This window comes from Athene noctua, chromosome 7, assembly GCF_965140245.1.
Source record: "Athene noctua chromosome 7, bAthNoc1.hap1.1, whole genome shotgun sequence".
NCBI classification, from domain to species: domain Eukaryota; kingdom Metazoa; phylum Chordata; class Aves; order Strigiformes; family Strigidae; genus Athene; species Athene noctua.
The window spans coordinates 45,197,529-45,264,720 of NC_134043.1; the positions used below are offsets into that span (position 1 = coordinate 45,197,529).

General features: G+C 46.6%; 7 protein-coding genes across 7 annotated transcripts; all 7 read left to right on the plus strand.

Moving 5' to 3' along the window:
- Positions 1-332: 332 nt before the first annotated feature.
- LOC141962425 (dual specificity protein kinase CLK4-like) lies at positions 333-3,065 on the plus strand. The gene is made up of 7 exons (XM_074910560.1): positions 333-902; positions 982-1,076; positions 1,163-1,292; positions 1,441-1,523; positions 2,079-2,158; positions 2,381-2,471; positions 2,567-3,065. The coding sequence occupies exons 1-7, from the start codon at positions 671-673 to the stop codon at positions 2,774-2,776; spliced, it is 921 nt and encodes a 306-aa protein (XP_074766661.1). The 5' UTR covers positions 333-670; the 3' UTR covers positions 2,777-3,065.
- Positions 3,066-6,298: 3,233 nt separating this feature from the next.
- Positions 6,299-11,286, plus strand: LOC141962670 (peptidyl-prolyl cis-trans isomerase-like 3). The gene is made up of 6 exons (XM_074911032.1): positions 6,299-6,331; positions 6,994-7,068; positions 7,854-7,947; positions 8,598-8,665; positions 9,119-9,237; positions 10,870-11,286. The coding sequence occupies exons 1-6, from the start codon at positions 6,299-6,301 to the stop codon at positions 10,994-10,996; spliced, it is 516 nt and encodes a 171-aa protein (XP_074767133.1). The 3' UTR covers positions 10,997-11,286.
- A 7,356-nt stretch (positions 11,287-18,642) lies between these two features.
- On the plus strand, positions 18,643-23,839 carry LOC141962671 (dual specificity protein kinase CLK1-like). The gene is made up of 11 exons (XM_074911033.1): positions 18,643-18,705; positions 19,384-19,474; positions 19,885-19,951; positions 21,548-21,664; positions 21,800-21,966; positions 22,045-22,139; positions 22,226-22,355; positions 22,504-22,586; positions 23,142-23,221; positions 23,444-23,534; positions 23,630-23,839. The coding sequence occupies exons 1-11, from the start codon at positions 18,643-18,645 to the stop codon at positions 23,837-23,839; spliced, it is 1,194 nt and encodes a 397-aa protein (XP_074767134.1).
- A 3,494-nt stretch (positions 23,840-27,333) lies between these two features.
- On the plus strand, positions 27,334-32,317 carry LOC141962672 (peptidyl-prolyl cis-trans isomerase-like 3). Its single transcript, XM_074911034.1, has 6 exons — positions 27,334-27,366; positions 28,029-28,103; positions 28,884-28,977; positions 29,628-29,695; positions 30,149-30,267; positions 31,901-32,317. Exons 1-6 carry the CDS (start codon positions 27,334-27,336, stop codon positions 32,025-32,027), a joined length of 516 nt encoding a protein of 171 aa, XP_074767135.1. The 3' UTR covers positions 32,028-32,317.
- A 7,446-nt stretch (positions 32,318-39,763) lies between these two features.
- LOC141962673 (dual specificity protein kinase CLK1-like) lies at positions 39,764-44,962 on the plus strand. Its single transcript, XM_074911035.1, has 11 exons — positions 39,764-39,826; positions 40,505-40,595; positions 41,007-41,073; positions 42,670-42,786; positions 42,922-43,088; positions 43,168-43,262; positions 43,349-43,478; positions 43,627-43,709; positions 44,265-44,344; positions 44,567-44,657; positions 44,753-44,962. The coding sequence occupies exons 1-11, from the start codon at positions 39,764-39,766 to the stop codon at positions 44,960-44,962; spliced, it is 1,194 nt and encodes a 397-aa protein (XP_074767136.1).
- Positions 44,963-48,483: 3,521 nt separating this feature from the next.
- On the plus strand, positions 48,484-53,471 carry LOC141962674 (peptidyl-prolyl cis-trans isomerase-like 3). The gene is made up of 6 exons (XM_074911036.1): positions 48,484-48,516; positions 49,179-49,253; positions 50,039-50,132; positions 50,783-50,850; positions 51,304-51,422; positions 53,055-53,471. Exons 1-6 carry the CDS (start codon positions 48,484-48,486, stop codon positions 53,179-53,181), a joined length of 516 nt encoding a protein of 171 aa, XP_074767137.1. The 3' UTR covers positions 53,182-53,471.
- A 7,552-nt stretch (positions 53,472-61,023) lies between these two features.
- Positions 61,024-66,221, plus strand: LOC141962676 (dual specificity protein kinase CLK1-like). Its single transcript, XM_074911039.1, has 11 exons — positions 61,024-61,086; positions 61,765-61,855; positions 62,266-62,332; positions 63,929-64,045; positions 64,181-64,347; positions 64,427-64,521; positions 64,608-64,737; positions 64,886-64,968; positions 65,524-65,603; positions 65,826-65,916; positions 66,012-66,221. The coding sequence occupies exons 1-11, from the start codon at positions 61,024-61,026 to the stop codon at positions 66,219-66,221; spliced, it is 1,194 nt and encodes a 397-aa protein (XP_074767140.1).
- The last annotated feature ends 971 nt before the right edge of the window (positions 66,222-67,192 follow it).

Consider the following 67,192-nt stretch of genomic DNA (forward strand, 5'->3'; position numbering starts at 1 on the left):
GTGAGCACCTTACAGGTCACAGATGGATTTTGTGCTCGATGGCGGTTTTGCTCTGTGCAAGATAGCATGAAACTGGATTGTCTCTCTCGTCGCTCTAGAAGGCATCTGACACCTCAGTTACATTTGCACTACTGAAATGACTGAAGGTGGCCTGTCATTTTTGACTGATGGACAGGTTAGGCCATGGGATGTGGAAGCTCCTCCAGGATTAGCCCGGCGTACATAAACACAAAGGGGAGGTGAACGGGGCCTTTAAGAATAGTACTGATATATAAGGTATGGAGTGTGTTTTCAAAATTTAAAGATTTAGTCGGTTTTGTGCAGTGATGAACCTTGATTCTATTCAGTCTGTATGTACTTAAAAAAACCCCTTTTCTGATGAGGTTGCCATTCTCATCAACAATGTATATGGTGACAATTACTGAATAGTCTTGGTTAAAACCGCTCCTCGTTCTAATCGCTGTTAAAACCTTGTCTTTTCAGGGCAGACAGACATGTAGCTGTGAAAATAGTAAAAAATGCTCCTGGGTACTCCGAAGCAGCTTATGGAGAAGTGCACGTGCTACAACACTTAAAAACGCTGGATCCCAACAATACACAGTGAGTAGACAAGGGCGGCTGTACTTTGTTTTGGCTTTTAAGATTTCTGTGACATCGCTTTCTGGGCCGTATGCCGTATGTATCTCAGCGTTCTACCACTTCTGTTGCAATTGATGGATTTTCCTGCTCTTGCAGCCACTGCGTCCAGATGTTGGAATGGTTTGAGCACCATGGGCATGTCTGCATGGTTTTTGAGCTGCTGGGGCTCAGCACCTTTGACTTCATTAGAGGGAATTGCTTCTTGCCATTTTCGCTGGAGCACATCAGACAGATGGCTTATCAGATCTGCAGATCTGTGAACTGTAAGTATGTTTCTTTTTTTTTGCTTTATTTGTTAGATTTTCTTTACAGAATTTGCTAACTGTGTGTGTTACCTTGCAGTTTTGCACCTGAACAAGCTGACACATACAGATCTGAAGCCAGGAAATATTTTACTTGTGAATTCAGACTACACAGAAGAATATAACCCCGAACTGGTAAGTTGCTGTCCTCTTCCCTACCTCCCCCTCGGCTCCGGTCTGGGTTTACTTGGTCACTTGCACCCCCTTGTGTGTCATTTCAGGAATGCGAAGAACGGAGACTAAAAAATACGGACGTCAAAGTTGCGGACTTCGGGAACGCAACGTATGATTTCGATTATCACAGCCCTTTGGTGTCTACAAGACCTTACAGAGCTCCTGAAGTGATCCTAGGTCAGTAGACATCTGTTCGGCTGCTCTTGAGCGTAGGACTTTCTGCCTGCTACGGAACTGCCACAGCTGTGTCGCCTGTCTCGAGCGCTCGAGCTGTGGAAGTGTTTGCAGTCTGATACACACGTGAACCTTCTGCATCTTTTCACAGCGCTGGGGTGGTCACAGCCATGCGATGTTTGGAGCATAGGATGTATCCTCATAGGATACTACCTTGGATACGCGGTATTTCAGGTAGGTAGCTGTGAAACTCCAAAGGATGCAGCGTGTATAATGCTCCTCAGCTTGGTGAAAATATGCTCCAGGGAGGTGGGGACTAAGGGGAAAGGTCTGTGCCAGAAATGAAGCTGCATTTCTCTGGAATGCCAACTTGAAGAGAACAGAAGCTGCAGGCACAAAGGAACGAACTTCCTCAGCAGAAGAGTGCTCCAAGTTGCTTCCAGTAAACACTGTGGCAGCAGCTTGATGGGAAGGATCACCCTGTGAACATTGGTAACACACAAGCCACACCAGTAACAGATGAGCTTCCTCTATCACCAAATATGCAGCAAATACCTGCATTCTGTCATCTTGACAGTATTGCTGAAACTTATCAACAAAGAAGAGAAAGGATAAGGCAGGGAAAAGAAACTTCAGTGCACTGTAACTTCCTTCAGGGAACAGATGACTAGAGCCTCTCTTTTTTCCTTAATCTGAAATGAGTTGCAGGGTACAGTCAAGAATGAAGTGTGGTTCTTGATAACTTCCTCTTAAGGACACACAAAAATGTCTCTCTCGCCTTCCTTCCAGACCAATGACGACAGAGAACACCTGGCCATGATGGAGCGAGTACTGGGGCCTTTGCCAAGGCACATGATAGAGAAAAGCAGGTAATTACATTTTCTGTGCCTGGACCGCTATAGTTTAAATATTTTCAGATTTGGCTTAACAGCACGTTTTTTAAGAAGTTTAATAAACTCGGATGCACCTTTGGCTGTACTTAACAAGCTGGCCACCTTTGTGGAACAGTCCCAGATCAGTTCCCAAGAACAAACGTGCTGATAAACTTCTAGCGAATCTTTGAATAACAAGCCCTGGTCTGTTTGTTTAAGGAAACACGAATATTTCCATCATGGCCGGCTGGACTGGGATGAACACAGTTCTGCTGGAAGATATGTCTCCAGTTGGTGTAATCCCCTAAAGGTAAGATGGCAGAGGGAAAAGGCGCTTGCGGAGAGCAGCTTTAAGTACAATTCCAATATTAAAACCCCCCATGTCGTGTTGTTGTCTTCCTGAAGGAATTCATGACCTGCCACAATTCGGACCACAGGAACCTCTTTGACCTCATTGAGAAGATGCTGGAGTACGACCCAGCCGAGCGCATTACTCTGGAGGAAGCACTGAAACATCCTTTCTTCTCGCCCTTGAAGCGGCAGAAAAGGAAGCTGCCTCCTGTAGCTGAGAAGGCTGATGCAGATGTTACACCAAAGAGACAAAAAAAATATTAATTCATAAACGTACAGGTTATTCATAAACGTACAGTTTTCCTGTTTTCTAGTGACTATTTTTATAAAGATCATGAAACAGCAACATAGTCTTTTACCTGTGAGATAGAGGTCAGCTTCCACTCCCTTCAGGATGCTGCTCCCAGACCCAGCACAGAGAGCAGCTTCGTCACTGGGGATGCTGCAGGACACAAGGGGCCACAGTTAAAGTCCTTTTCCTCTGTTCAGGCCTCACGTCAGTATTGCTATCGTTTCACAGTAACTACCACCTCCATTTTAGGGCCAATGAAAATTTGTTGGAGGAAGACACACATCTGTCAGCCTGAAAGAGTCATTGGGTTTATAAGGGTTTTTAACAAGGTTTTATAAGATTGCTGTTTTATAAGGCTGGATAACACTGATTTAGCGCATATCCTAAAGAGGTGCAACACAAAGATGCAAATATTGCACTTGAATCCATTCTCCCTGACCAGAAGTGATGACTGTTGTCTCTATTAGGCACAATACGGGATAAAAGTCCTTTGCAAACAGTGAGACTTGCACTTTATAAATTAAGGGTGGCGATTTAGAGTCAGTGGTCTAAACTTTGTAACCAGTGCTGCACCGGTTCCGACTACATCCAGTACCACAGTCATGCATCTGAAAATGTCCCCTAGTGTTCGTACCTGGTGTTCCTCACCAAGACAAATTCCCTAAAATACATTTAGGGTACTTAGAAGAATCATACTGGGGGGAAAAAAAGGGAAAAAAAAAAAAAGTCCTCAAATCATACTTGTAAAAGCTGGAAGAAAGGAAAATGAGGGAAGGTCCCCGCATAAAATGGCATATAACAACGAACCATTTAACGTTTTTTAAACGGAATCTCACCAAGGCCCTTTGTGAGCCAGTTATTGACTCCATGAGGTATGGCATCATACGCCGTATGCGGAGAGTAAATTCCAATTCTGTGCTCCAGGGCTCGGACCACCAGCCGTTCCTTCCAGGTCTTCCACGTTACTCGCTTGAGCGGTGTGAATACGGGAGGGTGGTAAGAAAGAATAAGGTCTGCCGCCTTGTGCACCGCCTCTTCCATCACCTCCTCGGTGAGATCGTTAGTGAGGAGGAGAGTGTTCACAGCGTGGGGAGGGCTTGGTTCCACCAGCAGCCCCACATTGTCCCAGCTTTCAGCCAGAGAGGGGGATGCAAAGTCACCGAGGGCAGAAACGAGCTCCCCGAGGTTCATGAGGGAGCGCGAGGGCAGGAGGCCCAAAGCGCGGAGGCAGCGGAGAGGCCGGCGAACCAGCTGAGTGCCGGGCAGCAGCATGCAGCTATCTGTAGAGGGGGCGAAACCACGCAGGAATAAGCCCTGGGAATTCGCTGGCTGGCAGAGCAGAGGGAAGAGTATTGCAGCGGCGAATGCCGCCCCGCTGACAGAGGGCAGCGCGGCCCGGCCTCCCCCCAGCAGGCGCTGCCGTCGGAGGCGCGCCGGCCGCGGGCTCTCCCTCCTGCCTCCGGGGCGCTCCCGGCGAAGCACCGAAACCGGCCCTTTAGAATCGTGCCAGAAACGTACGGAACTTGCCCCTCACCCATCCGCGCACGCTGCAACCGACCCGCGGGATCTAACCGGAGAAGCGTTTGCCTCTCGCGGGGGGGGAGGCGGGGGCCGGGGAAGCAAGCAGGACCGGGGCAGGCAGCCTCGAAGCGCCGCCGCGGGACCCCACGCTTACCTCACGCCGGATCGCAGCCGGAGCTGCAGAGCGGAACCTGCGCTCGGCCCGGCCCCGCCGCTTCCGCCGCGCTAGGGGGGCGGCCGCGGCCTCTTCGCCGCGCCGGGCCGGGCCGGCTCTGAGCCGCGGCGTGGGCAGCCCGGCCCCTTCCTGCCCGCCCGAGGGGAGCCGGAGAGCCGTTTCCCGGCGGCCGGCGCCGGGCCCGCGTCCAGCCTCGGCAGGTTTGTGCGAGGCCTCCGTGGGGCCAGGCGAGGGGGAGGGCGCCGGGGCGGCGCGGGAAGGCCGAGCTGGCGGCCGCGGGGATGGCGGGCGTCCTGGGTGGGTCGCTCGCCGGTGGAGGAGCCGGGCCGCGCCCTGCAGCAGCGGGGCGAGCGAGCGGAGCCGGCGTGCCGTGCGCGTAGGCCGTCGGAGCAAGTACCTCGCATCGGCAGGAAAGGAGCGGTAGCTCCGAGCCATCGCTGGTCAGGTGGGAGCCGAGGGCCGCTGGGTTGCGGGGAGCGCGCTCGTCCCTTGGGAGGCTTAACCGGCGGGTGCACAGCGCCGCGGTGCTCGTCCTGGCGGCCCGGTGCTCGTCCTGGCGGCCCGGTGCTCGTCCTGGCGGCCCGGTGCTCGTCCTGGCGGCCCGCCACCCTGGCAGGCAGTAGCCGGGGTGAGGGGCCGGGCCGCGGCGGGCGGGTCCGCCGGCGCCTGCCTGAGGCCTCGCCGAACCTGGGGGCTGCCCAGGGAGGGCAGCACACTTAGAACAGAGTGGCCTCTAAAGCTCTTGATTTCCACAGAACTGCGGTTTATCGTCATCCTTCCAAAGGCTGTTATTTGAAACTACTACTACGATAAAGGCAGTCTGATCCGGTGCTCGAACGCAGGTAGCTGTCTGTTGCAGATACTGGCAGCTGTCAGAAGGTGGCTCCGAATCACACCTCCCTTTAGGAACTGGCATGTGGCTTTTCTCTGTTAATTTCGGTCATTTATAAAAAAATACTCTTTGGAAAAGCTGAGATTGCTTCGTATAGACCTTCATCCTAGGAAAGGGTTTTTTGCCCCCACCCCTCTTTCTACGTTATTTTGTTCTGCTCCTTTCTAGTTCTTTACATGCTGCATAGTTACAAGTAAATTGCAATAAAATGTTTATCCACAGAGTCGCTTGAATGGCACTGTAAAACTGTGTGCTTTAAAGGCATAGGACCACACAGATATTTCAGAATCAAAAAGAACTGTGGACTGTTAGGAAAAAGCCCAACGGGTTTCATATGTTCATATGTTTTCTTTGCAGAAAATTGCTGTAGACGATCTACCTCAGCTTTTGAATAAGCAGACATGGTGAGAACAATAGCCCTTTCTATATATTTTACTTCTTCCTGAAATGGTCATCTAGTGGAAACTGAATATCTGCTCTGCATCTCAAAGGAATACGCATTTTATTCTGCTGTGAAGAACTGGTAATGAAAAGTTTAGGTTTTCATTTCAGACTTCTAACGAGATATTGTAGAAAGGAAAATAGGACAGGTTACATTGGTCTAAAATATAATTAGACCTTCAGTTCTCAGAGCCTAAATTTTAATCCTACTTTGGCCAATATTTGGTAATCCAGTTTGGTTTCTTTTACCATGGAAGCATTGTTCAGGTCGCAAACACACAGTCCTGCTTGAGTGTATGTAACCTACACTTGCAGGCATTTACAGTTTTTGCAAATCAGGAAACGAAGGTAAGACCGTGTGTCTTAAACTGTCCATACACCTCTTAGAGCATCTTCATGGACATTGTAGACTACTATCTTCACTTCTTTACTCGTATACTTCTGGGAAAGTATGCCAGTATCGGCATGATGCTGATTTTTCTTGTACGCTTCTCCCGAGTATAAACCCACAGTATCTTTTTTTTTTTTTGCATAGTTTAGCACTTTCCATAGGAGTACTGTGATATATTTGGCCTATAGAGATATATTTGCTTAGGTGGATGGGTAGCTGCCATTTTAAATTTTGTGAAGGTTATTTATAAATTCTTAAGAAAAGTGTGTCATTGTGTAGATTTGCTTGTTTGTGAAGGCAGATTTTATGTGGTGCCATTCAGAACTAGCCTTATCACTCAGAAGGCTTCTGGCAACTAACACACACCAGTTGTTCCTCTGACTGTAAAGCAGTGAGGTGTGTGTGCCACACTATCACCTGAAATGGAGAAAACCTCGATTCTTCAACTTTGCAATGCAGTGACTGTGCAGGTGCAGTTTGCAAATGATTAATGTATCTCTGGAGTGTAACAGCGTGAAACAGAGCTGCTGCATTCCTGTGCTGAACTTGATGTGTCCTGAAACTAAATGAGACCAAGTGCTTTCTGGTCATTTCACTGGAAACGAGGAAGAGGAAGGTTTCTGACAGTAGCCTTGCCTGTGGCCAAATAGCGGAACAGTGTTTATATGCATGTAACGTTTGCGTATGTTCTTGGTGGTGCTAGGACATAAAACTGAGTCTGTTAGTATTTCGTTGCTGATTTCATTATTATTTTCTGCCTCTTGCCCAGGCTGTCACGCTGCATACTGACGTAGGCGATATTAAAATTGAACTGTTCTGTGAGCGGACACCAAAGACCTGCGAAGTAAGTCAAGTAACAGAAGCGGGATTGCCTAGTGTCAGAACAAAGCAGTAGAAATAGTGAAGACTGTAGAGGAGGTGAAGTGGCTTTTGCAATTCATCTTTTCACGTAACAGAATACTAATATTTTAAGCCGGTACAGTGCCTATGCCACTTGTGGAAATCGTGCACTGTGTCATACTGCCTAGAGCTTTGCTGCCCGTTTCTCACCAGATGAAGTTTAGCCAAGGGCCACTTCTCTTCAAGTTCCAGCATCTCCCAAAGTGCCCTTTGCCCTTATGGGGAAATACGGCACATGGCCTGGGATTCCCCAGTTTCCCTGGGTTTGCTCACACTTGCAGAGATTTGGTTTTAAGAGAGTGACAATCGCTCCCAGTTTGTCAGAGGCCCCAGGTTTTCCTTTCTGCAATAAACTTAAGCTTAAATTCAAATAATTGACCTTTTAACTAATAAAACTGAGGCATGAAGTTGTTGATTACCAAATTGACATTTACAAAATGTTGAATGAGAGTGATGCTTCTGAGCATGTCTTAGGCTTCTTGTTTGTTCCTCAAGTCAGACAGCCTTGTGCTGTAAGCTTTATTTAAAATCCTTTGTATCTGTGACACTGTCAAAGGGGCACATTAACTATAATTTGCTTATGACTGTTCTGTGGCAATTGGAATTCAGGTGGTCACCACGCAAAGCAGAGGCAAAAGGGTTAGACTTGGTCTTGCCAGTGCTGTCATTTTAGTGAGAGGATATTTGTTTCTGAATTGTTTGTTAATGTGGTTTGTTTCACTTCCTTAGAATTTCCTGGCTCTTTGTGCTAGTAACTACTACAATGGATGCATATTTCACCGGAATATAAAGGGCTTCATGGTTCAGACAGGAGATCCATTAGGTAAATTCTTCTGTTCGGGTCTCTCTATAGGAAAATAAAATATAAATAAAAGGAAATGATAAGTATGAAAGTTTAAAACCAAAATGTAAACAAAGTAAAAGTAAAATATAAGGATTATTGTTTTGTTGACAGAGGGTTTTATGGGGAGATTAGCTTTCTGTGATGAGTTTACAGAGGAGCAGCCATTACCCTAGTTCTAAATAAACATGCAGTAGTAAAGCATTCTACAGACTTTTCCAGCTGTTTCCACTAAATATGATGGTTCTGCTGGCTCACCAGAGGTGGAACGGGTAGCAGTTGCTATTGTGGTTTCTCTGATTTCTGCCTGAAAGGCTACACTGCCTTTAAAGCATTTGGGGGAAATGTCCCAGACAGCGTCAACTGTTTGGGGGAAAATCCGATTCAACTTCGGGTTTGTACTCATACTGAATTTAATTTGAGGATATGTCAGTGCCTTGTTCTGCTACTTAATAGATGTCCCTTATTTAGAGTTATGTCTCTGCTGAGTAACAAGACACGAGCACCTGATCCCTGCCTCAAATGAATTACAGGCTATCTGTGGTCTTTGTTGTAAAATGTTATAACAGTACATTATTTCTAGAATTTTCAGTCTGAAAATCCAGTAGTGTATTGTGGTGCTTCTTTGTCAGGCACTGGGAAAGGAGGTAACAGCATCTGGGGCAAGAAGTTTGAAGACGAATTCAGCGAATACCTGAAGGTATTTCTGTGCTCGCAATATGCGGTTATTTTCATACGGATTTTCCTTACGGATTGGAGAACGCTCAGCATTGTGTTGTACTGTATTAAATACCTTTCTATTAACTGTGAAGCAAAGTCTAATCCTGCAATAAAGGGATAGAAAGCTTCTTGTTAGAAGGGGAACAGGCATTTCTGTACTTGGCAAGTTAAGTTTGAGGGTTTTCGTCACCAAGAACAGAAGTAGAAAGAATTTGTAAGTGCTTTTCATGTTCTGAAGGGAAAGAAGTAATTTTTCATTGTAAGGGCAATTTTGAGGAGCTAATTATGGACTGTGTTGGAATATATTTGCAGTCGAGATTTTTTTCCTGATAATGGTATTGAAGCAGAGTAGTCAGTCACAGAGCACTTCGTGCAGGCTAAAGCCCTGCTTCTACACATGTGTATCCATGTTGAGGTTTTTCCCTTCTTTCAGCACAGTGTCCGTGGGGTAGTTTCAATGGCAAACAATGGCCCAAATACCAATGGATCACAGTTCTTCATCACTTACGGCAAGCAACCGCACCTAGACATGAAGTACACTGTGTTTGGAAAGTAAGTGATCCGACTGCAAGCCACCGTACCATAGCGTGTGGAGGATCTGAATATTTCAGGGCACATGCAATGCAAATTTAGAAGCTTCTGGTTCTAAACCTGTTTAAAATATTGGCTGTATATATGTAAATGTATGCTCTTGCACTGTCACCAGAATTAGTTGCTCGAAAATGCCACTCCCTTCTTCACTGCAGGGAATAAGGATATTAAAAATTACCTCAATAATGGACCATTCTTTTTCTTCTTCTCTGCCTCCACACCCCCCCCCCCCCCCTCAGTTATTCCAGCTTGCCTTTTCATCCATGGCCAAAGGGCTGCAGCCTGATTTTCAGCAAACTCCAGAACAACTGGATACATGGTTGTAGGGTTTACTGAGAAACAAGAATCTGATCTGGGACTGAATCTGGCAATGGGTGTGGTACTGATGATTGTACTTCTGTTTAGGTGGAACTGTCTGTTGGTCAGATAAAAACCACAGAGCTTGTTTAAGATGCATCATTATTTAAAACATTCTTAATAGACACTACTGATAATGGATCCTTAAAGCAAATGTTCGATTTTTGAGTCTTTCAGATTCTGCTTTTTCTATCTCAAAATCATGGTAGTCTTTTCTTTTGCTTGTTAAAAAGTCTCTACTGTACAAGTGAATCTGCTGAGAAAAAGTTGCCTTTATTAAATGGAGTAAAATATTCAAAGGAAACTATTGAAATGTGAAAATACAATTTTCTATCAAATGTATTGTTTATAGGCATCTAAATACAGGTGTTCCCTTCATTTCTGAGTTGTTTAGAAGTGTGATTGACAGTAGGTGTTTTAGACTTGTTAGAAAAGAGTAGAGGCTCTGACAGGGGAACTTTGCCAGGTTTTCTGTGGCAGGTTTAAGATACTCCAGCTGCAGTTGCAGAATCAGCAGGACAGCACATGCAGCCCCTGCTGGCCTGCAGTCCCGGCGTCCTAGATTCAAAGCGTTGATGAATGTGACTGAACTGAACTGTGAACAGCACAAGGTGTTTTCTGCCAAGTCCGTTACTGGGAAATAAACTATCAAGGTTTACCAGAGCTAGTTACTTAAACAAAAAAAATAAGAGGTTTATTACAACAATCTCTCTTGCCACTTCTTCAGCCTGACAGGAGATCCGAAAGCTTAAGCATGTTTGTACCACTAGATTTACACAGTTATTTATGATTCGGTCCAATCTTGTCTTTGAGTCAGAAGGTTAGAAATGATAGTTTCACATTTGGAAATGGATTTTCCGGCCATCGGATTTCCGTCATTCACAGTGAAGTTTTGGTATGGAGAGCAGCTTGCTGCTACTGAAACCTACGGTATGATTGGTCGGTCCTGCCTGCCAGGAAGTGCAGCCAGGGTCTTTATACAGCTACGGCTGGTGTAAACTATGATACTGTCAGGTCAGTGGGAATTGTTTGTGCTTTTCAGCAGAATCTGTCACGGGTGCTTAATATTTCCTTTCAAAATATATGCCATATATAATGTTTTGGCAGTCTTACTTGTACCATTTGCTTGCAAAGTCTTTGCCCTGTGATACTTCACTGTAAACTGCTTTGAGATATCTCAGCTGTGAAATCTAAATCATTATTAGGAGATTCCCAGCATTTCTGCTTTTCTTCCAGAGTTATTGATGGCTTGGAGACCCTGGATGAGCTGGAGAAGCTGCCTGTGAATGAGAAAACCTACCGACCTCTCAATGAGGTTCGCATTAAAGATGTGTCGGTTCATGCCAACCCTTTTGCTCTGTAGCCACAGAGTGCCTCGACGCATTCTTTAGAGACTGGTCAGATGGACTGCTGGATTATGGAGTTTGAAGTGCCATTAAAGAGGGTTACTTGAGCTGGATCGTACCTTTGTTCCTTTTGAATCCTTTGAATGCAGGATTTTCAGGAGTTGTGACATTGTTTGGGAGTTGTCACAGAAAAGTCTTGTGCTTTAGAAGTCAGTTTTTCCAGAGTATCTTCTAGTATTTTGATTTTTAAACATTGCTTTTAATACTTGTAAAACAAGACTTTTAAAAATACATTTTTTCCGCCCCCAATCTTTTGTTTTCTGCCTTATCTTTCTTAGCGATACTATGTTGAAACAATGTCCTTTTCTACGATTTCATACTCCCGGTTTTCTGAAACTTTCTCGTGTAAATTCTAACTTTACTGGTTTTTAGAAAACTGACTAAGATGTGCAGTGTTTTCCCTTAGGCGAGAGCAGTGTCGTAGACGAAACCTTTCTCTCCTAGAGGATTAAAGACCGTGTTTAGAGGAGTGCTTGCTCTTGCGCTGCTGTGTGGGAATGGTAACCTCTTCAGCCTCCCCAGCAGGTAGATCGGAAACAATCGCTTCTGCCTCTGGCACAGCACTTCTGGTATGAAAGAGTGTTGGTGTCTTTACATAGCTGTTGACCAAAACTAGGTAGCGTTTGGTCTTACTTGACACCAAATGTTGTTGGACTCAAGAAAATCTGCAAGAAAGTAGAGAGGTATCTGAATATTGACTTGTCAAGAGGAAGCATAAAATACATGCATACTTATGCGTGTGTTTGGGTGCATGTATGTATATTGCTGATCCTATGCTCAAGTCACTTGGTATAGTAAGCATAAAATAACCTGACTCCAGCAGGGAAAAAAGAGTGATTTGTATGCATCAGAAAAGCAGTTCTCCACCTTGAGTATACTGGGAAAAGCAGAATGTTCTACTCTTCCGTGTTGTAGATTTCAAACATGTATTTTTGCATCAGTTTGTTTTCATAAAGCAGGAAAAAGTCAACTCATTTCCACGGAGACTCTATAATATGTAGAGGCGAGAGGGTATATTTCCAGTTCCAGCTGTGCATGAAAGACCTGGACAGGAGAGTACCCACAGTTCCTGCATCCAACTCCCACCATTCCCGCAGTCCTCTTGGGACTCAGCATCACTTCGCAAAGTTCGTTCTCATATATGTGCCTTGTAATCCTTGGGAGGTCCGGGTCCATCTGACCTGCAGTCTGTTTCAGACCAGTATTTCCTGTTCTGAGACTTCCCTCTCAAAATAAAGAGGAGAACTTACTGAAGAGGAAGGCAAAGGTATGCGGGATACAGATAACTGAGGCATTAATGAGTCAAGTTAATCAGTACCCTCTCTGGGACAAAGTTGCTATATTCTGTAGGAAGTGTTACTTAAAGCTCCTAGCCCATGCTGCAGACTTAATACATTTTACCCTAATAACTCAGTCAGGTAAAGGATTTAATTATTTTAGCTCTGTGCTCTTTGCCATATGACTGGTGGTAAGAGAAAGTAGACAGAAGCATGCAACTGCACGTTTGACTGCCACGCTGACACTACCGCCACGCAGAAGGAAGGACAAACGGTAAACTTTCCGACAGTGCAAAGGAATCGGTAATTTAAAATGCTGACACCTAGCGCTCAACTGGAAACAATTTCTGGTCCATTTTTTCCCTATGCAAAAAGAAGTCTGTTATATGAAATGTGTGAAACACAGGGATGTTGGAGAACGGCTTGCCGAGAGCAAGGCCGTGGTTCTCTGCAGGAGCTGGTCACAGCCACCTGAGGTAAACAGAGGAAAAAACCCCGGGTACAGTTATGCCTAACAAAGGACTGTTATGTTAACAAAGAGAGAAACTGAGGTACACAATGGCCTTGATGGTAAAAACCACCTTGAGAAAAAAAGGCGGGCCAGAAGAGGGAAGATGCTGTGACAGATCTGAAATGCCACAAGGGGCCGGGACATTATAATGTAGCCTGTTACATGTGTCCAATAGATCTGTGAGTAGTAGGCATGGTTATTGTAGAGCGCTTATATAAGGGGTGATTTCTTTCAATAAAGCTGAAGCTTGCTCTGTCCTTCACATTGAATCGGCTGCTTGCTTCCTCCGCCCGCCGCAAGTGGCGCGCCGAACAGGGTTACCCGAACCCTGCTTTTCCACCGAACGGAACCCGGGAAGCGGCGGAACGGATTTTCGGAGCAGGAAGGCGATAAGGTCGCTGCCTGGTGCAGTAGACGTGTGCCATCCCCTGAAGCGCCGGGATTTGTAAGTCTGACATTGGAGCAGCGGATCCGCAATATTGCTTCAGGGGGTACTGCGAACCGAGGGGGCTACTGAGGAATCGGCCGCAGCCGTATAACCGGGAAAGGCCATAAGGAATTATATAATGAAGGCTGAATTTGGGGAAACCTAGGAAAAGCCAGCACTGGTCGTTAGCTACTGATCGGATAGTCCTGAAGGTCGTCAAGCTGCGATACAGGAAAGGAATTAAAAGAAGTCTGCCCGGGCAGGACAATGGAACAAGAGGTAGCCCTAAGACTTTTTGCTTTTTAGAAAAGCGGGGAGTAAGTCCGATAAAAAACTTACCCGCGCTGATTGGTCTGGGCAAGACTAAGGGACACTTTAAAGAGCCAAATTTATTGTTTGAAGAAGCAGAATGGTGTGATAATCTTTTAGACCCTGATGCTGTAAATCCTGAAAAAGAATCTGAACTGTCTGGTCTGTGTCCTCCCTTAACTGAGAATGATCCGTAGGTAAAAGTGAGGCGAAAAAAAATCTTGGCGCAAGGGAATATGGACATGGCAAGAAAAATTCTTACTCCTGTAAGCTATGAGCCGAATCGCCAGCCACGGTGGGAAAAACGGCATTTTTCTGTTATTCAAGATTTAGAGAGAAGCATTAATAAGGACGGGCTGCAAAAACTCAGACTACACCAGCTGTACTGGAGGCGATGGCTCAGGGATATCGACTGGCCCCATAAAAATTGGCTAACACTTTTAAGAAAAACCGTCATTCACGCCGGCACGGCACTCTACCTGGAAAACCGAGCGTGTAGATCTCGATGTTTAACATTCGGAGCTGGCGGCGGCGGCCCGGGGCCTCCCCGACCCCCCCGCGGAGCGGCCGCCTGCGGCTGAGCCCGGCACCGCGCTCTCGGCACCCCCCGCCAAAAGCGGCAGGGGGATGCGGCACAGGCTTTGGTGTTCTTAACGGAGTCCTCGTATGTGTAATAGTTGTCACTCTCCGATGTGAGTGCTGAGTGTCAGGAGCTCCTCTGTGTGCCCGTGTGTGTCCGTGTGTGTGTGTGTGTGAGTGTGTGTGTGTGCCCGTGTGTGTTTCTCCGGCCAGGGAAGCGGCCGGCCAGGAACTGCAGGGTCCTAGTGCCCGCCCGCTGGGGCATCGGTGCGGCGGTTGGTTCGGGCTCAGTGTTCTCAGTGTTCCAGGTGAAATACCTCCTCCAGCAGGAGGCAGTCATTCTGTGTTGATTGTTGTTTTGAATTTAGGTGCATACTCTGCGGGGAGAGTGCACCTCTGAACCATCTGCCTAATGAAAATACTGTTAAAAAATCATCTGCAACCTTACAGGGGTTGTTTGTTTTACCAGGGGTTGTAGATGCTGATTAGGAAGAGAAAAATCAAAATTATGGTCTGTACCCCTGTGTTCTGTAACAAAAAAGTAAAAAATTGTTCAGGTTGTTAAAGAAGCTGCAATTACTCAGGATTTGGATCAGCAGGTACCCTTTAAATATTTTTGGACTGAAACAGTAACACAAGGTTAACTTCTGGTATAATTGTACTCTCGTTAAAGCTAAAAAATCTGTCGAGCTGACAGGCATTTTAGATACCGGTGCAGATGTGACCATAATATCTGTGAGCAGATTGGCTGTTAGCCCTGGTACCTCAAATGCTTTTCAGGGTTGGTGTCATGCTGTAGCAATTTAAAGCAAGGATCTCCTTCATATAAGAGGCCCAGAAAACTGGGTAACAAGTATTCATCCATTTATATTGGAAACCCCTATTGCATTTTGGGGTCATAAGTGTATGACTCAATGAGGAACTCAAATTGGACCAAATTTGTCTTAATCACCACTGTAGCACAACCCACCCTGAAACCCCCCCTGACACTAACACTCACCTTGTAAACCGAATCGCCTGTGTGTATTGTCCTGCAACAACTTAAAACTGTTATTAAGTCTTTAAAAGAGTTACAGACACTGTTAGGAGCCATACGTTGGATACAGCCGTCGTGGGCCTAACTCATGATGATCTGCATAGCTTATGTGGTATTTTGTGAAAAGATCCTTCACTGACATCACCCAAAGTACTTACAGAGAAACCAAACCAAGATCTTCACCGTACAGCTAACAAGCATCGCAAGTACACTGCATTCCCCCAGGGGACAAGCCATCGTAGAAAGAACACGCTAAACCTTGAAAGTGCTTTTGCAAAAACAAAAGGGGGGAGAGATCTTGGCTCCAGGTCCACCATTTGCTCTGCTGTAAAACGCATGCATTTTTTCCACCAGAATGCCAGAGCAACACAAAAACGGTTTTTTTATCAAGCTAAAAACATCACTGCAACTTGCCCTGAATACCAGACAGACTCCATCTCTTCAAACCTTTTAAACATCTCCCCTGTGTTACAGGTGCCACCAGTATTGTGTCGTTTTTTCATCACAGATACCAGATCGACAAGAAGTCCAGAGCAAAGCTCAAGTGTTAACAAAAACCTAGAAAGGGGTAACTGGGAAGGACCAGTTCCTTTAATAACCTGGGGAAGAGGTGATGCTGGTGTCTGCACAGGTCTCATCTCCAATGGTCACCGACAGGGTGTGTGCAACCACAGCTGAGGGTGAGAGGCAGCCAGCACTCAGGATCCAGCTGTGGGTGCCCCTGTGCCGACAGTTTGCGGTCTCTTCGACTGATCTTTTAAGCAGAATGTCTGAGTAATGTTTGCTACTGCAACAGGACAAACTACACTACAGTTGCCAATTCTTTTAAGAGAAAATGCTAACAGTAATTGCAACTCCTTAGTGAGATATATAGGTTTACTAGTCACTTGTGCCAAATGTAGTTTAGATAAAATATAGTTATTAATAAGGATAAGATGCTGTAAGAATGTGTGTATTCCACTTTCTTTGTTTAGTAATATTAAGAATTAAGAGCTCAAGTATTTAACCTTATTTAGAAACTCCCTTGGTTTTCCCCCTGGAGTACTGGCCAGGCTCCAGGTGGAACCCAACAGGAGGATGAAATCAGATGTTTCCGCTCAGAGAAAGTTGCCCGTTATTTTGGCCTGTTGCTTTAAAGGCTGGACCTGCTTGCAGCGACGCTGGATGCCTCACCTACGGATGGACGCATCACGTAGGGTTTCCAGTTTGTGAGGAAGGGCACTCTGAATTCTCGCTGCATCCAGGGTTCCCCAGCAATTGCGGATCTGAATGTTAGTACCGTATTTTCCTTACTGTTTATTTTTGTACTATTTAGTCATATCCCTTAAATATGGATAGTGAAATTAGTCTACTCTTTTTAATTAGAACTATTCTAAGTATGCTGCGTTTTGAAGTTTGTCTAACCCTTAACTGATACAGCTCTCAAACAAGTCTTGCAGGTGCCGCAGCAAAACAGAGAAAGGGGAGGGCTGGAAGGCATCGGCCTCACACAGCTCCTGACAAACAGCTAAGCTCTGATGAAGAACAGGCCTCGTAAGATAGATAAGAAACTGCAGAGTTGTGCCAAGGTGGCAGGGAAAGATCAATCAGACAGTAGGCATTTTGCCTGGGCTTAGCAACTGCTGCCGACCCATCCCAGACCTGTTTGGTATGGCATTTGTACTGGTCATTATGGTTGGTATAATCAGACAATCTGGCTGAGATGGCAAGATGTGACTCCTTCAGCAGTACTGGTGAATAGCACTAGGTTTTGTAGTGATGTTTATACAATGAATTTACATCTTGAAGAAGGAAGAGGGTTTAATAATGATTTGACTAAAAGGTTACCAATTATTAGATGTTTTTTTGTATTTACATGGAATACCAGTTTAAATTGTCATTGTCATCCTTTTAATGGTGTTGTGTGTGGAAGTGTTTTATGAGAACGATGGACTGAACAATAAAAGGGGTCTGGATCACTCAAAAACAAAAAGGGGGATCTGTGGAATGCCTGGGAAACAGCGGACATGTTATGAGTGATCCAGACTGAGGGCATCACTGTAATCAGGCTGTAGCTGTTGGGAAGAACAGCGGCAAGGCCGAGAGGATGAGAAACTGCGTGAGTAGCAAAGAAATAAGGATGCCGGACTGTGGGAAATAAGATGTTTGCCTAACAGAAGAACTGCGTGTGAACACCGTAACGGGACCAACCGTAGAGGGCGTGAAGGCTTGTGGACAGTAGTATAGAACAATCCTAGTTTGTTTGCTTTCATGTGATTGCTCTTCGACAGTATGTGGGGTGCTTTGTACTCGATAAGGTACCTTCGACAGTTTAAGGCGCGCTGTGTTACAGAGTCGAGCTGCCATAGACTTTCTTTTACTTGCCCAGGGGCATGGATGTAAAGATTTTGATGGGATGTGTTGTTTTAATCTATCCGACCACAGTCGATTAATTCAAACCAATTACCATGGATGAAGCAACGTTTACAAAAAACACCAGTGGTTGTCAGTCCTTGAGACAAATGGTTACAATCTGTGTTTGGTCTGTCCCTATGGCTGCAAGGTCTGTTACAAGAAGGATTGCGGTGCTTAGGAATAGCACTATTGATTGTAGTAATTATTAAAATAGCATATAGTTGTATGATGACAAATATTAGTGAATTTATGCTTGTGCAGCCTGCACAAAAAGAAAAAAGGGGCAATTGTTGGAGAACGGCTTGCAGAGAGCAAGGCCATGGGTCTCTGCAGGAGCTGGTCACAGCCGCCTGAGGTAAACAGAGGAAAAAACCCCGGGTACAGTTATGCCTAGCAAAGGACTGTTATGTTAACAAAGAGAGAAACTGAGGTACACAATGGCCTTGATGGTAAAAACAACCTGAGGAAACAAAGGCGGGCCAGAAGAGGGACGATGCTGTGACAGATCTGAGATGCCACAAGGGGCCGGGACATTATAATGTAGCCTGTTACATGTGTCCAATAGATCTGTGAGGAGTAGGCATGGTTATTGCAGAGGCTTGTATAAGGGGTGATTTCTTTCAATAAAGCTGAAGCTTGCTCTGTCCTTCACGTTGAATCGGCTGCTTGCTTCCTCCGCCCGCCGCACAGGGACACCACGCAATTTGCTCTTTGGAGGATACATTAACTTTAGCCCCTTTTTTACCCCAAGCTGTACATTGAGGGCGATCCTATGGGACAGGATTGCGTCCTAGCGTTTAAAACACATCTGTTTTCCCTCTCGGAAAGGCTGACGGCCTTAGGGGCCCCCTCGCCGCCGGGCACCCCCCGCAGAGGTTCCGACGCGGCAGCGGCTCGGCCCAGCAGCTCGCCGGGGCCTGCGGGGCGTCGCGAGGCCTTCGCCCGCGTCGCGACGCCCGGGCGTGCCTCTGTGACGCGTCGCCGCGCTCCGGGCGGGCTCCTAGCAACGCCTTTTGGCGGCGGGCCGCGGGCCGCCAGTCGCGGCGCCGAGCCCGGCCGCGGCAGCAGCGATGGAGCGCCGGAGCGAGCGCCGGGTGCCGGAGAGCGCGGCGGGGCCCTCCCGAGCCGCGGAGGTGGGGCGGCAGGAGGGGCGGCGCGTGCTCACTGCGGCCCCGGCGGCCGGCAGCGGAGGGGCGGCGCCGGGGGCGGGCGGGCGGGGCGGGGCCGGGAGGCCGGCTGCTGCTGTCGGCGGGGCGAGGGCGGCCGGCCGGCGGCCCGGCCCTCGTCCCTTGCCGGGCCGTGCCCACGGGCGCGGGCAGGTCGGGTGGCCGGGGCGCCCCTGCGCGCCCCGCTCCGTGCAGCCGGCGCGTTCTGTGCCCGAGCCTTGTTCCGTGGGCGGCTTAGTTTGGCCGCACGGCTGGGTTTTTTTGTTTGCTTGGGGGTTTTTAGAGAGATTAGATAGGGAAGTATTAAATCGTTCACTTCCAAAAACAATACGGTCACTGAAATCCTCAAGTAAGATTCAGTGAACCCATCTTTTAAAAGAAAAACAACCGTGTTGTAATTTTTTGCTGCCTTGCCGCTCTGCGTATCTCACCTGAAAACCTGTTCCTTGCCACGTTTTCCTCCTGCAACATAAAGCCTGTGCCCTGTGAATTTCCAGGGACTGAATTTGAAATTGCGCCTGCCAACTGACTGTGGCCTGGCGTGTATCTGAATGCCCGAATATCTCCCCGCTGAATGAATTTTGTTTTCGGACCTGAATTCACTCGGGTTTATTGATCGGCTGGACAATCTTGTTGCCGTTCCAGAAGAGTCCTCGAAGGAAAAGATCAAGGAGTGTAGAGGAGGATGAGGAGGGTCACCTGATCTGTCGGAGCGGAGACGTACTAAGCGGAAGATGTATAGAACATTCTTCAAAATTTATTAACTTTTCAGATAGATAAGTTCTTTTAGCGTAAGATGTGAGGGGCTTTGCAAGGCTTTTCTTTCTGTGTCTGGGGGTGGAAATTGTTTTTCTTTTCTGTAGAAATCAAATATATTTATTTTTTCTTTTTCCCTTTCCCCCCCCCCCCCCCGCCCCATAGTAAATGAAGTTAATGAACGTGGTAGAATGGGATCCCTGTAAATGTGCCTCGAGAGCTGTCCAATAACAGCTCTCAAACTAGGTATTTACAATTTAAAGCAGCACGGTCTAGAATAGCTTCGGGGATAGTACTTAGTGTTTTTGTGGGTTTTATTTTTGTTTGCTTGTGTTTTTTTAATAGCCGAGTAACTTGCAACTTTTGTGACTGAGGTTTTTTTCTTTATAGATGAGGTTATGGCTAGTTTGGGTGAAGGTACTTTTGGAAGAGTAGTGGAATGCATTGATCGCAGAGCGTAAGTCTTGACTTAAATACGGGTGATTTTTCTTACTGATGCTGTCACCGAGTGGGTCCTGAAGTGGGCGCCTTCGGATTGTGTCAGGTTTTACCTTTACTTCCTCATCTGCTGCTCTGTGTGTTTCTGAAAGGCTGCCGCGGTTCCCAAACCGGGGTTGCTGCTCGTACAGCACCGGGAGGTGAGGGGTGTGCAGGACTGTGGTGGGCGAGGCGATGGGTGTGTCCTCTGCAGGTGCCCCCTGTTACCAAAAACTCGGAATAAAGAATTTATCGACACCAACAGCAGATAAGCAGACACTTCTTTATTGACGGCCGAGTGCGCAGGGGACTCGTCTCACCGAGAGCGCACACCAAGCATCAAAACGATGCATCTTACGTAGATCTTACTCATACACATTCGTTAAGTATTTACGCATAAACATATAATTTCTTGGAAACCATCCACATATTCTTCTCCTGTTTCTGATTATGTGCAGTGAAAGCTAGAAATGTCTAGAAATGGGTCTGGGGTGTAATACAGGTGGGTGGCCGCGATCTCCCCCCGCCGGAATTAGCTTCTGCTTAAGTTCACGGTTTCTTGGCCGGTACTCGCAAGCTGTTACAGTTGGTTTTCCTCGGTTCCCATCAATCCTAGACCCTGACAGCTACATGCATTCTTCTAGTTCTATGTATGCATTATAAATCAGGTTATAAATCAACCTGTGTTTGTTACCCAGGTTCCAAACGCTCCTACTGGTTAATTTTGACCAGTCACTCTGGCCTTGGTGCGGGGCCGCACAGGGATTTTAGAGTAGCGTTCGGTTGCTGGTACAAAGTGCAATAAATGTGAACAAATAATTTCTACTAAAATACCCCTTAATTCTATGTTCATATTAAATTAAACATAATTTAATTTCAGTTGATAGCAAATTCAGTAACACCCCCAGCCTGGTAGAGGTCGGGGGCTGTGGTGGGGAGGGGCCCAGAGAATGTGGGGCGAAGCTGCACCCCCCCAGGCGGCACGCCTGGGGCCTGGACCACCCCAGGCCTGTATAATGAGTAAGCTCTCGGACGTCATGTTGCTCACCTTCAGGGATCATCTGTGACGATGCAGGGCCATTGGGTTCCAGCAGTGAGCACCTTACAGGTCTCAGATGGATTTTGTGCTCGATGGCGGTTTTGCTCTGTGCAAGATAGCATGAAACTGGATTGTCTCTCTCGTCGCTCTAGAAGGCATCTGACACCTCAGTTACATTTGCACTACTGAAATGACTGAAGGTGGCCTGTCATTTTTGACTGATGGTCAGGTTAGGCCATGGGATGTGGAAGCTCCTCCAGGATTAGCCCGGCGTACATAAACACAAAGGGGAGGTGAACGGGGCCTTTAAGAATAGTACTGATATATAAGGTATGGAGTGTGTTTTCAAAATTTAAAGATTTAGTTGGGTTTGTGCAGTGATGAACCTTGATTCTATTCAGTCTGTATGTACTTAAAAAAACCCCTTTTCTGATGAGGTTGCCATTCTCATCAACAATGTATATGGTGACAATTACTGAATAGTCTTGGTTAAAACCGCTCCTCGTTCTAATCGCTGTTAAAACCTTGTCTTTTCAGGGCAGACAGACATGTAGCTGTGAAAATAGTAAAAAATGCTCCTGGGTACTCCGAAGCAGCTTATGGAGAAGTGCACGTGCTACAACACTTAAAAACGCTGGATCCCAACAATACACAGTGAGTAGACAAGGGCGGCTGTACTTTGTTTTGGCTTTTAAGATTTCTGTGACATCGCTTTCTGGGCCGTATGCCGTATGTATCTCAGCGTTCTACCACTTCTGTTGCAATTGATGGATTTTCCTGCTCTTGCAGCCACTGCGTCCAGATGTTGGAATGGTTTGAGCACCATGGGCACGTCTGCATGGTTTTTGAGCTGCTGGGGCTCAGCACCTTTGACTTCATTAGAGGGAATTGCTTCTTGCCATTTTCGCTGGAGCACATCAGACAGATGGCTTATCAGATCTGCAGATCTGTGAACTGTAAGTATGTTTCTTTTTTTTGCTTTATTTGTTAGATTTTCTTTACAGAATTTGCTAACTGTGTGTGTTACCTTGCAGTTTTGCACCTGAACAAGCTGACACATACAGATCTGAAGCCAGGAAATATTTTACTTGTGAATTCAGACTACACAGAAGAATATAACCCCGAACTGGTAAGTTGCTGTCCTCTTCCCTACCTCCCCCTCGGCTCCGGTCTGGGTTTACTTGGTCACTTGCACCCCCTTGTGTGTCATTTCAGGAATGCGAAGAACGGAGACTAAAAAATACGGACGTCAAAGTTGCGGACTTCGGGAACGCAACGTATGATTTCGATTATCACAGCCCTTTGGTGTCTACAAGACCTTACAGAGCTCCTGAAGTGATCCTAGGTCAGTAGACATCTGTTCGGCTGCTCTTGAGCGTAGGACTTTCTGCCTGCTACGGAACTGCCACAGCTGTGTCGCCTGTCTCGAGCGCTCGAGCTGTGGAAGTGTTTGCAGTCTGATACACGTGTGAACCTTCTGCATCTTTTCACAGCGCTGGGGTGGTCACAGCCATGCGATGTTTGGAGCATAGGATGTATCCTCATAGGATACTACCTTGGATACGCGGTATTTCAGGTAGGTAGCTGTGAAACTCCAAAGGATGCAGCGTGTATAATGCTCCTCAGCTTGGTGAAAATATGCTCCAGGGAGGTGGGGACTAAGGGGAAAGGTCTGTGCCAGAAATGAAGCTGCATTTCTCTGGAATGCCAACTTGAAGAGAACAGAAGCTGCAGGCACAAAGGAACGAACTTCCTCAGCAGAAGAGTGCTCCAAGTTGCTTCCAGTAAACATTGTGGCAGCAGCTTGATGGGAAGGATCACCCTGTGAACATTGGTAACACACAAGCCACACCAGTAACAGATGAGCTTCCTCTATCACCAAATATGCAGCAAATACCTGCATTCTGTCATCTTGACAGTATTGCTGAAACTTATCAACAAAGAAGAGAAAGGATAAGGCAGGGAAAAGAAACTTCAGTGCACTGTAACTTCCTTCAGGGAACAGATGACTAGAGCCTCTCTTTTCTCCTTAATCTGAAATGAGTTGCAGGGTACAGTCAAGAATGAAGTGTGGTTCTTGATAACTTCCTCTTAAGGACACACAAAAATGTCTCTCTCGCCTTCCTTCCAGACCAATGACGACAGAGAACACCTGGCCATGATGGAGCGAGTACTGGGGCCTTTGCCAAGGCACATGATAGAGAAAAGCAGGTAATTACATTTTCTGTGCCTGGACCGCTATAGTTTAAATATTTTCAGATTTGGCTTAACAGCACGTTTTTTAAGAAGTTTAATAAACTCGGATGCACCTTTGGCTGTACTTAACAAGCTGGCCACCTTTGTGGAACAGTCCCAGATCAGTTCCCAAGAACAAACGTGCTGATAAACTTCTAGCGAATCTTTGAATAACGAGCCCTGGTCTGTTTGTTTAAGGAAACACGAATATTTCCATCATGGCCGGCTGGACTGGGATGAACACAGTTCTGCTGGAAGATATGTCTCCAGTTGGTGTAATCCCCTAAAGGTAAGATGGCAGAGGGAAAAGGCGCTTGCGGAGAGCAGCTTTAAGTACAATTCCAATATTAAAACCCCCCATGTCGTGTTGTTGTCTTCCTGAAGGAATTCATGACCTGCCACAATTCGGACCACAGGAACCTCTTTGACCTCATTGAGAAGATGTTGGAGTACGACCCAGCCGAGCGCATTACTCTGGAGGAAGCACTGAAACATCCTTTCTTCTTGCCCTTGAAGCGGCAGAAAAGGAAGCTGCCTCCTGTAGCTGAGAAGGCTGATGCAGATGTTACACCAAAGAGACAAAAAAAAAATTAATTCATAAACGTACAGGTTATTCATAAACGTACAGTTTTCCTGTTTTCTAGTGACTATTTTTATAAAGATCATGAAACAGCAACATAGTCTTTTACCTGTGAGATAGAGGTCAGCTTCCACTCCCTTCAGGATGCTGCTCCCAGACCCAGCACAGAGAGCAGCTTCGTCACTGGGGATGCTGCAGGACACAAGGGGCCACAGTTAAAGTCCTTTTCCTCTGTTCAGGCCTCACGTCAGTATTGCTATCGTTTCACAGTAACTACCACCTCCATTTTAGGGCCAATGAAAATTTGTTGGAGGAAGACACACATCTGTCAGCCTGAAAGAGTCATTGGGTTGATAAGGGTTTTTAACAAGGTTTTATAAGATTGCTGTTTTATAAGGCTGGATAACACTGATTTAGCGCATATCCTAAAGAGGTGCAACACAAAGATGCAAATATTGCACTTGAATCCATTCTCCCTGACCAGAAGTGATGACTGTTGTCTCTATTAGGCACAATACGGGATAAAAGTCCTTTGCAAACAGTGAGACTTGCACTTTATAAATTAAGGGTGGCGATTTAGAGTCAGTGGTCTAAACTTTGCAATCAATGCTGCACCCGTTCCAACTACATCCAGTACCACAGTCATGCATCTGAAAATGTCCCCTAGTGTTCGTACCTGGTGTTCCTCTCCAAGACAAATTCCCTAAAATACATTTAGGGTACTTAGAAGAATCATACTGGGGGGAAAAAAAGGGAAAAAAAAAAAAAAGTCCTCAAATCATACTTGTAAAAGCTGGAAGAAAGGAAAATGAGGGAAGGTCCCCGCATAAAATGGCATATAACAACGAACCATTTAACGTTTTTTAAACGGAATCTCACCAAGTCCCTTTGTGAGCCAGTTATTGACTCCATGAGGTATGGCATCATACGCCGTATGCGGAGAGTAAATTCCAATCCTGTGCTCCAGGGCTCGGACCACCAGCCGTTCCTTCCAGGTCTTCCACGTTACTCGCTTGAGCGGTGTGAATACGGGAGGGTGGTAAGAAAGAATAAGGTCTGCCGCCTTGTGCACCGCCTCTTCCATCACCTCCTCGGTGAGATCGTTAGTGAGGAGGAGAGTGTTCACAGCGTGGGGAGGGCTTGGTTCCACCAGCAGCCCCACATTGTCCCAGCTTTCAGCCAGAGAGGGGGATGCAAAGTCACCGAGGGCAGAAACGAGCTCCCCGAGGTTCATGAGGGAGCGCGAGGGCAGGAGGCCCAAAGCGCGGAGGCAGCGGAGAGGCCGGCGAACCAGCTGAGTGCCGGGCAGCAGCATGCAGCTATCTGTAGAGGGGGCGAAACCACGCAGGAATAAGCCCTGGGAATTCGCTGGCTGGCAGAGCAGAGGGAAGAGTATTGCAGCGGCGAATGCCGCCCCGCTGACAGAGGGCAGCGCGGCCCGGCCTCCCCCCAGCAGGCGCTGCCGTCGGAGGCGCGCCGGCCGCGGGCTCTCCCTCCTGCCTCCGGGGCGCTCCCGGCGAAGCACCGAAACCGGCCCTTTAGAATCGTGCCAGAAACGTACGGAACTTGCCCCTCACCCATCCGCGCACGCTGCAACCGACCCGCGGGATCTAACCGGAGAAGCGTTTGCCTCTCGCGGGGGGGGAGGCGGGGGCCGGGGAAGCAGGCAGGACCGGGGCAGGCAGCCTCGAAGCGCCGCCGCGGGACCCCACGCTTACCTCACGCCGGATCGCAGCCGGAGCTGCAGAGCGGAACCTGCGCTCGGCCCGGCCCCGCCGCTTCCGCCGCGCTAGGGGGGCGGCCGCGGCCTCTTCGCCGCGCCGGGCCGGGCCGGCTCTGAGCCGCGGCGTGGGCAGCCCGGCCCCTTCCTGCCCGCCCGAGGGGAGCCGGAGAGCCGTTTCCCGGCGGCCGGCGCCGGGCCCGCGTCCAGCCTCGGCAGGTTTGTGCGAGGCCTCCGTGGGGCCAGGCGAGGGGGAGGGCGCCGGGGCGGCGCGGGAAGGCCGAGCTGGCGGCCGCGGGGATGGCGGGCGTCCTGGGTGGGTCGCTCGCCGGTGGAGGAGCCGGGCCGCGCCCTGCAGCAGCGGGGCGAGCGAGCGGAGCCGGCGTGCCGTGCGCGTAGGCCGTCGGAGCAAGTACCTCGCATCGGCAGGAAAGGAGCGGTAGCTCCGAGCCATCGCTGGTCAGGTGGGAGCCGAGGGCCGCTGGGTTGCGGGGAGCGCGCTCGTCCCTTGGGAGGCTTAACCGGCGGGTGCACAGCGCCGCGGTGCTCGTCCTGGCGGCCCGGTGCTCGTCCTGGCGGCCCGGTGCTCGTCCTGGCGCCCCGCCACCCTGGCAGGCAGTAGCCGGGGTGAGGGGCCGGGCCGCGGCGGGCGGGTCCGCCGGCGCCTGCCTGAGGCCTCGCCGAACCTGGGGGCTGCCCAGGGAGGGCAGCACACGCCGAACAGAGTGGCCTCTAAAGCTCTTGATTTCCACAGAACTGCGGTTTATCGTCATCCTTCCAAAGGCTGTTTTTTAAACTACTACTACGATAAAGGAAGTCTGATCCGGTGCTCGAACGCAGGTAGCTGTCTGTTGCAGATACTGGCAGCTGTCAGAAGGTGGCTCCGAATCACACCTCCCTTTAGGAACTGGCATGTGGCTTTTCTCTGTTAATTTCGGTCATTTATAAAAAAATACTCTTTGGAAAAGCTGAGATTGCTTAGTATAAACCTTCATCCTAGGAAAGGGTTTTTTGCCCCCACCCCTCTTTCTACGTTATTTTGTTCTGCTCCTTTCTAGTTCTTTACATGCTGCATAGTTACAAGTAAATTGCAATAAAATGTTTATCCACAGAGTCGCTTGAATGGCACTGTAAAACTGTGTGCTTTAAAAGCATAGGACCACACAGATATTTCAGAATCAAAAAGAACTGTGGACTGTTAGGAAAAAGCCCAACGGTGTTCATATGTTTTCTTTGCAGAAAATTGCTGTAGACGATCTACCTCAGCTTTTGAATAAGCAGACATGGTGAGAACAATAGCCCTTTCTATATATTTTACTTCTTCCTGAAATGGTCATCTAGTGGAAACTGAATATCTGCTCTGCATCTCAAAGGAATACGCATTTTATTCTGCTGTGAAGAACTGGTAATGAAAAGTTTAGGTTTTCATTTCAGACTTCTAACGAGATATTGTAGAAAGGAAAATAGGACAGGTTACATTGGTCTAAAATATAATTAGACCTTCAGTTCTCAGAGCCTAAATTTTAATCCTACTTTGGCCAATATTTGGTAATCCAGTTTGGTTTCTTTTACCATGGAAGCATTGTTCAGGTCGCAAACACACAGTCCTGCTTGAGTGTATGTAACCTACACTTGCAGGCATTTACAGTTTTTGCAAATCAGGAAACGAAGGTAAGACCGTGTGTCTTAAACTGTCCATACACCTCTTAGAGCATCTTCATGGACATTGTAGACTACTATCTTCACTTCTTTACTCGTATACTTCTGGGAAAGTATGCCAGTATCGGCATGATGCTGATTTTTCTTGTACGCTTCTCCCGAGTATAAACCCACAGTATCTTTTTTTTTTTTTGCATAGTTTAGCACTTTCCATAGGAGTACTGTGATATATTTGGCCTATAGAGATATATTTGCTTAGGTGGATGGGTAGCTGCCATTTTAAATTTTGTGAAGGTTATTTATAAATTCTTAAGAAAAGTGTGTCATTGTGTAGATTTGCTTGTTTGTGAAGGCAGATTTTATGTGGTGCCATTCAGAACTAGCCTTATCACTCAGAAGGCTTCTGGCAACTAACACACACCAGTTGTTCCTCTGACTGTAAAGCAGTGAGGTGTGTGTGCCACACTATCACCTGAAATGGAGAAAACCTCGATTCTTCAACTTTGCAATGCAGTGACTGTGCAGGTGCAGTTTGCAAATGATTAATGTATCTCTGGAGTGTAACAGCGTGAAACAGAGCTGCTGCATTCCTGTGCTGAACTTGATGTGTCCTGAAACTAAATGAGACCAAGTGCTTTCTGGTCATTTCACTGGAAACGAGGAAGAGGAAGGTTTCTGACAGTAGCCTTGCCTGTGGCCAAATAGCGGAACAGTGTTTATATGCATGTAACGTTTGCGTATGTTCTTGGTGGTGCTAGGACATCAAACTGAGTCTGTTAGTATTTCGTTGCTGATTTCATTATTATTTTCTGCCTCTTGCCCAGGCTGTCACGCTGCATACTGACGTAGGCGATATTAAAATTGAACTGTTCTGTGAGCGGACACCAAAGACCTGCGAAGTAAGTCAAGTAACAGAAGCGGGATTGCCTAGTGTCAGAACAAAGCAGTAGAAATAGTGAAGACTGTAGAGGAGGTGAAGTGGCTTTTGCAATTCATCTTTTCACGTAACAGAATACTAATATTTTAAGCCGGTACAGTGCCTATGCCACTTGTGGAAATCGTGCACTGTGTCATACTGCCTAGAGCTTTGCTGCCCGTTTCTCACCAGATGAAGTTTAGCCAAGGGCCACTTCAAGTTCCAGCATCTCCCAAAGTGCCCTTTGCCCTTATGGGGAAATACGGCACATGGCCTGGGATTTCCCAATTTCCCTGGGTTTGCTCACACTTGCAGAGATTTGGTTTTAAGAGAGTGACAATCACTCCCAGTTTGTCAGAGGCCCCAGGTTTTCCTTTCTGCAATAAACTTAAGCTTAAATTCAAATAATTGACCTTTTAACTAATAAAACTGAGGCATGAAGTTGTTGATTACAAAATTGACATTTACAAAATGTTGAATGAGAGTGATGCTTCTGAGCATGTCTTAGGCTTCTTGTTTGCTCCTCAAGTCAGACAGCCTTGTGCTGTAAGCTTTATTTAAAATCCTTTGTATCTGTGACACTGTCAAAGGGGCACATTAACTATAATTTGCTTATGACTGTTCTGTGGCAATTGGAATTCAGGTGGTCACCACGCAAAGCAGAGGCAAAAGGGTTAGACTTGGTCTTGCCAGTGCTGTCATTTTAGTGAGAGGATATTTGTTTCTGAATTGTTTGTTAATGTGGTTTGTTTCACTTCCTTAGAATTTCCTGGCTCTTTGTGCTAGTAACTACTACAATGGATGCATATTTCACCGGAATATAAAGGGCTTCATGGTTCAGACAGGAGATCCATTAGGTAAATTCTTCTGTTCGGGTCTCTCTATAGGAAAATAAAATATAAATAAAAGGAAATGATAAGTATGAAAGTTTAAAACCAAAATGTAAACAAAGTAAAAGTAAAATATAAGGATTATTGTTTTGTTGACAGAGGGTTTTATGGGGAGATTAGCTTTCTGTGATGAGTTTACAGAGGAGCAGCCATTACCCTAGTTCTAAATAAACATGCAGTAGTAAAGCATTCTACAGACTTTTCCAGCTGTTTCCACTAAATATGATGGTTCTGCTGGCTCACCAGAGGTGGAACGGGTAGCAGTTGCTATTGTGGTTTCTCTGATTTCTGCCTGAAAGGCTACACTGCCTTTAAAGCATTTGGGGGAAATGTCCCAGACAGCGTCAACTGTTTGGGGGAAAATCCGATTCAACTTCGGGTTTGTACTCATACTGAATTTAATTTGAGGATATGTCAGTGCCTTGTTCTGCTACTTAATAGATGTCCCTTATTTAGAGTTATGTCTCTGCTGAGTAACAAGACACGAGCACCTGATCCCTGCCTCAAATGAATTACAGGCTATCTGTGGTCTTTGTTGTAAAATGTTATAACAGTACATTATTTCTAGAATTTTCAGTCTGAAAATCCAGTAGTGTATTGTGGTGCTTCTTTGTCAGGCACTGGGAAAGGAGGTAACAGCATCTGGGGCAAGAAGTTTGAAGACGAATTCAGCGAATACCTGAAGGTATTTCTGTGCTCGCAATATGCGGTTATTTTCATACGGATTTTCCTTACGGATTGGAGAACGCTCAGCATTGTGTTGTACTGTATTAAATACCTTTCTATTAACTGTGAAGCAAAGTCTAATCCTGCAATAAAGGGATAGAAAGCTTCTTGTTAGAAGGGGAACAGGCATTTCTGTACTTGGCAAGTTAAGTTTGAGGGTTTTCGTCACCAAGAACAGAAGTAGAAAGAATTTGTAAGTGCTTTTCATGTTCTGAAGGGAAAGAAGTAATTTTTCATTGTAAGGGCAATTTTGAGGAGCTAATTATGGACTGTGTTGGAATATATTTGCAGTCGAGATTTTTTTCCTGATAATGGTATTGAAGCAGAGTAGTCAGTCACAGAGCACTTCGTGCAGGCTAAAGCCCTGCTTCTACACATGTGTATCCATGTTGAGGTTTTTCCCTTCTTTCAGCACAGTGTCCGTGGGGTAGTTTCAATGGCAAACAATGGCCCAAATACCAATGGATCACAGTTCTTCATCACTTACGGCAAGCAACCGCACCTAGACATGAAGTACACTGTGTTTGGAAAGTAAGTGATCCGACTGCAAGCCACCATACCATAGCGTGTGGAGGATCTGAATATTTCAGGGCACATGCAATGCAAATTTAGAAGCTTCTGGTTCTAAACCTGTTTAAAATATTGGCTGTATATATGTAAATGTATGCTCTTGCACTGTCACCAGAATTAGTTGCTCGAAAATGCCACTCCCTTCTTCACTGCAGGGAATAAGGATATTAAAAATTACCTCAATAATGGACCATTCTTTTTCTTCTTCTCTGCCTCCACACCCCCCCCCCCCCCCCTCAGTTATTCCAGCTTGCCTTTTCATCCATGGCCAAAGGGCTGCAGCCTGATTTTCAGCAAACTCCAGAACAACTGGATACATGGTTGTAGGGTTTACTGAGAAACAAGAATCTGATCTGGGACTGAATCTGGCAATGGGTGTGGTACTGATGATTGTACTTCTGTTTAGGTGGAACTGTCTGTTGGTCAGATAAAAACCACAGAGCTTGTTTAAGATGCATCATTATTTAAAACATTCTTAATAGACACTACTGATAATGGATCCTTAAAGCAAATGTTCGATTTTTGAGTCTTTCAGATTCTGCTTTTTCTATCTCAAAATCATGGTAGTCTTTTCTTTTGCTTGTTAAAAAGTCTCTACTGTACAAGTGAATCTGCTGAGAAAAAGTTGCCTTTATTAAATGGAGTAAAATATTCAAAGGAAACTATTGAAATGTGAAAATACAATTTTCTATCAAATGTATTGTTTATAGGCATCTAAATACAGGTGTTCCCTTCATTTCTGAGTTGTTTAGAAGTGTGATTGACAGTAGGTGTTTTAGACTTGTTAGAAAAGAGTAGAGGCTCTGACAGGGGAACTTTGCCAGGTTTTCTGTGGCAGGTTTAAGATACTCCAGCTGCAGTTGCAGAATCAGCAGGACAGCACATGCAGCCCCTGCTGGCCTGCAGTCCCGGCGTCCTAGATTCAAAGCGTTGATGAATGTGACTGAACTGAACTGTGAACAGCACAAGGTGTTTTCTGCCAAGTCCGTTACTGGGAAATAAACTATCAAGGTTTACCAGAGCTAGTTACTTAAACAAAAAAAATAAGAGGTTTATTACAACAATCTCTCTTGCCACTTCTTCAGCCTGACAGGAGATCCGAAAGCTTAAGCATGTTTGTACCACTAGATTTACACAGTTATTTATGATTCGGTCCAATCTTGTCTTTGAGTCAGAAGGTTAGAAATGATAGTTTCACATTTGGAAATGGATTTTCCGGCCATCGGATTTCCGTCATTCACAGTGAAGTTTTGGTATGGAGAGCAGCTTGCTGCTACTGAAACCTACGGTATGATTGGTCGGTCCTGCCTGCCAGGAAGTGCAGCCAGGGTCTTTATACAGCTACGGCTGGTGTAAACTATGATACTGTCAGGTCAGTGGGAATTGTTTGTGCTTTTCAGCAGAATCTGTCACGGGTGCTTAATATTTCCTTTCAAAATATATGCCATATATAATGTTTTGGCAGTCTTACTTGTACCATTTGCTTGCAAAGTCTTTGCCCTGTGATACTTCACTGTAAACTGCTTTGAGATATCTCAGCTGTGAAATCTAAATCATTATTAGGAGATTCCCAGCATTTCTGCTTTTCTTCCAGAGTTATTGATGGCTTGGAGACCCTGGATGAGCTGGAGAAGCTGCCTGTGAATGAGAAAACCTACCGACCTCTCAATGAGGTTCGCATTAAAGATGTGTCGGTTCATGCCAACCCTTTTGCTCTGTAGCCACAGAGTGCCTCGACGCATTCTTTAGAGACTGGTCAGATGGACTGCTGGATTATGGAGTTTGAAGTGCCATTAAAGAGGGTTACTTGAGCTGGATCGTACCTTTGTTCCTTTTGAATCCTTTGAATGCAGGATTTTCAGGAGTTGTGACATTGTTTGGGAGTTGTCACAGAAAAGTCTTGTGCTTTAGAAGTCAGTTTTTCCAGAGTATCTTCTAGTATTTTGATTTTTAAACATTGCTTTTAATACTTGTAAAACAAGACTTTTAAAAATACATTTTTTCCGCCCCCAATCTTTTGTTTTCTGCCTTATCTTTCTTAGCGATACTATGTTGAAACAATGTCCTTTTCTACGATTTCATACTCCCGGTTTTCTGAAACTTTCTCGTGTAAATTCTAACTTTACTGGTTTTTAGAAAACTGACTAAGATGTGCAATGTTTTCCCTTAGGCGAGAGCAGTGTCGTAGACGAAACCTTTCTCTCCTAGAGGATTAAAGACCGTGTTTAGAGGAGTGCTTGCTCTTGCGCTGCTGTGTGGGAATGGTAACCTCTTCAGCCTCCCCAGCAGGTAGATCGGAAACAATCGCTTCTGCCTCTGGCACAGCACTTCTGGTATGAAAGAGTGTTGGTGTCTTTACATAGCTGTTGACCAAAACTAGGTAGCGTTTGGTCTTACTTGACACCAAATGTTGTTGGACTCAAGAAAATCTGCAAGAAAGTAGAGAGGTATCTGAATATTGACTTGTCAAGAGGAAGCATAAAATACATGCATACTTATGCGTGTGTTTGGGTGCATGTATGTATATTGCTGATCCTATGCTCAAGTCACTTGGTATAGTAAGCATAAAATAACCTGACTCCAGCAGGGAAAAAAGAGTGATTTGTATGCATCAGAAAAGCAGTTCTCCACCTTGAGTATACTGGGAAAAGCAGAATGTTCTACTCTTCCGTGTTGTAGATTTCAAACATGTATTTTTGCATCAGTTTGTTTTCATAAAGCAGGAAAAAGTCAACTCATTTCCACGGAGACTCTATAATATGTAGAGGCGAGAGGGTATATTTCCAGTTCCAGCTGTGCATGAAAGACCTGGACAGGAGAGTACCCACAGTTCCTGCATCCAACTCCCACCATTCCCGCAGTCCTCTTGGGACTCAGCATCACTTCGCAAAGTTCGTTCTCATATATGTGCCTTGTAATCCTTGGGAGGTCCGGGTCCATCTGACCTGCAGTCTGTTTCAGACCAGTATTTCCTGTTCTGAGACTTCCCTCTCAAAATAAAGAGGAGAACTTACTGAAGAGGAAGGCAAAGGTATGCGGGATACAGATAACTGAGGCATTAATGAGTCAAGTTAATCAGTACCCTCTCTGGGACAAAGTTGCTATATTCTGTAGGAAGTGTTACTTAAAGCTCCTAGCCCATGCTGCAGACTTAATACATTTTACCCTAATAACTCAGTCAGGTAAAGGATTTAATTATTTTAGCTCTGTGCTCTTTGCCATATGACTGGTGGTAAGAGAAAGTAGACAGAAGCATGCAACTGCACGTTTGACTGCCACGCTGACACTACCGCCACGCAGAAGGAAGGACAAACGGTAAACTTTCCGACAGTGCAAAGGAATCGGTAATTTAAAATGCTGACACCTAGCGCTCAACTGGAAACAATTTCTGGCCCATTTTTTCCCTATGCAAAAAGAAGTCTGTTATATGAAATGTGTGAAACACAGGGATGTTGGAGAACGGCTTGCCGAGAGCAAGGCCGTGGTTCTCTGCAGGAGCTGGTCACAGCCGCCTGAGGTAAACAGAGGAAAAAACCCCGGGTACAGTTATGCCTAACAAAGGACTGTTATGTTAACAAAGAGAGAAACTGAGGTACACAATGGCCTTGATGGTAAAAACCACCTTGAGAAAAAAAGGCGGGCCAGAAGAGGGAAGATGCTGTGACAGATCTGAAATGCCACAAGGGGCCGGGACATTATAATGTAGCCTGTTACATGTGTCCAATAGATCTGTGAGTAGTAGGCATGGTTATTGTAGAGCGCTTATATAAGGGGTGATTTCTTTCAATAAAGCTGAAGCTTGCTCTGTCCTTCACATTGAATCGGCTGCTTGCTTCCTCCGCCCGCCGCAAGTGGCGCGCCGAACAGGGTTACCCGAACCCTGCTTTTCCACCGAACGGAACCCGGGAAGCGGCGGAACGGATTTTCGGAGCAGGAAGGCGATAAGGTCGCTGCCTGGTGCAGTAGACGTGTGCCGTCCCCTGAAGCGCCGGGATTTGTAAGTCTGACATTGGAGCAGCGGATCCGCAATATTGCTTCAGGGGGTACTGCGAACCGAGGGGGCTACTGAGGAATCGGCCGCAGCCGTATAACCGGGAAAGGCCATAAGGAATTATATAATGAAGGCTGAATTTGGGGAAACCTAGGAAAAGCCAGCACTGGTCGTTAGCTACTGATCGGATAGTCCTGAAGGTCGTCAAGCTGCGATACAGGAAAGGAATTAAAAGAAGTCTGCCCGGGCAGGAACAAGGAACAAGAGGTAGCCCTAAGACTTTTTGCTTTTTAGAAAAGCGGGGAGTAAGTCCGATAAAAAACTTAGCCACGCTGATTGGTCTGGGCAAGGCTAAGGGACACTTTAAAGAGCCAAATTTATTGTTTGAAGAAGCAGAATGGTGTGATAATCTTTTAGACCCTGATGCTGTAAATCCTGAAAAAGAATCTGAACTGTCTGGTCTGTGTCCTCCCTTAACTGAGAATGATCCGTAGGTAAAAGTGAGGCGAAAAAAAACCTTGGCGCAAGGGAATATGGACATGGCAAGAAAAATTCTTACTCCTGTAAGCTATGAGCAGAGTCGCCAGCCACATTGGGAAAAACGGCATTTTTCTGTTATTCAAGATTTAGAGAGAAGCATTAATAAGGACGGGCTGCAAAAACTCAGACTACACCAGCTGTACTGGAGGCGATGGCTCAGGGATATCGACTGGCCCCATAAAAATTGGCTAACACTTTTAAGAAAAACCGTCATTCACGCCGGCACGGCACTCTACCTGGAAAACCGAGCGTGTAGATCTCGATGTTTAACATTCGGAGCTGGCGGCGGCGGCCCGGGGCCTCCCCGACCCCCCCGCGGAGCGGCCGCCTGCGGCTGAGCCCGGCACCGCGCTCTCGGCACCCCCCGCCAAAAGCGGCAGGGGGATGCGGCACAGGCTTAGTGTTCTTAACGGAGTCCTCGTATTGGTGATAGCTGTCACTCTCCGATGTGAGTGATGAGTGTCAGGAGCTCCTCTGTGTGCCCGTGTGTGTGTGTGTGTGAGAGTGTGTGTGTGTGTGTGTGTGAGTGAGTGTGTGTGTGTGTGTGTGTGAGTGAGTGTGTGTGTGTGTGTGTGTGTGCCCGTGAGTGTGTGTGTGTGTGTGTGTGTGTGTGTGTGTGTGCCCGTGTGTGTTTCTCCGCCCAGGGAAGCGGCCGGCCAGGAACTGCAGGGTCCTAGTGCCCGCCCGCTGGGGCATCGGTGCGGCGGTTGGTTCGGGCTCAGTGTTCTCAGTGTTCCAGGTGAAATACCTCCTCCAGCAGGAGGCAGTCATTCTGTGTTGATTGTTGTTTTGAATTTAGGTGCATACTCTGCGGGGAGAGTGCACCTCTGAACCATCTGCCTAATGAAAATACTGTTAAAAAATCATCTGCAACCTTACAGGGGTTGTTTGTTTTACCAGGGGTTGTAGATGCTGATTAGGAAGAGAAAAATCAAAATTATGGTCTGTACCCCTATGTTCAGTAACAAAAAAGTAAAAAATTGTTCAGGTTGTTAAAGAAGCTGCAATTACTCAGGATTTAGATCAGCAGGTACCCTTTAAATATTTTTGGACTGAAACAGTAACACAAGGTTAACTTCTGGTAAAATTGTACTCTCGTTAAAGCTAAAAATCTGTCGAGCTGACAGGCATTTTAGATACCGGTGCAGATGTGACCATAATATCTGTGAGCAAACTGGCTGTTAGCCCTGGTACCTCAAATGCTTTTCAGGGTTGGTGTCATGCTGTAGCAATTTAAAGCAAGGATCTCCTTCATATAAGAGGCCCAGAAAACTGGGTAACAAGTATTCATCCATTTATATTGGAAACCCCTATTGCATTTTGGGGTCATAAGTGTATGACTCAATGAGGAACTCAAATTGGAGCAAATTTGTCTTAATCACCACTGTAGCACAACCCACCCTGAAACCCACCCTGACACTTAACACTCACCTTGTAAACCGAATCGCCTGTGTGTATTGTCCTGCAACAACTTAAAACTGTTATTAAGTCTTTAAAAGAGTTACAGACACTGTTAGGAGCCATACGTTGGATACAGCCGTCGTGGGCCTAACTCATGATGATCTGCATAGCTTATGTGGTATTTTGTGAAAAGATCCTTCACTGACATCACCCAAAGTACTTACAGAGAAAGCAAACCAAGATCTTCACCGTACAGGTAACAAGCATCGCAAGTACACTGCATTCCCCCAGGGGACAAGCCATCGTAGAAAGAACACGCTAAACCTTGAAAGTGCTTTTGCAAAAACAAAAGGGGGGAGAGATCTTGGCTCCAGGTCAACCATTTGCTCTGCTGTAAAACGCATGCATTTTTTCCACCAGAATGTCAGAGCAACACAAAACCAGTTTTCTTTATCAAAGAACATCACTGCAACTTGCCCTGAATACCAGACAGACTCCATCTCTTCAAACCTTTTAAACATCTCCCCTGTGTTACAGGTGCCACCAGTATTGTGTCGTTTTTTCATCACAGATACCAGATCGACAAGAAGTCCAGAGCAAAGCTCAAGTGTTAACAAAAACCTAGAAAGGGGTAACTGGGAAGGACCAGTTCCTTTAATAACCTGGGGAAGAGGTGATGCTGGTGTCTGCACAGGTCTCATCTCCGATGGTCACCGACAGGGTGTGTGCAACCACAGCTGAGGGTGAGAGGCAGCCAGCACTCGGGATCCAGCTGTGGGTGCCCCTGTGCCGACAGTTTGCGGTCTCTTTGACTGATCTTTTAAGCAGAATGTCTGAGTAATGTTTGCTACTGCAACAGGACAAACTACACTACAGTTGCCAGTTCTTTTAAGAGAAAATGCTAACAGTAATTGCAACTCCTTAATGAGATATATAGGCTTACTAGTCACTTGTGCCAAATGTAGTTTAGATAAAATATAGTTATTAATAAGGATAAGATGCTGTAAGAATGTGTGTATTCCGCTTTCTTTGTTTAGTAATATTAAGAATTAAGAGCTCAAGTATTTAACCTTATTTAGAAACTCCCTTGGTTTCCCCCTGGAGTACTGGCCAGGCTCCAGGTGGAACCCAACAGGAGGATGAAATCAGATGTTTCCGCTCAGAGAAAGTTGCCCGTTATTTTGGCCTGTTGCTTTAAAGGCTGGACCTGCTTGCAGCGACGCTGGATGCCTCACCTACGGATGGACGCATCACGTAGGGTTTCCAGTTTGTGAGGAAGGGCACTCTGAATTCTCGCTGCATCCAGGGTTCCCCAGCGATTGCGGATCTGAATGTTAGTACCGTATTTTCCTTACTGTTTATTTTTGTACTATTTAGTCATATCCCTTAAATATGGATAGTGAAATTAGTCTACTCTTTTTAATTAGAACTATTCTAAGTATGCTGGGTTTGAAGTTTGTCTAACCCTTAACTGATACAGCTCTCAAACAAGTCTTGCAGGTGCCGCAGCAAAACAGAGAAAGGGGAGGGCTGGAAGGCATCGGCCTCACACAGCTCCTGACAAACAGCTAGGCTTTGATGAAGAACAGGCCTCGTAAGATAGATAAGAAACTGCAGAGTTGTGCCAAGGTGGCAGGGAAAAATCAATCAGGACAGTAGGCATTTTGCCTGGGCTTAGCAACTGCTGCCGACCCATCCCAGACCTGTTTGGTATGGCATTTGTACTGGTCATTATGGTTGGTATAATCAGACAATCTGGCTGAGATGGCAAGATGTGACTCCTTCAGCAGTACCGGTGAATAGCACTAGGTTTTGTAGTGATGTTTATACAATGAATTTACATCTTGAAGAAGGAAGAGGGTTTAATAATGATTTGACTAAAAGGTTACCAATTATTAGATGGTTTTTTGTATTTACATGGAATACCAGTTTAAATTGTTATTGTAATCCTTTTAATGGTGTTGTGTGTGGAAGTGTTTTATGAGAACGATGGACTGAACAATAAAAGGGGTCTGGATCACTCAAAAACAAAAAGGGGGATCTGTGGAATGCCTGGGAAACAGCGGACATGTTATGAGTGATCCAGACTGAGGGCATCACTGTAATCAGGCTGTAGCTGTTGGGAAGAACAGCGGCAAGGCCGAGAGGATGAGAAACTGCGTGAGTAGCAAAGAGATAAGGATGCTGGGCTGTGGGAAATAAGATGTTTGCCTAACAGAAGAACTGCGTGTGAACACCGTAACGGGACCAACCGTAGAGGGCGTGAAGGCTTGTGGACAGTAGTATAGAACAATCCTAGTTTGTTTGCTTTCATGTGATTGCTCTTCGACAGTATGTGGGGTGCTTTGTACTCGATAAGGTACTTCGACAGTTTAAGGCGCGCTGTGTTACAGAGTCGAGCTGCCATAGACTTTCTTTTACTTGCCCAGGGGCATGGATGTAAAGATTTTGATGGGATGTGTTGTTTTAATCTATCCGACCACAGTCGATTAATTCAAACCAATTACCATGGATGAAGCAACGTTTACAAAAAACACCAGTGGTTGTCAGTCCTTGAGACAAATGGTTACAGTCTGTGTTTGGTCTGTCCCTATGGCTGCAAGGTCTGTTACAAGAAGGATTGCGGTGCTTAGGAATAGCACTATTGATTGTAGTAATTATTAAAATAGCATATAGTTGTATGATGACAAATATTAGTGAATTTATGCTTGTGCAGCCTGCACAAAAAGAAAAAAGGGGCAATTGTTGGAGAACGGCTTGCAGAGAGCAAGGCCATGGGTCTCTGCAGGAGCTGGTCACAGCCGCCTGAGGTAAACAGAGGAAAAAACCCCGGGTACAGTTATGCCTAGCAAAGGACTGTTATGTTAACAAAGAGAGAAACTGAGGTACACAATGGCCTTGATGGTAAAAACAACCTGAGGAAACAAAGGCAGGCCAGAAGAGGGACGATGCTGTGACAGATCTGAGATGCCACAAGGGGCCGGGACATTATAATGTAGCCTGTTACATGTGTCCAATAGATCTGTGAGGAGTAGGCATGGTTATTGCAGAGGCTTGTATAAGGGGTGATGTCTTTCAATAAAGCTGAAGCTTGCTCAGTCCTTCACGTTGAATCGGCTGCTTGCTTCCTCCGCCCGCCGCACAGGGACACCACGCAATTTGCTCTTTGGAGGATACATTAACTTTAGCCCCTTTTTTACCCCAAGCTGTACATTGAGGGCGATCCTATGGGACAGGATTGCGTCCTAGCGTTTAAAACACATCTGTTTTCCCTCTCGGAAAGGCTGACGGCCTTAGGGGCCCCCTCGCCGCCGGGCACCCCCCGCAGAGGTTCCGACGCGGCAGCGGCTCGGCCCAGCAGCTCGCCGGGGCCTGCGGGGCGTCGCGAGGCCTTCGCCCGCGTCGCGACGCCCGGGCGTGCCTCTGTGACGCGTCGCCGCGCTCCGGGCGGGCTCCTAGCAACGCCTTTTGGCGGCGGGCCGCGGGCCGCCACTCGCGGCGCCGAGCCCGGCCGCGGCAGCAGCGATGGAGCGCCGGAGCGAGCGCCGGGTGCCGGAGAGCGCGGCGGGGCCCTCCCGAGCCGCGGAGGTGGGGCGGCAGGAGGGGCGGCGCGTGCTCACTGCGGCCCCGGCGGCCGGCAGCGGAGGGGCGGCGCCGGGGGCGGGCGGGCGGGGCGGGGCCGGGAGGCCGGCTGCTGCTGTCGGCGGGGCGAGGGCGGCCGGCCGGCGGCCCGGCCCTCGTCCCTTGCCGGGCCGTGCCCACGGGCGCGGGCAGGTCGGGTGGCCGGGGCGCCCCTGCGCGCCCCGCTCCGTGCAGCCGGCGCGTTCTGTGCCCGAGCCTTGTTCCGTGGGCGGCTTAGTTTGGCCGCACGGCTGGGTTTTTTTGTTTGCTTGGGGGTTTTTAGAGAGATTAGATAGGGAAGTATTAAATCGTTCACTTCCAAAAACAATACGGTCACTGAAATCCTCAAGTAAGATTCAGTGAACCCATCTTTTAAAAGAAAAACAACCGTGTTGTAATTTTTTGCTGCCTTGCCGCTCTGCGTATCTCACCTGAAAACCTGTTCCTTGCCACGTTTTCCTCCTGCAACATAAAGCCTGTGCCCTGTGAATTTCCAGGGACTGAATTTGAAATTGCGCCTGCCAACTGACTGTGGCCTGGCGTGTATCTGAATGCCCGAATATCTCCCCGCTGAATGAATTTTGTTTTCGGACCTGAATTCACTCGGGTTTATTGATCGGCTGGACAATCTTGTTGCCGTTCCAGAAGAGTCCTCGAAGGAAAAGATCAAGGAGTGTAGAGGAGGATGAGGAGGGTCACCTGATCTGTCGGAGCGGAGACGTACTAAGCGGAAGATGTATAGAACATTCTTCAAAATTTATTAACTTTTCAGATAGATAAGTTCTTTTAGCGTAAGATGTGAGGGGCTTTGCAAGGCTTTTCTTTCTGTGTCTGGGGGTGGGAATTGTTTTTCTTTTCTGTAGAAATCAAATATATTTATTTTTTCTTTTTCCCTTTCCCTCCCCCCCCACCCCCCCCATAGTAAATGAAGTTAATGAACGTGGTAGAATGGGATCCCTGTAAATGTGCCTCGAGAGCTGTCCAATAACAGCTCTCAAACTAGGTATTTACAATTTAAAGCAGCACGGTCTAGAATAGCTTCGGGGATAGTACTTAGTGTTTTTGTGGGTTTTATTTTTGTTTGCTTGTGTTTTTTTAATAGCCGAGTAACTTGCAACTTTTGTGACTGAGGTTTTTTTCTTTATAGATGAGGTTATGGCTAGTTTGGGTGAAGGCACTTTTGGAAGAGTAGTGGAATGCATTGATCGCAGAGCGTAAGTCTTGACTTAAATACGGGTGATTTTTCTTACTGATGCTGTCACCGAGCGGGTCCTGAAGTGGGCGCCTTCTGATTGTGTCAGGTTTTACCTTTACTTCCTCATCTGCTGCTCTGTGTGTTTCTGAAAGGCTGCCGCGGTTCCCAAACCGGGGTTGCTGCTCGTACAGCACCGGGAGGTGAGGGGTGTGCAGGACTGTGGTGGGCGAGGCGATGGGTGTGTCCTCTGCAGGTGCCCCCTGTTACCAAAAACTCGGAATAAAGAATTTATCGACACCAACAGCAGATAAGCAGACACTTCTTTATTGACGGCCGAGTGCGCAGGGGAGTCGTCTCACCGAGAGCGCACACCAAGCATCAGAATGATGCATCTTACGTAGAACTTACTCATACACATTCGTTAAGTATTCATGCATAAACATATAATTTCTTGGAAACCATCCACATATTCTTCTCCTGTTTCTGATTATGTGCAGTGAAAGCTAGAAATGTCTAGAAATGGGTCTGGGGTGTAATACAGGTGGGTGGCCGCGATCTCCCCCCGCCGGAATTAGCTTCTGCTTAAGTTCACGGTTTCTTGGCCGGTACTCGCAAGCTGTTACAGTTGGTTTTCCTCGGTTCCCATCAATCCTAGACCCTGACAGCTACATGCATTCTTCTAGTTCTATGTATGCATTATAAATCAGGTTATAAATCAACCTGTGTTTGTTACCCAGGTTCCAAACGCTCCTACTGGTTAATTTTGACCAGTCACTCTGGCCTTGGTGCGGGGCTGCACAGGGATTTTAGAGTAGCGTTCGGTTGCTGGTACAAAGTGCAATAAATGTGAACAAATAATTTCTACTAAAATACCCCTTAATTCTATGTTCATATTAAATTAAACATAATTTAATTTCAGTTGATAGCAAATTCAGTAACACCCCCAGCCTGGTAGAGGTCGGGGGCTGTGGTGGGGAGGGGCCTAGAGAATGTGGGGCGAAGCTGCACCCCCCCAGGCGGCACGCCTGGGGCCTGGACCACCCCAGGCCTGTATAATGAGTAAGCTCTCGGACGTCATGTTGCTCACCTTCAGGGATCATCTGTGACGATGCAGGGCCATTGGGTTCCAGCAGTGAGCACCTTACAGGTCACAGATGGATTTTGTGCTCGATGGCGGTTTTGCTCTGTGCAAGATAGCATGAAACTGGATTGTCTCTCTCGTCGCTCTAGAAGGCATCTGACACCTCAGTTACATTTGCACTACTGAAATGACTGAAGGTGGCCTGTCATTTTTGACTGATGGTCAGGTTAGGCCATGGGATGTGGAAGCTCCTCCAGGATTAGCCCGGCGTACATAAACACAAAGGGGAGGTGAACGGGGCCTTTAAGAATAGTACTGATATATAAGGTATGGAGTGTGTTTTCAAAATTTAAAGATTTAGTTGGGTTTGTGCAGTGATGAACCTTGATTCTATTCAGTCTGTATGTACTTAAAAAAACCCCTTTTCTGATGAGGTTGCCATTCTCATCAACAATGTATATGGTGACAATTACTGAATAGTCTTGGTTAAAACCGCTCCTCGTTCTAATCGCTGTTAAAACCTTGTCTTTTCAGGGCAGACAGACATGTAGCTGTGAAAATAGTAAAAAATGCTCCTGGGTACTCCGAAGCAGCTTATGGAGAAGTGCACGTGCTACAACACTTAAAAACGCTGGATCCCAACAATACACAGTGAGTAGACAAGGGCGGCTGTACTTTGTTTTGGCTTTTAAGATTTCTGTGACATCGCTTTCTGGGCCGTATGCCGTATGTATCTCAGCGTTCTACCACTTCTGTTGCAATTGATGGATTTTCCTGCTCTTGCAGCCACTGCGTCCAGATGTTGGAATGGTTTGAGCACCATGGGCATGTCTGCATGGTTTTTGAGCTGCTGGGGCTCAGCACCTTTGACTTCATTAGAGGGAATTGCTTCTTGCCATTTTCGCTGGAGCACATCAGACAGATGGCTTATCAGATCTGCAGATCTGTGAACTGTAAGTATGTTTCTTTTTTTTTGCTTTATTTGTTAGATTTTCTTTACAGAATTTGCTAACTGTGTGTGTTACCTTGCAGTTTTGCACCTGAACAAGCTGACACATACAGATCTGAAGCCAGGAAATATTTTACTTGTGAATTCAGACTACACAGAAGAATATAACCCCGAACTGGTAAGTTGCTGTCCTCTTCCCTACCTCCCCCTCGGCTCCGGTCTGGGTTTACTTGGTCACTTGCACCCCCTTGTGTGTCATTTCAGGAATGCGAAGAACGGAGACTAAAAAATACGGACGTCAAAGTTGCGGACTTCGGGAACGCAACGTATGATTTCGATTATCACAGCCCTTTGGTGTCTACAAGACCTTACAGAGCTCCTGAAGTGATCCTAGGTCAGTAGACATCTGTTCGGCTGCTCTTGAGCGTAGGACTTTCTGCCTGCTACGGAACTGCCACAGCTGTGTCGCCTGTCTCGAGCGCTCGAGCTGTGGAAGTGTTTGCAGTCTGATACACACGTGAACCTTCTGCATCTTTTCACAGCGCTGGGGTGGTCACAGCCATGCGATGTTTGGAGCATAGGATGTATCCTCATAGGATACTACCTTGGATACGCGGTATTTCAGGTAGGTAGCTGTGAAACTCCAAAGGATGCAGCGTGTATAATGCTCCTCAGCTTGGTGAAAATATGCTCCAGGGAGGTGGGGACTAAGGGGAAAGGTCTGTGCCAGAAATGAAGCTGCATTTCTCTGGAATGCCAACTTGAAGAGAACAGAAGCTGCAGGCACAAAGGAACGAACTTCCTCAGCAGAAGAGTGCTCCAAGTTGCTTCCAGTAAACATTGTGGCAGCAGCTTGATGGGAAGGATCACCCTGTGAACATTGGTAACACACAAGCCACACCAGTAACAGATGAGCTTCCTCTATCACCAAATATGCAGCAAATACCTGCATTCTGTCATCTTGACAGTATTGCTGAAACTTATCAACAAAGAAGAGAAAGGATAAGGCAGGGAAAAGAAACTTCAGTGCACTGTAACTTCCTTCAGGGAACAGATGACTAGAGCCTCTCTTTTCTCCTTAATCTGAAATGAGTTGCAGGGTACAGTCAAGAATGAAGTGTGGTTCTTGATAACTTCCTCTTAAGGACACACAAAAATGTCTCTCTCGCCTTCCTTCCAGACCAATGACGACAGAGAACACCTGGCCATGATGGAGCGAGTACTGGGGCCTTTGCCAAGGCACATGATAGAGAAAAGCAGGTAATTACATTTTCTGTGCCTGGACCGCTATAGTTTAAATATTTTCAGATTTGGCTTAACAGCACGTTTTTTAAGAAGTTTAATAAACTCGGATGCACCTTTGGCTGTACTTAACAAGCTGGCCACCTTTGTGGAACAGTCCCAGATCAGTTCCCAAGAACAAACGTGCTGATAAACTTCTAGCGAATCTTTGAATAACGAGCCCTGGTCTGTTTGTTTAAGGAAACACGAATATTTCCATCATGGCCGGCTGGACTGGGATGAACACAGTTCTGCTGGAAGATATGTCTCCAGTTGGTGTAATCCCCTAAAGGTAAGATGGCAGAGGGAAAAGGCGCTTGCGGAGAGCAGCTTTAAGTACAATTCCAATATTAAAACCCCCCATGTCGTGTTGTTGTCTTCCTGAAGGAATTCATGACCTGCCACAATTCGGACCACAGGAACCTCTTTGACCTCATTGAGAAGATGTTGGAGTACGACCCAGCCGAGCGCATTACTCTGGAGGAAGCACTGAAACATCCTTTCTTCTTGCCCTTGAAGCGGCAGAAAAGGAAGCTGCCTCCTGTAGCTGAGAAGGCTGATGCAGATGTTACACCAAAGAGACAAAAAAAAAATTAATTCATAAACGTACAGGTTATTCATAAACGTACAGTTTTCCTGTTTTCTAGTGACTATTTTTATAAAGATCATGAAACAGCAACATAGTCTTTTACCTGTGAGATAGAGGTCAGCTTCCACTCCCTTCAGGATGCTGCTCCCAGACCCAGCACAGAGAGCAGCTTCGTCACTGGGGATGCTGCAGGACACAAGGGGCCACAGTTAAAGTCCTTCTCCTCTGTTCAGGCCTCACGTCAGTATTGCTATCGTTTCACAGTAACTACCACCTCCATTTTAGGGCCAATGAAAATTTGTTGGAGGAAGACACACATCTGTCAGCCTGAAAGAGTCATTGGGTTGATAAGGGTTTTTAACAAGGTTTTATAAGATTGCTGTTTTATAAGGCTGGATAACACTGATTTAGCGCATATCCTAAAGAGGTGCAACACAAAGATGCAAATATTGCACTTGAATCCATTCTCCCTGACCAGAAGTGATGACTGTTGTCTCTATTAGGCACAATACAGGATAAAAGTCCTTTGCAAACAGTGAGACTTGCACTTTATAAATTAAGGGTGGCGATTTAGAGTCAGTGGTCTAAACTTTGCAATCAATGCTGCACCCGTTCCAACTACATCCAGTACCACAGTCATGCATCTGAAAATGTCCCCTAGTGTTCGTACCTGGTGTTCCTCTCCAAGACAAATTCCCTAAAATACATTTAGGGTACTTAGAAGAATCATACTGGGGGGAAAAAAAGGGAAAAAAAAAAAAAAGTCCTCAAATCATACTTGTAAAAGCTGGAAGAAAGGAAAATGAGGGAAGGTCCCCGCATAAAATGGCATATAACAACGAACCATTTAACGTTTTTTAAACGGAATCTCACCAAGTCCCTTTGTGAGCCAGTTATTGACTCCATGAGGTATGGCATCATACGCCGTATGCGGAGAGTAAATTCCAATCCTGTGCTCCAGGGCTCGGACCACCAGCCGTTCCTTCCAGGTCTTCCACGTTACTCGCTTGAGCGGTGTGAATACGGGAGGGTGGTAAGAAAGAATAAGGTCTGCCGCCTTGTGCACCGCCTCTTCCATCACCTCCTCGGTGAGATCGTTAGTGAGGAGGAGAGTGTTCACAGCGTGGGGAGGGCTTGGTTCCACCAGCAGCCCCACATTGTCCCAGCTTTCAGCCAGAGAGGGGGATGCAAAGTCACCGAGGGCAGAAACGAGCTCCCCGAGGTTCATGAGGGAGCGCGAGGGCAGGAGGCCCAAAGCGCGGAGGCAGCGGAGAGGCCGGCGAACCAGCTGAGTGCCGGGCAGCAGCATGCAGCTATCTGTAGAGGGGGCGAAACCACGCAGGAATAAGCCCTGGGAATTCGCTGGCTGGCAGAGCAGAGGGAAGAGTATTGCAGCGGCGAATGCCGCCCCGCTGACAGAGGGCAGCGCGGCCCGGCCTCCCCCCAGCAGGCGCTGCCGTCGGAGGCGCGCCGGCCGCGGGCTCTCCCTCCTGCCTCCGGGGCGCTCCCGGCGAAGCACCGAAACCGGCCCTTTAGAATCGTGCCAGAAACGTACGGAACTTGCCCCTCACCCATCCGCGCACGCTGCAACCGACCCGCGGGATCTAACCGGAGAAGCGTTTGCCTCTCGCGGGGGGGGAGGCGGGGGCCGGGGAAGCAGGCAGGACCGGGGCAGGCAGCCTCGAAGCGCCGCCGCGGGACCCCACGCTTACCTCACGCCGGATCGCAGCCGGAGCTGCAGAGCGGAACCTGCGCTCGGCCCGGCCCCGCCGCTTCCGCCGCGCTAGGGGGGCGGCCGCGGCCTCTTCGCCGCGCCGGGCCGGGCCGGCTCTGAGCCGCGGCGTGGGCAGCCCGGCCCCTTCCTGCCCGCCCGAGGGGAGCCGGAGAGCCGTTTCCCGGCGGCCGGCGCCGGGCCCGCGTCCAGCCTCGGCAGGTTTGTGCGAGGCCTCCGTGGGGCCAGGCGAGGGGGAGGGCGCCGGGGCGGCGCGGGAAGGCCGAGCTGGCGGCCGCGGGGATGGCGGGCGTCCTGGGTGGGTCGCTCGCCGGTGGAGGAGCCGGGCCGCGCCCTGCAGCAGCGGGGCGAGCGAGCGGAGCCGGCGTGCCGTGCGCGTAGGCCGTCGGAGCAAGTACCTCGCATCGGCAGGAAAGGAGCGGTAGCTCCGAGCCATCGCTGGTCAGGTGGGAGCCGAGGGCCGCTGGGTTGCGGGGAGCGCGCTCGTCCCTTGGGAGGCTTAACCGGCGGGTGCACAGCGCCGCGGTGCTCGTCCTGGCGGCCCGGTGCTCGTCCTGGCGGCGGGTGCTCGTCCTGGCGGCCCGGTGCTCGTCCTGGCGGCCCGCCACCCTGGCAGGCAGTAGCCGGGGTGAGGGGCCGGGCCGCGGCGGGCGGGTCCGCCGGCGCCTGCCTGAGGCCTCGCCGAACCTGGGGGCTGCCCAGGGAGGGCAGCACACGCAGAACAGAGTGGCCTCTAAAGCTCTTGATTTCCACAGAACTGCGGTTTATCGTCATCCTTCCAAAGGCTGTTTTTTAAACTACTACTACGATAAAGGCAGTCTGATCCGGTGCTCGAACGCAGGTAGCTGTCTGTTGCAGATACTGGCAGCTGTCAGAAGGTGGCTCCGAATCACACCTCCCTTTAGGAACTGGCATGTGGCTTTTCTCTGTTAATTTCGGTCATTTATAAAAAAATACTCTTTGGAAAAGCTGAGATTGCTTCGTATAGACCTTCATCCTAGGAAAGGGTTTTTTGCCCCCACCCCTCTTTCTACGTTATTTTGTTCTGCTCCTTTCTAGTTCTTTACATGCTGCATAGTTACAAGTAAATTGCAATAAAATGTTTATCCACAGAGTCGCTTGAATGGCACTGTAAAACTGTGTGCTTTAAAGGCATAGGACCACACAGATATTTCAGAATCAAAAAGAACTGTGGACTGTTAGGAAAAAGCCCAACGGGTTTCATATGTTCATATGTTTTCTTTGCAGAAAATTGCTGTAGACGATCTACCTCAGCTTTTGAATAAGCAGACATGGTGAGAACAATAGCCCTTTCTATATATTTTAATTCTTCCTGAAATGGTCATCTAGTGGAAACTGAATATCTGCTCTGCATCTCAAAGGAATACGCATTTTATTCTGCTGCGAAGAACTGGTAATGAAAAGTTTAGGTTTTCATTTCAGACTTCTAACGAGATATTGTAGAAAGGAAAATAGGACAGGTTACATTGGTCTAAAATATAATTAGACCTTCAGTTCTCAGAGCCTAAATTTTAATCCTACTTTGGCCAATATTTGGTAATCCAGTTTGGTTTCTTTTACCATGGAAGCATTGTTCAGGTCGCAAACACACAGTCCTGCTTGAGTGTATGTAACCTACACTTGCAGGCATTTACAGTTTTTGCAAATCAGGAAACGAAGGTAAGACCGTGTGTCTTAAACTGTCCATACACCTCTTAGAGCATCTTCATGGACATTGTAGACTACTATCTTCACTTCTTTACTCGTATACTTCTGGGAAAGTATGCCAGTATCGGCATGATGCTGATTTTTCTTGTACGCTTCTCCCGAGTATAAACCCACAGTATCTTTTTTTTTTTTTTCATAGTTTAGCACTTTCCATAGGAGTACTGTGATATATTTGGCCTATAGAGATATATTTGCTTAGGTGGATGGGTAGCTGCCATTTTAAATTTTGTGAAGGTTATTTATAAATTCTTAAGAAAAGTGTGTCATTGTGTAGATTTGCTTGTTTGTGAAGGCAGATTTTATGTGGTGCCATTCAGAACTAGCCTTATCACTCAGAAGGCTTCTGGCAACTAACACACACCAGTTGTTCCTCTGACTGTAAAGCAGTGAGGTGTGTGTGCCACACTATCACCTGAAATGGAGAAAACCTCGATTCGTCAACTTTGCAATGCAGTGACTGTGCAGGTGCAGTTTGCAAATGATTAATGTATCTCTGGAGTGTAACAGCGTGAAACAGAGCTGCTGCATTCCTGTGCTGAACTTGATGTGTCCTGAAACTAAATGAGACCAAGTGCTTTCTGGTCATTTCACTGGAAACGAGGAAGAGGAAGGTTTCTGACAGTAGCCTTGCCTGTGGCCAAATAGCGGAACAGTGTTTATATGCATGTAACGTTTGCGTATGTTCTTGGTGGTGCTAGGACATCAAACTGAGTCTGTTAGTATTTCGTTGCTGATTTCATTATTATTTTCTGCCTCTTGCCCAGGCTGTCACGCTGCATACTGACGTAGGCGATATTAAAATTGAACTGTTCTGTGAGCGGACACCAAAGACCTGCGAAGTAAGTCAAGTAACAGAAGCGGGATTGCCTAGTGTCAGAACAAAGCAGTAGAAATAGTGAAGACTGTAGAGGAGGTGAAGTGGCTTTTGCAATTCATCTTTTCACGTAACAGAATACTAATATTTTAAGCCGGTACAGTGCCTATGCCACTTGTGGAAATCGTGCACTGTGTCATACTGCCTAGAGCTTTGCTGCCCGTTTCTCACCAGATGAAGTTTAGCCAAGGGCCACTTCTCTTCAAGTTCCAGCATCTCCCAAAGTGCCCTTTGCCCTTATGGGGAAATACGGCACATGGCCTGGGATTCCCCAGTTTCCCTGGGTTTGCTCACACTTGCAGAGATTTGGTTTTAAGAGAGTGACAATCGCTCCCAGTTTGTCAGAGGCCCCAGGTTTTCCTTTCTGCAATAAACTTAAGCTTAAATTCAAATAATTGACCTTTTAACTAATAAAACTGAGGCATGAAGTTGTTGATTACCAAATTGACATTTACAAAATGTTGAATGAGAGTGATGCTTCTGAGCATGTCTTAGGCTTCTTGTTTGCTCCTCAAGTCAGACAGCCTTGTGCTGTAAGCTTTATTTAAAATCCTTTGTATCTGTGACACTGTCAAAGGGGCACATTAACTATAATTTGCTTATGACTGTTCTGTGGCAATTGGAATTCAGGTGGTCACCACGCAAAGCAGAGGCAAAAGGGTTAGACTTGGTCTTGCCAGTGCTGTCATTTTAGTGAGAGGATATTTGTTTCTGAATTGTTTGTTAATGTGGTTTGTTTCACTTCCTTAGAATTTCCTGGCTCTTTGTGCTAGTAACTACTACAATGGATGCATATTTCACCGGAATATAAAGGGCTTCATGGTTCAGACAGGAGATCCATTAGGTAAATTCTTCTGTTCGGGTCTCTCTATAGGAAAATAAAATATAAATAAAAGGAAATGATAAGTATGAAAGTTTAAAACCAAAATGTAAACAAAGTAAAAGTAAAATATAAGGATTATTGTTTTGTTGACAGAGGGTTTTATGGGGAGATTAGCTTTCTGTGATGAGTTTACAGAGGAGCAGCCGTTACCCTAGTTCTAAATAAACATGCAGTAGTAAAGCATTCTACAGACTTTTCCAGCTGTTTCCACTAAATATGATGGTTCTGCTGGCTCACCAGAGGTGGAACGGGTAGCAGTTGCTATTGTGGTTTCTCTGATTTCTGCCTGAAAGGCTACACTGCCTTTAAAGCATTTGGGGGAAATGTCCCAGACAGCGTCAACTGTTTGGGGGAAAATCCGATTCAACTTCGGGTTTGTACTCATACTGAATTTAATTTGAGGATATGTCAGTGCCTTGTTCTGCTACTTAATAGATGTCCCTTATTTAGAGTTATGTCTCTGCTGAGTAACAAGACACGAGCACCTGATCCCTGCCTCAAATGAATTACAGGCTATCTGTGGTCTTTGTTGTAAAATGTTATAACAGTACATTATTTCTAGAATTTTCAGTCTGAAAATCCAGTAGTGTATTGTGGTGCTTCTTTGTCAGGCACTGGGAAAGGAGGTAACAGCATCTGGGGCAAGAAGTTTGAAGACGAATTCAGCGAATACCTGAAGGTATTTCTGTGCTCGCAATATGCGGTTATTTTCATACGGATTTTCCTTACGGATTGGAGAACACTCAGCATTGTTTTGTACTGTATTAAATACCTTTCTATTAACTGTGAAGCAAAGTCTAATCCTGCAATAAAGGGATAGAAAGCTTCTTGTTAGAAGGGGAACAGGCATTTCTGTACTTGGCAAGTTAAGTTTGAGGGTTTTCGTCACCAAGAACAGAAGTAGAAAGAATTTGTAAGTGCTTTTCATGTTCTGAAGGGAAAGAAGTAATTTTTCATTGTAAGGGCAATTTTGAGGAGCTAATTATGGACTGTGTTGGAATATATTTGCAGTCGAGATTTTTTTCCTGATAATGGTATTGAAGCAGAGTAGTCAGTCACAGAGCACTTCGTGCAGGCTAAAGCCCTGCTTCTACACATGTGTATCCATGTTGAGGTTTTTCCCTTCTTTCAGCACAGTGTCCGTGGGGTAGTTTCAATGGCAAACAATGGCCCAAATACCAATGGATCACAGTTCTTCATCACTTACGGCAAGCAACCGCACCTAGACATGAAGTACACTGTGTTTGGAAAGTAAGTGATCCGACTGCAAGCCACCATACCATAGCGTGTGGAGGATCTGAATATTTCAGGGCACATGCAATGCAAATTTAGAAGCTTCTGGTTCTAAACCTGTTTAAAATATTGGCTGTATATATGTAAATGTATGCTCTTGCACTGTCACCAGAATTAGTTGCTCGAAAATGCCACTCCCTTCTTCACTGCAGGGAATAAGGATATTAAAAATTACCTCAATAATGGACCATTCTTTTTCTTCTTCTCTGCCTCCACACCCCCCCCCCCCCCCTCAGTTATTCCAGCTTGCCTTTTCATCCATGGCCAAAGGGCTGCAGCCTGATTTTCAGCAAACTCCAGAACAACTGGATACATGGTTGTAGGGTTTACTGAGAAACAAGAATCTGATCTGGGACTGAATCTGGCAATGGGTGTGGTACTGATGATTGTACTTCTGTTTAGGTGGAACTGTCTGTTGGTCAGATAAAAATCACAGAGCTTGTTTAAGATGCATCATTATTTAAAACATTCTTAATAGACACTACTGATAATGGATCCTTAAAGCAAATGTTCGATTTTTGAGTCTTTCAGATTCTGCTTTTTCTATCTCAAAATCATGGTAGTCTTTTCTTTTGCTTGTTAAAAAGTCTCTACTGTACAAGTGAATCTGCTGAGAAAAAGTTGCCTTTATTAAATGGAGTAAAATATTCAAAGGAAACTATTGAAATGTGAAAATACAATTTTCTATCAAATGTATTGTTTATAGGCATCTAAATACAGGTGTTCCCTTCATTTCTGAGTTGTTTAGAAGTGTGATTGACAGTAGGTGTTTTAGACTTGTTAGAAAAGAGTAGAGGCTCTGACAGGGGAACTTTGCCAGGTTTTCTGTGGCAGTTTTAAGATACTCCAGCTGCAGTTGCAGAATCAGCAGGACAGCACATGCAGCCCCTGCTGGCCTGCAGTCCCGGCGTCCTAGATTCAAAGCGTTGATGAATGTGACTGAACAGAACTGTGAACAGCACAAGGTGTTTTCTGCCAAGTCCGTTACTGGGAAATAAACTATCAAGGTTTACCAGAGCTAGTTACTTAAACAAAAAAAATAAGAGGTTTATTACAACAATCTCTCTTGCCACTTCTTCAGCCTGACAGGAGATCCGAAAGCTTAAGCATGTTTGTACCACTAGATTTACACAGTTATTTATGATTCGGTCCAATCTTGTCTTTGAGTCAGAAGGTTAGAAATGATAGTTTCACATTTGGAAATGGATTTTCCGGCCATCGGATTTCCGTCATTCACAGTGAAGTTTTGGTATGGAGAGCAGCTTGCTGCTACTGAAACCTACGGTATGATTGGTCGGTCCTGCCTGCCAGGAAGTGCAGCCAGGGTCTTTATACAGCTACGGCTGGTGTAAACTATGATACTGTCAGGTCAGTGGGAATTGTTTGTGCTTTTCAGCAGAATCTGTCACGGGTGCTTAATATTTCCTTTCAAAATATATGCCATATATAATGTTTTGGCAGTCTTACTTGTACCATTTGCTTGCAAAGTCTTTGCCCTGTGATACTTCACTGTAAACTGCTTTGAGATATCTCAGCTGTGAAATCTAAATCATTATTAGGAGATTCCCAGCATTTCTGCTTTTCTTCCAGAGTTATTGATGGCTTGGAGACCCTGGATGAGCTGGAGAAGCTGCCTGTGAATGAGAAAACCTACCGACCTCTCAATGAGGTTCGCATTAAAGATGTGTCGGTTCATGCCAACCCTTTTGCTCTGTAGCCACAGAGTGCCTCGACGCATTCTTTAGAGACTGGTCAGATGGACTGCTGGATTATGGAGTTTGAAGTGCCATTAAAGAGGGTTACTTGAGCTGGATCGTACCTTTGTTCCTTTTGAATCCTTTGAATGCAGGATTTTCAGGAGTTGTGACATTGTTTGGGAGTTGTCACAGAAAAGTCTTGTGCTTTAGAAGTCAGTTTTTCCAGAGTATCTTCTAGTATTTTGATTTTTAAACATTGCTTTTAATACTTGTAAAACAAGACTTTTAAAAATACATTTTTTCCGCCCCCAATCTTTTGTTTTCTGCCTTATCTTTCTTAGCGATACTATGTTGAAACAATGTCCTTTTCTACGATTTCATACTCCCGGTTTTCTGAAACTTTCTCGTGTAAATTCTAACTTTACTGGTTTTTAGAAAACTGACTAAGATGTGCAATGTTTTCCCTTAGGCGAGAGCAGTGTCGTAGACGAAACCTTTCTCTCCTAGAGGATTAAAGACCGTGTTTAGAGGAGTGCTTGCTCTTGCGCTGCTGTGTGGGAATGGTAACCTCTTCAGCCTCCCCAGCAGGTAGATCGGAAACAATCGCTTCTGCCTCTGGCACAGCACTTCTGGTATGAAAGAGTGTTGGTGTCTTTACATAGCTGTTGACCAAAACTAGGTAGCGTTTGGTCTTACTTGACACCAAATGTTGTTGGACTCAAGAAAATCTGCAAGAAAGTAGAGAGGTATCTGAATATTGACTTGTCAAGAGGAAGCATAAAATACATGCATACTTATGCGTGTGTTTGGGTGCATGTATGTATATTGCTGATCCTATGCTCAAGTCACTTGGTATAGTAAGCATAAAATAACCTGACTCCAGCAGGGAAAAAAGAGTGATTTGTATGCATCAGAAAAGCAGTTCTCCACCTTGAGTATACTGGGAAAAGCAGAATGTTCTACTCTTCCGTGTTGTAGATTTCAAACATGTATTTTTGCATCAGTTTGTTTTCATAAAGCAGGAAAAAGTCAACTCATTTCCACGGAGACTCTATAATATGTAGAGGCGAGAGGGTATATTTCCAGTTCCAGCTGTGCATGAAAGACCTGGACAGGAGAGTACCCACAGTTCCTGCATCCAACTCCCACCATTCCCGCAGTCCTCTTGGGACTCAGCATCACTTCGCAAAGTTCGTTCTCATATATGTGCCTTGTAATCCTTGGGAGGTCCGGGTCCATCTGACCTGCAGTCTGTTTCAGACCAGTATTTCCTGTTCTGAGACTTCCCTCTCAAAATAAAGAGGAGAACTTACTGAAGAGGAAGGCAAAGGTATGCGGGATACAGATAACTGAGGCATTAATGAGTCAAGTTAATCAGTACCCTCTCTGGGACAAAGTTGCTATATTCTGTAGGAAGTGTTACTTAAAGCTCCTAGCCCATGCTGCAGACTTAATACATTTTACCCTAATAACTCAGTCAGGTAAAGGATTTAATTATTTTAGCTCTGTGCTCTTTGCCATATGACTGGTGGTAAGAGAAAGTAGACAGAAGCATGCAACTGCACGTTTGACTGCCACGCTGACACTACCGCCACGCAGAAGGAAGGACAAACGGTAAACTTTCCGACAGTGCAAAGGAATCGGTAATTTAAAATGCTGACACCTAGCGCTCAACTGGAAACAATTTCTGGCCCATTTTTTCCCTATGCAAAAAGAAGTCTGTTATATGAAATGTGTGAAACACAGGGATGTTGGAGAACGGCTTGCCGAGAGCAAGGCCGTGGTTCTCTGCAGGAGCTGGTCACAGCCGCCTGAGGTAAACAGAGGAAAAAACCCCGGGTACAGTTATGCCTAACAAAGGACTGTTATGTTAACAAAGAGAGAAACTGAGGTACACAATGGCCTTGATGGTAAAAACCACCTTGAGAAAAAAAGGCGGGCCAGAAGAGGGAAGATGCTGTGACAGATCTGAAATGCCACAAGGGGCCGGGACATTATAATGTAGCCTGTTACATGTGTCCAATAGATCTGTGAGGAGTAGGCATGGTTATTGTAGAGCGCTTATATAAGGGGTGATTTCTTTCAATAAAGCTGAAGCTTGCTCTGTCCTTCACATTGAATCGGCTGCTTGCTTCCTCCGCCCGCCGCAAGTGGCGCGCCGAACAGGGTTACCCGAACCCTGCTTTTCCACCGAACGGAACCCGGGAAGCGGCGGAACGGATTTTCAGAGCAGGAAGGCGATAAGGTCGCTGCCTGGTGCAGTAGACGTGTGCCGTCCCCTGAAGCGCCGGGATTTGTAAGTCTGACATTGGAGCAGCGGATCCGCAATATTGCTTCAGGGGGTACTGCGAACCGAGGGGGCTACTGAGGAATCGGCCGCAGCCGTATAACCGGGAAAGGCCATAAGGAATTATATAATGAAGGCTGAATTTGGGGAAACCTAGGAAAAGCCAGCACTGGTCGTTAGCTACTGATCGGATAGTCCTGAAGGTCGTCAAGCTGCGATACAGGAAAGGAATTAAAAGAAGTCTGCCCGGGCAGGAACAAGGAACAAGAGGTAGCCCTAAGACTTTTTGCTTTTTAGAAAAGCGGGGAGTAAGTCCGATAAAAAACTTAGCCACGCTGATTGGTCTGGGCAAGGCTAAGGGACACTTTAAAGAGCCAAATTTATTGTTTGAAGAAGCAGAATGGTGTGATAATCTTTTAGACCCTGATGCTGTAAATCCTGAAAAAGAATCTGAACTGTCTGGTCTGTGTCCTCCCTTAACTGAGAATGATCCGTAGGTAAAAGTGAGGCGAAAAAAAACCTTGGCGCAAGGGAATATGGACATGGCAAGAAAAATTCTTACTCCTGTAAGCTATGAGCAGAGTCGCCAGCCACATTGGGAAAAACGGCATTTTTCTGTTATTCAAGATTTAGAGAGAAGCATTAATAAGGACGGGCTGCAAAAACTCAGACTACACCAGCTGTACTGGAGGCGATGGCTCAGGGATATCGACTGGCCCCATAAAAATTGGCTAACACTTTTAAGAAAAACCGTCATTCACGCCGGCACGGCACTCTACCTGGAAAACCGAGCGTGTAGATCTCGATGTTTAACATTCGGAGCTGGCGGCGGCGGCCCGGGGCCTCCCCGACCCCCCCGCGGAGCGGCCGCCTGCGGCTGAGCCCGGCACCGCGCTCTCGGCACCCCCCGCCAAAAGCGGCAGGGGGATGCGGCACAGGCTTAGTGTTCTTAACGGAGTCCTCGTGTGTGTAATAGTTGTCACTCTCCGATGTGAGTGATGAGTGTCAGGAGCTCCTCTGTGTGCCCGTGTGTGTGTGTGTGTGAGAGTGTGTGTGTGTGTGTGTGTGAGTGAGTGTGTGTGTGCCCGTGAGTGTGTGCCCGTGTGTGTGTGTGTGTGTGTGTGTGCCCGTGAGTGTGTGTGTGTGTGTGTGTGCCCGTGAGAGAGAGAGAGAGAGAGAGAGTGTGTGTGTGTGTGTGTGTGTGTCCGTGTGTGTGTGTGCCCGTGTGTGTGTGTGTGTGTGTGTGTGTGTGTGTGTGTGCCCGTGTGTGTTTCTCCGGCCAGGGAAGCGGCCGGCCAGGAACTGCAGGGTCCTAGTGCCCGCCCGCTGGGGCATCGGTGCGGCGGTTGGTTCGGGCTCAGTGTTCTCAGAGTTCCAGGTGAAATACCTCCTCCAGCAGGAGGCAGTCATTCTGTGTTGATTGTTGTTTTGAATTTAGGTGCATACTCTGTGGGGAGAGTGCACCTCTGAACCATCTGCCTAATGAAAATACTGTTAAAAAATCATCTGCAACCTTACAGGGGTTGTTTGTTTTACCAGGGGTTGTAGATGCTGATTAGGAAGAGAAAAATCAAAATTATGGTCTGTACCCCTGTGTTCTGTAACAAAATGTAAAAAATTGTTCAGGTTGTTAAAGAAGCTGCAATTACTCAGGATTTGGATCAGCAGGTACCCTTTAAATATTTTTGGACTGAAACAGTAACACAAGGTTAACTTCTGGTAAAATTGTACTCTCGTTAAAGCTAAAAAATCTGTCGAGCTGACAGGCATTTTAGATACCGGTGCAGATGTGACCATAATATCTGTGAGCAGACTGGCTGTTAGCCCTGGTACCTCAAATGCTTTTCAGGGTTGGTGTCATGCTGTAGCAATTTAAAGCAAGGATCTCCTTCATATAAGAGGCCCAGAAAACTGGGTAACAAGTATTCATCCATTTATATTGGAAACCCCTATTGCATTTTGGGGTCATAAGTGTATGACTCAATGAGGAACTCAAATTGGAGCAAATTTGTCTTAATCACCACTGTAGCACAACCCCCCCTGAAACCCCCCCTGACACTAACACTCACCTTGTAAACCGAATCGCCTGTGTGTATTGTCCTGCAACAACTTAAAACTGTTATTAAGTCTTTAAAAGAGTTACAGACACTGTTAGGAGCCATACGTTGGATACAGCCGTCGTGGGCCTAACTCATGATGATCTGCATAGCTTATGTGGTATTTTGTGAAAAGATCCTTCACTGACATCACCCAAAGTACTTACAGAGAAAGCAAACCAAGATCTTCACCGTACAGGTAACAAGCATCGCAAGTACACTGCATTCCCCCAGGGGACAAGCCATCGTAGAAAGAACACGCTAAACCTTGAAAGTGCTTTTGCAAAAACAAAAGGGGGGAGAGATCTTGGCTCCAGGTCAACCATTTGCTCTGCTGTAAAACGCATGCATTTTTTCCACCAGAATGCCAGAGCAACACAAAAACGGTTTTTTTTATCAAGCTAAAAACATCACTGCAACTTGCCCTGAATACCAGACAGACTCCATCTCTTCAAACCTTTTAAACATCTCCCCTGTGTTACAGGTGCCACCAGTATTGTGTTGTTTTTTCATCACAGATACCAGATCGACAAGAAGTCCAGAGCAAAGCTCAAGTGTTAACAAAAACCTAGAAAGGGGTAACTGGGAAGGACCATTTTCTTTAATAACCTGGGGAAGAGGTGATGCTGGTGTCTGCACAGGTCTCATCTCCGATGGTCACCGACAGGGTGTGTGCAACCACAGCTGAGGGTGAGAGGCAGCCAGCACTCGGGATCCAGCTGTGGGTGCCCCTGTGCCGACAGTTTGCGGTCTCTTTGACTGATCTTTTAAGCAGAATGTCTGAGTAATGTTTGCTACTGCAACAGGACAAACTACACTACAGTTGCCAGTTCTTTTAAGAGAAAATGCTAACAGTAATTGCAACTCCTTAGTGAGATATATAGGCTTACTAGTCACTTGTGCCAAATGTAGTTTAGATAAAATATAGTTATTAATAAGGATAAGATGCTGTAAGAATGTGTGTATTCCACTTTCTTTGTTTAGTAATATTAAGAATTAAGAGCTCAAGTGTTTAACCTTATTTAGAAACTCCCTTGGTTTCCCCCTGGAGTACTGGCCAGGCTCCAGGTGGAACCCAACAGGAGGATGAAATCAGATGTTTCCGCTCAGAGAAAGTTGCCCGTTATTTTGGCCTGTTGCTTTAAAGGCTGGACCTGCTTGCAGCGACGCTGGATGCCTCACCTACGGATGGACGCATCACGTAGGGTTTCCAGTTTGTGAGGAAGGGCACTCTGAATTCTCGCTGCATCCAGGGTTCCCCAGCAGTTGCGGATCTGAATGTTAGTACCGTATTTTCCTTACTGTTTATTTTTGTACTATTTAGTCATATCCCTTAAATATGGATAGTGAAATTAGTCTACTCCTTTTAATTAGAACTATTCTAAGTATGCTGCGTTTTGAAGTTTGTCTAACCCTTAACTGATACAGCTCTCAAACAAGTCTTGCAGGTGCCGCAGCAAAACAGAGAAAGGGGAGGGCTGGAAGGCGTCGGCCTCACACAGCTCCTGACAAACAGCTAGGCTTTGATGAAGAACAGGCCTCGTAAGATAGATAAGAAACTGCAGAGTTGTGCCAAGGTGGCAGGGAAAAATCAATCAGGACAGTAGGCATTTTGCCTGGGCTTAGCAACTGCTGCCGACCCATCCCAGCCCTGTTTGGTATGGCATTTGTACTGGTCATTATGGTTGGTATAATCAGACAATCTGGCTGAGATGGCAAGATGTGACTCCTTCAGCAGTACCGGTGAATAGCACTAGGTTTTGTAGTGATGTTTATACAATGAATTTACATCTTGAAGAAGGAAGAGGGTTTAATAATGATTTGACTAAAAGGTTACCAATTATTAGATGTTTTTTTGTATTTACATGGAATACCAGTTTAAATTGTCATTGTCATCCTTTTAATGGTGTTAAGTTGTGTGTGGAAGTGTTTTATGAGAACGATGGACTGAACAATAAAAGGGGTCTGGATCACTCAAAAACAAAAAGGGGGATCTGTGGAATGCCTGGGAAACAGCGGACATGTTATGAGTGATCCAGACTGAGGGCATCACTGTAATCAGGCTGTAGCTGTTGGGAAGAACAGCGGCAAGGCCGAGAGGATGAGAAACTGCGTGAGTAGCAAAGAGATAAGGATGCCGGGCTGTGGGAAATAAGATGTTTGCCTAACAGAAGAACTGCGTGTGAACACCGTAACGGGACCAACCGTAGAGGGCGTGAAGGCTTGTGGACAGTAGTATAGAACAATCCTAGTTTGTTTGCTTTCATGTGATTGCTCTTCGACAGTATGTGGGGTGCTTTGTACTCGATAAGGTACCTTCGACAGTTTAAGGCGCGCTGTGTTACAGAGTCGAGCTGCCATAGACTTTCTTTTACTTGCCCAGGGGCATGGATGTAAAGATTTTGATGGGATGTGTTGTTTTAATCTATCCGACCACAGTCGATTAATTCAAACCAATTACCATGGATGAAGCAACGTTTACAAAAAACACAAGTGGTTGTCAGTCCTTGAGACAAATGGTTACAATCTGTGTTTGGTCTGTCCCTATGGCTGCAAGGTCTGTTACAAGAAGGATTGCGGTGCTTAGGAATAGCACTATTGATTGTAGTAATTATTAAAATAGCATATAGTTGTATGATGACAAATATTAGTGAATTTATGCTTGTGCAGCCTGCACAAAAAGAAAAAAGGGGCAATTGTTGGAGAACGGCTTGCAGAGAGCAAGGCCATGGGTCTCTGCAGGAGCTGGTCACAGCCGCCTGAGGTAAAGAGAGGAAAAAACCCCGGGTACAGTTATGCCTAGCAAAGGACTGTTATGTTAACAAAGAGAGAAACTGAGGTACACAATGGCCTTGATGGTAAAAACCACCTGGGGAAACAAAGGCGGGCCAGAAGAGGGACGATGCTGTGACAGATCTGAGATGCCACAAGGGGCCGGGACATTATAATGTAGCCTGTTACATGTGTCCAATAGATCTGTGAGGAGTAGGCATGGTTATTGCAGAGGCTTGTATAAGGGGTGATGTCTTTCAATAAAGCTGAAGCTTGCTCAGTCCTTCACGTTGAATCGGCTGCTTGCTTCCTCCGCCCGCCGCACAGGGACACCACGCAATTTGCTCTTTGGAGGATACATTAACTTTAGCCCCTTTTTTACCCCAAGCTGTACATTGAGGGCGATCCTATGGGACAGGATTGCGTCCTAGCGTTTAAAACACATCTGTTTTCCCTCTCGGAAAGGCTGACGGCCTTAGGGGCCCCCTCGCCGCCGGGCACCCCCCGCAGAGGTTCCGACGCGGCAGCGGCTCGGCCCAGCAGCTCGCCGGGGCCTGCGGGGCGTCGCGAGGCCTTCGCCCGCGTCGCGACGCCCGGGCGTGCCTCTGTGACGCGTCGCCGCGCTCCGGGCGGGCTCCTAGCAACGCCTTTTGGCGGCGGGCCGCGGGCCGCCACTCGCGGCGCCGAGCCCGGCCGCGGCAGCAGCGATGGAGCGCCGGAGCGAGCGCCGGGTGCCGGAGAGCGCGGCGGGGCCCTCCCGAGCCGCGGAGGTGGGGCGGCAGGAGGGGCGGCGCGTGCTCACTGCGGCCCCGGCGGCCGGCAGCGGAGGGGCGGCGCCGGGGGCGGGCGGGCGGGGCGGGGCCGGGAGGCCGGCTGCTGCTGTCGGCGGGGCGAGGGCGGCCGGCCGGCGGCCCGGCCCTCGTCCCTTGCCGGGCCGTGCCCACGGGCGCGGGCAGGTCGGGTGGCCGGGGCGCCCCTGCGCGCCCCGCTCCGTGCAGCCGGCGCGTTCTGTGCCCGAGCCTTGTTCCGTGGGCGGCTTAGTTTGGCCACACGGCTGGGTTTTTTTGTTTGCTTGGGGGTTTTTAGAGAGATTAGATAGGGAAGTATTAAATCGTTCACTTCCAAAAACAATACGGTCACTGAAATCCTCAAGTAAGATTCAGTGAACCCATCTTTTAAAAGAAAAACAACTGTGTTGTAATTTTTTGCTGCCTTGCCGCTCTGCGTATCTCACCTGAAAACCTGTTCCTTGCCACGTTTTCCTCCTGCAACATAAAGCCTGTGCCCTGTGAATTTCCAGGGACTGAATTTGAAATTGCGCCTGCCAACTGACTGTGGCCTGGCGTGTATCTGAATGCCCGAATATCTCCCCGCTGAATGAATTTTGTTTTCGGACCTGAATTCACTCGGGTTTATTGATCGGCTGGACAATCTTGTTGCCGTTCCAGAAGAGTCCTCGAAGGAAAAGATCAAGGAGTGTAGAGGAGGATGAGGAGGGTCACCTGATCTGTCGGAGCGGAGACGTACTAAGCGGAAGATGTATAGAACATTCTTCAAAATTTATTAACTTTTCAGATAGATAAGTTCTTTTAGCGTAAGATGTGAGGGGCTTTGCAAGGCTTTTCTTTCTGTGTCTGGGGGTGGGAATTGTTTTTCTTTTCTGTAGAAATCAAATATATTTATTTTTTCTTTTTCCCTTTCCCTCCCCCCCCACCCCCCCCATAGTAAATGAAGTTAATGAACGTGGTAGAATGGGATCCCTGTAAATGTGCCTCGAGAGCTGTCCAATAACAGCTCTCAAACTAGGTATTTACAATTTAAAGCAGCACGGTCTAGAATAGCTTCGGGGATAGTACTTAGTGTTTTTGTGGGTTTTATTTTTGTTTGCTTGTGTTTTTTTAATAGCCGAGTAACTTGCAACTTTTGTGACTGAGGTTTTTTCTTTATAGATGAGGTTATGGCTAGTTTGGGTGAAGGCACTTTTGGAAGAGTAGTGGAATGCATTGATCGCAGAGCGTAAGTCTTGACTTAAATACGGGTGATTTTTCTTACTGATGCTGTCACCGAGTGGGTCCTGAAGTGGGCGCCTTCTGATTGTGTCAGGTTTTACCTTTACTTCCTCATCTGCTGCTCTGTGTGTTTCTGAAAGGCTGCCGCGGTTCCCAAACCGGGGTTGCTGCTCGTACAGCACCGGGAGGTGAGGGGTGTGCAGGACTGTGGTGGGCGAGGCGATGGGTGTGTCCTCTGCAGGTGCCCCCTGTTACCAAAAACTCGGAATAAAGAATTTATCGACACCAACAGCAGATAAGCAGACACTTCTTTATTGACGGCCGAGTGCGCAGGGGAGTCGTCTCACCGAGAGCGCACACCAAGCATCAAAACGATGCATCTTACGTAGAACTTACTCATACACGTTCGTTAAGTATTCACGCATAAACATATAATTTCTTGGAAACCATCCACATATTCTTCTCCTGTTTCTGATTATGTGCAGTGAAAGCTAGAAATGTCTAGAAATGGGTCTGGGGTGTAATACAGGTGGGTGGCCGCGATCTCCCCCTGCCGGAATTAGCTTCTGCTTAAGTTCACGGTTTCTTGGCCGGTACTCGCAAGCTGTTACAGTTGGTTTTCCTCGGTTCCCATCAATCCTAGACCCTGACAGCTACATGCATTCTTCTAGTTCTATGTATGCATTATAAATCAGGTTATAAATCAACCTGTGTTTGTTACCCAGGTTCCAAACGCTCCTACTGGTTAATTTTGACCAGTCACTCTGGCCTTGGTGCGGGGCTGCACAGGGATTTTAGAGTAGCGTTCGGTTGCTGGTACAAAGTGCAATAAATGTGAACAAATAATTTCTACTAAAATACCCCTTAATTCTATGTTCATATTAAATTAAACATAATTTAATTTCAGTTGATAGCAAATTCAGTAACACCCCCAGCCTGGTAGAGGTCGGGGGCTGTTGTGGGGAGGGGCCCAGAGAATGTGGGGCGAAGCTGCACCCCCCCAGGCGGCACGCCTGGGGCCTGGACCACCCCAGGCCTGTATAATGAGTAAGCTCTCGGACGTCATGTTGCTCACCTTCAGGGATCATCTGTGACGATGCAGGGCCATTGGGTTCCAGCAGTGAGCACCTTACAGGTCTCAGATGGATTTTGTGCTCGATGGCGGTTTTGCTCTGTGCAAGATAGCATGAAACTGGATTGTCTCTCTCGTCGCTCTAGAAGGCATCTGACACCTCAGTTACATTTGCACTACTGAAATGACTGAAGGTGGCCTGTCATTTTTGACTGATGGTCAGGTTAGGCCATGGGATGTGGAAGCTCCTCCAGGATTAGCCCGGCGTACATAAACACAAAGGGGAGGTGAACGGGGCCTTTAAGAATAGTACTGATATATAAGGTATGGAGTGTGTTTTCAAAATTTAAAGATTTAGTTGGGTTTGTGCAGTGATGAACCTTGATTCTATTCAGTCTGTATGTACTTAAAAAAACCCCTTTTCTGATGAGGTTGCCATTCTCATCAACAATGTATATGGTGACAATTACTGAATAGTCTTGGTTAAAACCGCTCCTCGTTCTAATCGCTGTTAAAACCTTGTCTTTTCAGGGCAGACAGACATGTAGCTGTGAAAATAGTAAAAAATGCTCCTGGGTACTCCGAAGCAGCTTATGGAGAAGTGCACGTGCTACAACACTTAAAAACGCTGGATCCCAACAATACACAGTGAGTAGACAAGGGCGGCTGTACTTTGTTTTGGCTTTTAAGATTTCTGTGACATCGCTTTCTGGGCCGTATGCCGTATGTATCTCAGCGTTCTACCACTTCTGTTGCAATTGATGGATTTTCCTGCTCTTGCAGCCACTGCGTCCAGATGTTGGAATGGTTTGAGCACCATGGGCATGTCTGCATGGTTTTTGAGCTGCTGGGGCTCAGCACCTTTGACTTCATTAGAGGGAATTGCTTCTTGCCATTTTCGCTGGAGCACATCAGACAGATGGCTTATCAGATCTGCAGATCTGTGAACTGTAAGTATGTTTCTTTTTTTTTGCTTTATTTGTTAGATTTTCTTTACAGAATTTGCTAACTGTGTGTGTTACCTTGCAGTTTTGCACCTGAACAAGCTGACACATACAGATCTGAAGCCAGGAAATATTTTACTTGTGAATTCAGACTACACAGAAGAATATAACCCCGAACTGGTAAGTTGCTGTCCTCTTCCCTACCTCCCCCTCGGCTCCGGTCTGGGTTTACTTGGTCACTTGCACCCCCTTGTGTGTCATTTCAGGAATGCGAAGAACGGAGACTAAAAAATACGGACGTCAAAGTTGCGGACTTCGGGAACGCAACGTATGATTTCGATTATCACAGCCCTTTGGTGTCTACAAGACCTTACAGAGCTCCTGAAGTGATCCTAGGTCAGTAGACATCTGTTCGGCTGCTCTTGAGCGTAGGACTTTCTGCCTGCTACGGAACTGCCACAGCTGTGTCGCCTGTCTCGAGCGCTCGAGCTGTGGAAGTGTTTGCAGTCTGATACACACGTGAACCTTCTGCATCTTTTCACAGCGCTGGGGTGGTCACAGCCATGCGATGTTTGGAGCATAGGATGTATCCTCATAGGATACTACCTTGGATACGCGGTATTTCAGGTAGGTAGCTGTGAAACTCCAAAGGATGCAGCGTGTATAATGCTCCTCAGCTTGGTGAAAATATGCTCCAGGGAGGTGGGGACTAAGGGGAAAGGTCTGTGCCAGAAATGAAGCTGCATTTCTCTGGAATGCCAACTTGAAGAGAACAGAAGCTGCAGGCACAAAGGAACGAACTTCCTCAGCAGAAGAGTGCTCCAAGTTGCTTCCAGTAAACATTGTGGCAGCAGCTTGATGGGAAGGATCACCCTGTGAACATTGGTAACACACAAGCCACACCAGTAACAGATGAGCTTCCTCTATCACCAAATATGCAGCAAATACCTGCATTCTGTCATCTTGACAGTATTGCTGAAACTTATCAACAAAGAAGAGAAAGGATAAGGCAGGGAAAAGAAACTTCAGTGCACTGTAACTTCCTTCAGGGAACAGATGACTAGAGCCTCTCTTTTCTCCTTAATCTGAAATGAGTTGCAGGGTACAGTCAAGAATGAAGTGTGGTTCTTGATAACTTCCTCTTAAGGACACACAAAAATGTCTCTCTCGCCTTCCTTCCAGACCAATGACGACAGAGAACACCTGGCCATGATGGAGCGAGTACTGGGGCCTTTGCCAAGGCACATGATAGAGAAAAGCAGGTAATTACATTTTCTGTGCCTGGACCGCTATAGTTTAAATATTTTCAGATTTGGCTTAACAGCACGTTTTTTAAGAAGTTTAATAAACTCGGATGCACCTTTGGCTGTACTTAACAAGCTGGCCACCTTTGTGGAACAGTCCCAGATCAGTTCCCAAGAACAAACGTGCTGATAAACTTCTAGCGAATCTTTGAATAACAAGCCCTGGTCTGTTTGTTTAAGGAAACACGAATATTTCCATCATGGCCGGCTGGACTGGGATGAACACAGTTCTGCTGGAAGATATGTCTCCAGTTGGTGTAATCCCCTAAAGGTAAGATGGCAGAGGGAAAAGGCGCTTGCGGAGAGCAGCTTTAAGTACAATTCCAATATTAAAACCCCCCATGTCGTGTTGTTGTCTTCCTGAAGGAATTCATGACCTGCCACAATTCGGACCACAGGAACCTCTTTGACCTCATTGAGAAGATGTTGGAGTACGACCCAGCCGAGCGCATTACTCTGGAGGAAGCACTGAAACATCCTTTCTTCTTGCCCTTGAAGCGGCAGAAAAGGAAGCTGCCTCCTGTAGCTGAGAAGGCTGATGCAGATGTTACACCAAAGAGACAAAAAAAAAATTAATTCATAAACGTACAGGTTATTCATAAACGTACAGTTTTCCTGTTTTCTAGTGACTATTTTTATAAAGATCATGAAACAGCAACATAGTCTTTTACCTGTGAGATAGAGGTCAGCTTCCACTCCCTTCAGGATGCTGCTCCCAGACCCAGCACAGAGAGCAGCTTCGTCACTGGGGATGCTGCAGGACACAAGGGGCCACAGTTAAAGTCCTTTTCCTCTGTTCAGGCCTCACGTCAGTATTGCTATCGTTTCACAGTAACTACCACCTCCATTTTAGGGCCAATGAAAATTTGTTGGAGGAAGACACACATCTGTCAGCCTGAAAGAGTCATTGGGTTGATAAGGGTTTTTAACAAGGTTTTATAAGATTGCTGTTTTATAAGGCTGGATAACACTGATTTAGCGCATATCCTAAAGAGGTGCAACACAAAGATGCAAATATTGCACTTGAATCCATTCTCCCTGACCAGAAGTGATGACTGTTGTCTCTATTAGGCACAATACGGGATAAAAGTCCTTTGCAAACAGTGAGACTTGCACTTTATAAATTAAGGGTGGCGATTTAGAGTCAGTGGTCTAAACTTTGCAATCAATGCTGCACCCGTTCCAACTACATCCAGTACCACAGTCATGCATCTGAAAATGTCCCCTAGTGTTCGTACCTGGTGTTCCTCTCCAAGACAAATTCCCTAAAATACATTTAGGGTACTTAGAAGAATCATACTGGGGGGAAAAAAAGGGAAAAAAAAAAAAAAGTCCTCAAATCATACTTGTAAAAGCTGGAAGAAAGGAAAATGAGGGAAGGTCCCCGCATAAAATGGCATATAACAACGAACCATTTAACGTTTTTTAAACGGAATCTCACCAAGTCCCTTTGTGAGCCAGTTATTGACTCCATGAGGTATGGCATCATACGCCGTATGCGGAGAGTAAATTCCAATCCTGTGCTCCAGGGCTCGGACCACCAGCCG

Excerpts from the sequence above, each read along its gene's own strand:
- LOC141962425 (XM_074910560.1), top strand. The coding sequence starts at position 671 with ATGCCGTATGTATCTCAGCGTTCTACCACTTCTGTTGCAATTGATGGA. Across the intron at positions 1,293-1,440 it reads AGCTCCTGAAGTGATCCTAG|CGCTGGGGTGGTCACAGCCA; the intron begins GTCAGTAGACAT and ends ATCTTTTCACAG. Across the intron at positions 2,472-2,566 it reads GTTGGTGTAATCCCCTAAAG|GAATTCATGACCTGCCACAA; the intron begins GTAAGATGGCAG and ends GTCTTCCTGAAG.
- LOC141962670 (XM_074911032.1), top strand. The coding sequence starts at position 6,299 with ATGATGCTGATTTTTCTTGTACGCTTCTCCCGA. Across the intron at positions 6,332-6,993 it reads TTCTTGTACGCTTCTCCCGA|GCTGTCACGCTGCATACTGA; the intron begins GTATAAACCCAC and ends CCTCTTGCCCAG. Across the intron at positions 7,948-8,597 it reads TCAGACAGGAGATCCATTAG|GCACTGGGAAAGGAGGTAAC; the intron begins GTAAATTCTTCT and ends CTTCTTTGTCAG.
- LOC141962671 (XM_074911033.1), top strand. The coding sequence starts at position 18,643 with ATGGAGCGCCGGAGCGAGCGCCGGGTGCCGGAGAGCGCGGCGGGGCCC. Across the intron at positions 22,140-22,225 it reads AAGAATATAACCCCGAACTG|GAATGCGAAGAACGGAGACT; the intron begins GTAAGTTGCTGT and ends GTGTCATTTCAG. Across the intron at positions 23,222-23,443 it reads CACATGATAGAGAAAAGCAG|GAAACACGAATATTTCCATC; the intron begins GTAATTACATTT and ends TGTTTGTTTAAG.
- LOC141962672 (XM_074911034.1), top strand. The coding sequence starts at position 27,334 with ATGATGCTGATTTTTCTTGTACGCTTCTCCCGA. Across the intron at positions 27,367-28,028 it reads TTCTTGTACGCTTCTCCCGA|GCTGTCACGCTGCATACTGA; the intron begins GTATAAACCCAC and ends CCTCTTGCCCAG. Across the intron at positions 30,268-31,900 it reads AAGTACACTGTGTTTGGAAA|AGTTATTGATGGCTTGGAGA; the intron begins GTAAGTGATCCG and ends CTTTTCTTCCAG.
- LOC141962673 (XM_074911035.1), top strand. The coding sequence starts at position 39,764 with ATGGAGCGCCGGAGCGAGCGCCGGGTGCCGGAGAGCGCGGCGGGGCCC. Across the intron at positions 41,074-42,669 it reads GAATGCATTGATCGCAGAGC|GGCAGACAGACATGTAGCTG; the intron begins GTAAGTCTTGAC and ends TTGTCTTTTCAG. Across the intron at positions 43,479-43,626 it reads AGCTCCTGAAGTGATCCTAG|CGCTGGGGTGGTCACAGCCA; the intron begins GTCAGTAGACAT and ends ATCTTTTCACAG.
- LOC141962674 (XM_074911036.1), top strand. The coding sequence starts at position 48,484 with ATGATGCTGATTTTTCTTGTACGCTTCTCCCGA. Across the intron at positions 49,254-50,038 it reads GGACACCAAAGACCTGCGAA|AATTTCCTGGCTCTTTGTGC; the intron begins GTAAGTCAAGTA and ends TCACTTCCTTAG. Across the intron at positions 51,423-53,054 it reads AAGTACACTGTGTTTGGAAA|AGTTATTGATGGCTTGGAGA; the intron begins GTAAGTGATCCG and ends CTTTTCTTCCAG.
- LOC141962676 (XM_074911039.1), top strand. The coding sequence starts at position 61,024 with ATGGAGCGCCGGAGCGAGCGCCGGGTGCCGGAGAGCGCGGCGGGGCCC. Across the intron at positions 64,522-64,607 it reads AAGAATATAACCCCGAACTG|GAATGCGAAGAACGGAGACT; the intron begins GTAAGTTGCTGT and ends GTGTCATTTCAG. Across the intron at positions 65,604-65,825 it reads CACATGATAGAGAAAAGCAG|GAAACACGAATATTTCCATC; the intron begins GTAATTACATTT and ends TGTTTGTTTAAG.